This window comes from Eleutherodactylus coqui, chromosome 2 (assembly GCF_035609145.1).
Source record: "Eleutherodactylus coqui strain aEleCoq1 chromosome 2, aEleCoq1.hap1, whole genome shotgun sequence".
Taxonomy (NCBI): Eukaryota; Metazoa; Chordata; class Amphibia; order Anura; family Eleutherodactylidae; genus Eleutherodactylus; species Eleutherodactylus coqui.
In genome coordinates this window covers 329,042,695-329,105,643 of record NC_089838.1, presented here as the reverse complement: position 1 = coordinate 329,105,643, position 62,949 = coordinate 329,042,695, and the positions used below count along the sequence as shown (strand labels likewise).

General features: G+C 47.8%; 3 protein-coding genes across 3 annotated transcripts; all 3 read right to left on the bottom strand.

Moving 5' to 3' along the window:
* Positions 1-4,595: 4,595 nt before the first annotated feature.
* Positions 4,596-5,546, bottom strand: LOC136610327 (olfactory receptor 6F1-like). The gene has a single exon (XM_066589557.1). The coding sequence runs from the start codon at positions 5,544-5,546 to the stop codon at positions 4,596-4,598; it is 951 nt and encodes a 316-aa protein (XP_066445654.1).
* A 17,931-nt stretch (positions 5,547-23,477) lies between these two features.
* On the bottom strand, positions 23,478-38,806 carry LOC136610326 (olfactory receptor 6F1-like). The gene is made up of 2 exons (XM_066589556.1): positions 38,796-38,806; positions 23,478-24,430 (listed from the first exon to the last, which is right to left on the bottom strand). The coding sequence occupies exon 2, from the start codon at positions 24,423-24,425 to the stop codon at positions 23,478-23,480; it is 948 nt and encodes a 315-aa protein (XP_066445653.1). The 5' UTR covers positions 24,426-24,430; positions 38,796-38,806.
* An 8,427-nt stretch (positions 38,807-47,233) lies between these two features.
* On the bottom strand, positions 47,234-54,788 carry LOC136610325 (olfactory receptor 6F1-like). Its single transcript, XM_066589555.1, has 3 exons — positions 54,765-54,788; positions 53,128-53,970; positions 47,234-47,485 (listed from the first exon to the last, which is right to left on the bottom strand). The coding sequence occupies exons 1-3, from the start codon at positions 54,786-54,788 to the stop codon at positions 47,234-47,236; spliced, it is 1,119 nt and encodes a 372-aa protein (XP_066445652.1).
* Positions 54,789-62,949: the final 8,161 nt, after the last annotated feature.

Genomic DNA, 62,949 nt, shown 5'->3' with positions numbered 1-62,949 from the left:
TGCTTGTGCCAAATTTCCAGTTTCTATGTGAGAAAATTACATTCCGTACGTAAAATTTGGACGCTAATTCTTTGGCACTTAGAATTGAATAATCGAGTTGGGACCCATTAGCTTTTCCTATTTATGACATAATCAATGCTTGTGCCAAATTTCAAGTTTCCATGACATTGGGAAGCGAGAAAATTAGATTCCGTACGTAAAATTTGGACGCTAATTCTTTTGCGCATAGAATTGAATAATCGAGTTGGGACCCATTACCTTTTCCTATTTATGACATAATCAATGCTCGTGCCAAATTTCATGTTTCTACAACATCGGGAAGTGAGAGAATTAGTGGCAATGATGGAAATCGAACGATCTACGTGGGGGGGTCGTAACTGTCGACGACGCTCGCACGCGCCAATTATCATAGAATATTTGTACTATGCCTATAATCTTCCCAGGAGTGTACTCAACAACTTCCCAAAGTTTCATGGCGATCGGATGAATGGTGTAGTAGCGCATAAAGGACAAACAGACAGACACGCATACATTCAATTTTATATATATACACTACCGTTCAAAAGTTTGGGGTCACATTGAAATGTCCTTATTTTTGAAGGAAAAGCACTGTACTTTTCAATGAAGATAACTTTAAACTAGTCCTAACTTTAAACAAATGCACTCTATACATTGCTAATGTGGTAAATGACTATTCTAGCTGCAAATGCCTGGTTTTTTGTGCAATATCTACAAACGTGTATAGAGGCCCATTTCCAGCAACTATCACTCCAGTGTTCTAATGGTACAATGTGTTTGCTCATTGGCTCAGAAGGCTAATTGATGATTAGAAAACCCTTGTGCAATCATGTTCACACATCTGAAAACAGTCTAGCTCGTTACAGAAGCTACAAAACTGACCTTCCTGTGAGCAGATTGAGTTTCTGGAGCATCACATTTGTGGGGTCAATTAAACGCTCAAAATGGCCAGAAAAAGAGAACTTTCATCTGAAACTCGACAGTCTATCCTTGTTCTTAGAAATGAAGGCTATTCCATGCGAGAAATTGCTAAGAAAATGAAGATTTCCTACAACGGTGTGTACTACTCCCTTCAGAGGACAGCACAAACAGGCTCTAACCAGAGTAGAAAAAGAAGTGGGAGGCCGCGTTGCACAACTAAGCAAGAAGATAAGCACATTAGAGTCTCTAGTTTGAGAAACAGACGCCTCACAGGTACCCAACTGGCATCTTCATTAAATAGTACCCGCAAAACACCAGTGTCAACATCTACAGTGAAGAGGCGGCTGCGGGATTTTGGGCTTCAGGGCAGAGTGGCAAAGAAAAAGCCATATCTGAGACTGGCCAATAAAAGAAAAAGATTAAGATGGGCAAAAGAACACAGACATTGGACAGAGGAAGACTGGAAAAAAGTGTTGTGGACGGATGAATCCAAGTTTGAGCTGTTTGGATCACAAAGAAGAACGTTTGTGAGACGCAGAACAAATGAAAAGATGCTGGAAGAATGCCTGACGCCATCTGTTAAGCATGGTGGAGGTAATGTGATGGTCTGGGGTTGCTTTGGTGCTGGTAAGGTGGGAGATTTGTACAGGGTAAAAGGGATTCTGAATAAGGAAGGCTATCACTCCATTTTGCAACGCCATGCCATACCCAGTGGACAGCGCTTGATTGGAACCAATTTCATCCTACAACAGGACAATGACCCTAAACACACCTCCAAATTGTGCAAGAACTATTTACAGCAGAAGCAGGCAGCTGGTATTCTATCGGTAATGGAGTGGCCAGCGCAGTCACCAGATCTGAACCCCATTGAGCTGTTGTGGGAGCAGCTTGACCGTATGGTACGCCAGAAGTGCCCATCCAACCAATCCAACTTGTGGGAGATGCTTCTAGAAGCGTGGGGTGCAATTTCACAAGCTTACCTCAACAAATTAACAGCTAGAATGTCAAAGGTGTGCAATGCTGGAATTGCTGCAAAAGGAGGATTCTTTGACGAAAGCAAAGTTTGATGTAAAAACAATGTTATTTCAAATACAAATCATTATTTCTAACCTTGTCAATGTCTTGACTCTATTTTCTATTCATTTCACAACGCATGGTGGTGAATAAGTGTGACTTTTCATGGAAAACACAAAATTGTTTGGGTGACCCCAAACTTTTGAACGGTAGTGTAGATTTGATAAAGTATCTCATACTATACTTATTGAAAAAAGGACCAAATATGGAATTGACAAGGCAACTGTTAGGTGGATTCACAACTGGCTGAGTGATCGTACTCAAAGAGGGATCATAAATGGCTGTATATCCCAATGGAAGAATGTATCAAGTTGAGTACCTCAAGGCTCAACATTTTTATAAATGATCTGGAGGGAGGAAATTGATGGGAAACTGATCAACTTTGCTGACGACACAAAGCTAGGAGGGATAGCTAACACTAGGGAAGAGAGAGAGAGTATTCAAAAAGATCTAGAAAAGCTTGCACAGTATGCGGTGACTAACAGAATGGTATTTAACAAGGAGAAATGCAAAGTCCTACATCTGGGCAAGAAAAATGAAGAAAGCACATACAGAATGGGAGGAATTGGGCTAAGCAGCAACACATGTGAAAAAGACTTGGGTATACTAATAGATCATAGACTGAACATGAGTCAACAATGTGATGCAACAGCAAAAAAGGAAAACACAATTCTGGGATGTATTAAGAGAAGCATAGAGTCTAGATCACGTGCGGTCATTATCCCCCTCTACTCTTCCTTAATCAGACCTCCTCTTGAATATTGTTTCTAATTCTCAGCTCCTCACTTTAAAAAAGACATAGACAAACTGGAGCAAGTTCAGAGAAGAGTTACCAAGATGGTGAGCGGTCTGCAAATCATGTCCCATAAGGAACGGTTAAAGGATCTGGGACTGTTTATCTTGCAAAAAAGAAGGCTGAGAGGGGACTTAATAGCGGTCTACAAATATCTGGAGGGCTGTCACAGTGCAGAGGGATCAGCCCTATTCTCATCTGCACAAGGAAAGACTAGAAGCAATGGGATGAAACTGAAAGGGAGGAGACACAGATTAGATATTAGACAGTGAGGGTGATCAATGAGTGGAACAGGTTACCATTGAAGGTGGTGAGTTCTCCTTTAATGGAAGTGTTCAAAGAAAGGCAGGACAAATATCTGTCTGGAATGATTTAGTGAATCCTCCACTGAGCAGGGGGTTGGACCAGATGACCCTGGAGGTCCCTTCCAACTCTACCATTCCATGATTCTCAGCCCCTCATACGGTCAGTTCATAACTCCTCTCCAAGTCAAGAATGTCTCATGTAATTTCATCAATTTCAGGACTGTTGTAAAGAGTGTTTTACTGCTTTTGAGGGCTATCTCCTTCTTCCCTAGTTGAATATATGCCTCACATTGTGTTTCAACCTCTATGTACTTCTCACTTGCATGGTGGTCTTCTATAGGCCTCCAGGGCTATCTTAAACATACTTTCTACTTATGGAATTAATTTAAGACTCTTCTCTAGATCAAGGTGGTCTTACATTGGCTTTCCATCTTCAGGTGTACTCTATCTCTATGGGTGTGTCTAACTAATACTCTTTTTATAGCATCAATTTGTGACTTGCCTCGAATTGAAGGTTGTCTTGCATTGTTTCTGTCTTCATATAATCTAGAACTATCATCATAAGGGCTCTATGGCTATCTCAACCTAATCCTTTCCTTACAGGATCAATGCATGACTCCTCTCTATCATGTCATTTCATTATTTTTTGATACTTCTCCCCTTTTTGGCTATTGTAAGTAATTGTTTTGCTTCCTGGTGATCCACTTCTTCCCTATCAGAATGGTTCTCACAGTGTATTTTGGTACTGTTGACCTCTGATGGTCTTTTCCAGCATCTCAAACTTGCTTTCCATCCATAGAATCAGTTTATAATTTCTCTACGTTGTCTCATTGTTTCTCCATCTTTAGATACTCTTTATCTCTATGACTATCTCAACTCTTGATCCCTGGCGTCAATTCATGATTCCTCTTTAGCTCAAAGTTGTCTTGCAGTGCTTTTCAATATTTAGCTACTCTTAAGCGCAAAGTCTTTAATGGTTCTTTTTCCTATCGGGCCTAAGTGTTCTTCTGATCATTTGTTCATCTGCCAATCGAGCTGGATAAAGGGACCAATGATCAGTCGACAAATGAGCAAACTCTCTTTTTTAATTGGCTGATTGGTGGTACATCAGTGGAACAGGGAGATGTATAGCTGGCCTATCGGGACAAAGAATCACATTAATTTTTCTTTGTCTCAGTAAGTCTATTCTCAGTTTATCAGCCCATGGAAAAAGACTCAAAGAAAAAAAAAAGTACCATTCAACACGCTTGTCACTTGGCGCTCATGACATCAGGCCTAGAATTTGACCACTGTAAAAAGACTATTAGGCTATCTAATGGACCGCCATAGATTGTGATCTCAAATTGGTATAATTATTTTCTCCTTCTGTGCCAACAAGACCTACCGTCTCCAAGATAGGGTTCTTTGAAATGGACTGTTCAGCATTAAGGTTACTTAATAACAGAATGAAGCCATGGAAATTAAATGGGACAAATCACATGTCTCTAAATTTTCATTGGTTTCCATACTGTCAATGATTGAATATATTTAAAAATGGCGCCTCTGATCTCCTGGTTTCTCAAGCTGTAGATTAGAGGGTTGAACAAGGGAGTCACCAGTGTGTACAGTACAGACAGACCTTTGTTCAGATTTATGGAGTTATCTCTTGATGGGAAGATATAAATGGATGACAATGTCCCGTAGTAGACGCACACAACGATCAGGTGGGAGCTGCAGGTGGAGAAGGCTTTATGTCGTCCAGTGCTGGAGGGGATCCTGAGGATGGTCCGGATGATTGAAATGTAGGTCACTATAATTAACACAAATGGTGACAAAAGGACAGGAAAGGCCACTACAGTAGTGACCAGTTCTACGGTAGACGTACTGGAGCAGGAGAGTCGCAGTAGAGGAGCAATGTCACAGTAGAAGTGGTTGATGGTGTTGGGGCCACAAAATATTAACCTATTTAAGAAAATGTATACAAGAAGTGCCAAGATGAACCCCAACAGCCAGCAGGAGGTGACGATCTGTAGCTGATGGGTGATGGTCATAATGGTGGGGTAGTGTAATGGTCTACAGATGGCCACATGTCGATCAAAGGACATGGCTACCAGCAGCAAGCATTGGTCAACGGTTGGAACACTTAAAAAGTAGAATTGAGCTAGACATCGCACCACCGATACTCTTCCTTCTCCCACCAGTATCAGCCACAACAGGTTGGGGACAATGTTACCGGTGAACAGGATTTCGGACAAGGACAACTGGCTGAGAAAGAAGTACATGGGGGAGTGGAGGCTTTGGGTGACCCCAACCAGGACAATTACCAGGATGTTGGCTGTCAGAGCCATGATGTGGACGATCAAAAACAGAGTGAAAACTAAAATCTTGAAGTTGTGGAGGTTTCCAAATCCCAAGAGGAGAAATTCTGTGATTGTTGATTGATTTCTCTCGTCCATTCCCTATAGAGCAGAAGATCAGCACAATTACTACAATACCCAATTTTAGATTTTTTTTTCTTGCTGTATTTTTTTTTCTCTAAAGATATATTGTATTTTTTTTAATCATCTGCCGCCATCTTCTGACTTCATAACTTTGTTATTGTTCTGTCAGCATAGTTGAGTGTGGGGTATTTTTTGAGAGTCTCTGTAGCTTCGGCCGATACCATACAGATCACTTTTTGATCGCTTTTTATGTCGTTTTTTTTCTTGAAAACCGCATAACTAAAAAGGTTTTTTTTTCTTCTGACAACGTTTGCCATGTGGAGTAAATAATGTGCTACTTTGATTAGACTTTTATGGACACAGCGATACCAAAAATGTTTTTCACTTAGATTTTTTTTATTACAGATATAGCTAAAGGGTTTTTTAAAACTTTTTTTACCACCTTTATTTTTTTTACTAATACTTAAAAGTAATTTTTACATTTTTTTTAGGGCCCCCACAGGGGACAAGAAGTTGCAGTGATTTGATGGCTCCTGCAGTATGATGCATTAGCAAAGTATTACATTATACCGCGATCTGAGAGGCAGTCTATCAAGTCTATTGGGCTTGATGGCAACTGCAAGACACCCTGCAATCTCGTAGTCAGGGGCTTTTCAGGACCCCTGCACATTGATCAGAGCATTTGAAGGGTTAATAGCTTCTATCAGCCATGCTGCTCAAGGGAGCTGTTGCGGGTGGGTGTTTGTTATAAGAAACAGCTGGTTTCTGCATTGTATGGAGAGGGATCGACCCTTGATCCCCCTCCATACAAACCCGAACCTCCATGATGTAACTGTACCCCCTGGAGCATTAAGGTGTTAATGTGTATTTAATAGATCGCCCACTGCCTGACAGCAGATATGCTCTACCTGTAATGCAACTGACTGCAGCAGGAGCCTCTCCCCACTGCTCTGTTGGAATAGGAGACCAAGCATACAAAGCTCCATCTTTCAATATAATCCGACCGCATCACCCACACTAAAGTGTAAGAGATCAGATGGAAGTAACACTTGCACAAGATTGCTACAAAACTGTATGAAGGCCCATTTACGCACAAAAATAATCTTTCAAACCATTGAAAGTTTTAGCGATCATTTTGCATAAAGTGTTAATGGATACCAATGTCAATTAGCATTTTATTATCTTCATTTGCATGTAAATGAGCCTCCAGGAGCTGTTTGCAGAGCTCAGCATGAGGCTTCAGATTTCCTGAAGTTCAATGGAAGCTTCTGTTGGAAGCCTGTTATGATCCATGCAGCTACTATCTTTTAACTCCATTGATTAGACTTCCACCATCATGAAGAACGGATGCACCTTACTAATGTTACTCCATAACAGTGACACATTGCGCCCCCATTAGGGTGTGTTCACATGCCAGACTTTACAGCAGAGTTTTCAGCATGAGTTTAGCCTCTAAAAAATGCGTCAAAATTCAGGGTTTTTTTCCACCGTCTTTGGCACTGATCTGATTACGGATTTCATCTCCATCAAGATTCAAGCTTCAGAGCTGGGAGTTCTGTAGAAACTGTTTGGGTAAGAATATAAGGAGAGAACAACTGAAAGGACACCATTGTAGGCATTTACTATAGGCAGCCTGGACAAGCAGAAGATATGGATGAACTCTTTCTACATCAGATGGCCAAGCTCTCCAAAAAGCACAACATAGTGATCATGGGAGATTTTACCCATCCAGACATTTGTTGGGAATCTTACAGGTAAATGTAATGGATCCAACAAATTCCTATCCGCTCTTGCTGACAACTTTATCTTCCAAAAGGTAGTAGAGAAAACAAGGGGATCTGCTATCTTGGACCTAATTCTTACCAACAGGGAGGAAATGGTTGAGGAATAAGGGTGGCTGGGACCTTAGGAGGCAGTGATCATGTGATCCTTGAATTTTGGATAAAAAGGGGAGGAAGACCTGAGAAAACTCAAGACCTCAAGGATGGATTTCAGAAAGGCAGATTTTAATAAACTCAGAAAGAGGAAGAATCCAATGGCTGGATGTTCTTAAGGACAGAAATGTCCAAGAAGGTTGGGAAATATTGTGAAATGAGATTCTCAAAGCACAATCGTTACCAATCCCTAAAAGAAGGAAGAATGGGAACCATTTAAAGAGACCACGATGGATGAACACAGGACTTGTACACATGTTAAAAACAAAGAAAAATATGTTTATAAAATGGAAAGAGGGGGAGAATATCTAAAGAAGAATATAATGGGGTCTGCAGAAACTGTAGGGCAAGTGTCAGAAAAGCTAATAATGAATTGAGGCTTGTAACAGAGGCCAAAAGCAATAAAAAAGGATTTTGGGGATATGTCAAAAGCAAAAGAAAAGTCACAGATGCTATTGGATGCTTACAAGATGGAAATAGTGAATTGGTTAAGAATGATGTTGAGAAGGCTGAACTTTTAAATTCGTATTTTGTATCTGTTTTCTCTGAGAAAGTAGATGTAATATCAACTGATCTTCCCTGTGCTATTGGGGGAATACAAGAATGTAGGCTATCTGTAAGCAGAGAGATGCTGAGGGAACACTTAACTAATTTATATGAATTCAAGTCTCCAGATCCAGATCAAATACATCCTAGGATACTAAAGGAAGCAGCAGAGGTAATTGCTGAACCACTCGCCATAATGTTTGAAAATTCCTGGAGAACAGAAGTCCCAGAGGATTGGAAAAGGGCAAATGTTGTCCCTATCTTCAAAAAAGGGAAGAAGGTGGATCCAGGAAACTGCAGGCCTGTGAGCCTGACTTCTATACCGGGAAAGTCTGGTGCGAGGGAGGCCAATGAGCAGCAAGTTGCAGTAGTCGAGTCGGGGTTGGATTAGCGCATCAACAAGTGTCTTTAGCATGTCGGTGGTGAGCAACGGCCATACTTTAGCAATATTCCTGAGGTGCAGGTGGCATGTTCAGGCCAGAGGTTGGATGTGGGGGCTAAAGGAGAGGTCAGAGTCCAGTGTGACTCCCACCCCCCATCACCCCTTCCCTTCTCAAGGCAGCTGGCATGCTGTCTGGGGGATATGGTAGTGCCAGATACTGATATGGAGATGTTGGGGGGGAGGTTGGCTGGTAGAAGGTGGAAAAACCATGGAAGTTAATGGGACTCACTTGGTGGCTGCACGATGTACGAAATGGGACAGCCGTTGTAGCGATGGGCACCTCATGTACCATCCTATGGTGTCTCCACATGGCACTGCATTCTCCCATAGTAGAAATGCTTCTGGTGAAGAATACCTCAATAATCTGGTGGTTCACCGCAATTCTTTTACAGCCTCCATATACCGCTACATGAATCTGGAGTAAATGTCCACAGATTCCTATAGGCATCTCATTACTGTTCATATGTCACCGCAAGAAACTAATGTGAAGACTAATAACGTTTACATTGTATTCAGCACATAAGGAAGATGTAAAACACAATTCATACAATAAAAGTGCCAAAATACACATTTGGTCTAAAGATTAAAATATACACTACCGTTCAAAAGTTTGGGGTCACCCAAACAATTTTGTGTTTTCCATGAAAAGTCACACTTATTCACCACCATGCGTTGTGAAATGAATAGACAATAGAGCCAAGACATTGACAAGGTTAGAAATAATGATTTGTATCTGAAATAACATTGTTTTTACATCAAACTTTGCTTTCGTCAAAGAATCCTCCTTTTGCAGCAATTACAGCATTGCACACCTTTGACATTCTAGCTGTTAATTTGTTGAGGTAAGCTTGTGAAATTGCACCCCACGCTTCTAGAAGCATCTCCCACAAGTTGGATTGGTTGGATGGGCACTTCTGGCGTACCAGACGGTCAAGCTGCTCCCACAACAGCTCAATGGGGTTCAGATCTGGTGACTGCGCTGGCCACTCCATTACCGATAGAATACCAGCTGCCTGCTTCTGCTGTAAATAGTTCTTGCACAATTTGGAGGTGTGTTTAGGGTCATTGTCCTGTTGTAGGATGAAATTGGTTCCAATCAAGCGCTGTCCACTGGGTATGGCATGGCGTTGCAAAATGGAGTGATAGCCTTCCTTATTCAGAATCCCTTTTACCCTGTACAAATCTCCCACCTTACCAGCACCAAAGCAACCCCAGACCATCACATTACCTCCACCATGCTTAACAGATGGCGTCAGGCATTCTTCCAGCATCTTTTCATTTGTTCTGCGTCTCACAAACGTTCTTCTTTGTGATCCAAACACCTCAAACTTGGATTCATCCGTCCACAACACTTTTTTCCAGTCTTCCTCTGTCCAATGTCTGTGTTCTTTTGCCCATCTTAATCTTTTTCTTTTATTGGCCACTCTCAGATATGGCTTTTTCTTTGCCACTCTGCCCTGAAGCCCAAAATCCCGCAGCCGCCTCTTCACTGTAGATGTTGACACTGGTGTTTTGCGGGTACTATTTAATGAAGATGCCAGTTGGGTACCTGTGAGGCGTCTGTTTCTCAAACTAGAGACTCTAATGTGCTTATCTTCTTGCTTAGTTGTGCAACGCGGCCTCCCACTTTTTCTACTCTGGTTAGAGCCTGTTTGTGCTGTCCTCTGAAGGGAGTAGTACACACCGTTGTAGGAAATCTTCATTTTCTTAGCAATTTCTCGCATGGAATAGCCTTCATTTCTAAGAACAAGAATAGACTGTCGAGTCTCAGATGAAAGTTCTCTTTTTCTGGCCATTTTGAGCGTTTAATTGACCCCACAAATGTGATGCTCCAGAAACTCAATCTGCTCACAGGAAGGTCAGTTTTGTAGCTTCTGTAACGAGCTAGACTGTTTTCAGATGTGTGAACATGATTGCTCAAGGGTTTTCCAATCATCAATTAGCCTTCTGAGCCAATGAGCAAACACATTGTACCATTAGAACACTGGAGTGATAGTTGCTGGAAATGGGCCTCTATTCACCTTTGTAGATTTTGCACAAAAAACCAGGCATTTGCAGCTAGAATAGTCATTTACCACATTAGCAATGTATAGAGTGCATTTGTTTAAAGTTAGGACTAGTTTAAAGTTATCTTCATTGAAAAGTACAGTGCTTTTCCTTCAAAAATAAGGACATTTCAATGTGACCCCAAACTTTTGAACGGTAGTGTATATCAAAAAATGTACACGCTGGGGTCATGAAAGAGGGAGCATGAGATGCAACCTATCTTTAGTGGAGCCCGGATCAGGGATATGTGATGTTTGTTGGGCCCACAGCGAGTCACCCTATTAATATCAAGGGACAATACCCAGAACCTCATTTCTATTCTGCAGTGACATAAGATTATGTATGGACACATTTACCTGCATCTCTTGGATCTTTGCTGCATTTTCTTTGCTTGACTGATTGGTGTTTGCATTGTTTTGCTTTTGTAGCAAATATCCAGTTGAGGATGAATTTATGTTCCTGGATGAATTGATATCATGTGGGGGAACCTGTTGGGATGAGGCTTAAATTTTGTAAAGAATTTTAAGGGTAGTACAGGGAGAGATTCTAGAAGGGGTTGCCATTGTCAGGGCAGGTACTTTTTAATCTGTTCGGGCTTATAGGGATCCCACAAGGATAGCTTGCATCTCATGCCCCCTCTTTCTTGACCCCGTTCTTCCTGGTGGCCCCATTGTTTTATTTTTTTTTCAGTCTTTGAGTATGTATTATTAGTCTATAAGCTCTGTATATTGTGGTGCTTTTATTGTATATATTAGAGTACATTGTACATCCTCATTGATATGCCTTATTAATTTATCTATACAACGCAGATCCATAATACAGACTTGTGTATGAAGCCTAAATACTCTGTGAGCTTGAATTCCCCCAAAACTGTCATCAGCTGCTCCATTGGACCTATGATCAGATCTATCCATGTTGCCTCATTTGAATAGGAGGACACTGATCACCTGTGGACAGGTGATATCTGGGTGATGTCCGTGCAGTATCTCACCTGACATGATCTGTTGTGGTGAAGACCAGATGTTGTATTCAATTACACAACTGAAGCCGTTTTATATAATACCACGAGACCCTCCTTGGAGCCTTCGCCGCACTCCTTATTGTCAGTAGACCCGTTAGTGGTTTTATCTGTTTAGTAGAACTATTAATCATCTCATGACTTCAGAGTATACCCAGGAGCCCGGATGCAAACCTCCAGCATGGAGGCCTTCCCACAACTTTCCTCTGCGTCATTGGGTCTCCTAAAAAGTCCATTGATGCAACGCTAGCAGGCGCAGATATTACTAGAATATTAGAAGATTAAGGTAGAGGCTAAAGGTAGGGGCCCCAATGCAAAATTTGCAACAAGGCCCCCATCCATCCATGTGCCATTTATAATACTGGTGCTATCTTATATGATGGAGGAGCCTTTGGGCCTCCTAAGGCTCCAAGGCCCAGTAGTGACTGCTACCTCTGCACCCCCTATAGCTACGTCCCTGGGCACACAACACCCAGAATGATGTAAGATCACAGTGTGATGGTTCAACTGAAGGACTGTATGGGATACTTACAATATTCTAGATAGATATCAGCTAGAAATGGCTCGGGCAAGGAAGGTGTCAAAGACTGATGTTGATTTGCCTTACTGTAGTGGCCTAGTACATGCTTTCCTGGCCCCCTCCATAATGTCATACATGTATGTCTTATGTAGATGTTCTGTGTAAAACTGTCTTGTCATTCTGTTGTGTATTGCACAGCTGCATCAAATGATGGGTTAATGTCTGCAAAGTGTGAGCTGACTGTAAATATATCAATTTATGTTCTGTCACATGTTAGTATGAGAGAGGCACCTTCAGCCCTCATGTGTTGAAGATGGAAGAAGAGGAGAGATTTCCCGAGTGCCTGTATCAATGAAGGAGTGCGCCTCCAAAAGAGAGAGTGAGCAACAAGTGAACATTTCATCCCAAGGCTTAGTACAGAAGTACTCCTCTATTATCACTTTTTTTCACACCCGAGCATCCTGCAGTATGGGACCGCCAGGTGGAGGCACTCTATTCTCATTGTTCACACTCCAGCATCCTGCAGTCTTGGTCTGCTGAGTGGAGGTACGCTCCTTTAATTCATCACACACAGGCGTCCTGAAGTCTGGGTCTGCCGTGTGGAGGTACTCTAGCTTATCTGTTGCCTGCACTTTCTCAATCTGTAATTTGTGCCTTGTGTATTGCTGAAGTTTCAGCTAAAGTAAAGTTATTTCAGGCCCTGACCTTTCCTGGGGACCTAAGGTACTATATCACTGCCTGTGGCTCATTTATTTCCCAGCCGATATTCATGCTGGTGGGATCACCCGTGACAACCACAATCCTTGTTCCACCATCTATTGAGCATCCCCAGGCCGGGGGTGTCTGGAAGAGGCCCAGCGATGCCTTGGTTGTGTGCGTCCCTCCAGGAGGGACACCATTACAAGCCAGCATCTTGTCTTCCCAGCTCCTCAGCGCATGCCATATGTCTGGGGTCACCTACGGGAAGCTGCAGCAACCTACTTCTTCTTGGCGTCACTACGAACAGGATTGAATCTTCTGTGCCACACAGTCATGCCTGCAGTAATGCAGAAGAACTACCCATAAAGAAGAAATGTTCAAATAATTTACAAATGTTTGAACTGCACGTTCCGCCTGGGACTGCTCAAAATGGCGCCCAAATTCTAATGCTCTCCTCTCTCCAGCTCACTCATGCCAAAATCTTCCTGCCAAGTGTTTTGGCACCAAAAAGATTGCACCCTGGCCGGGCCAATGTAGGGGGGAGGACTCCCCTATCAAAGTGACCTCTAACAACCCTCGGGAGAGGAGTTGCCTGCGGCTGCAGACTCCTTGTGCTAGACTTTAACAAACTTCCACCTGAGCAAGATGGATCCAGTATGCAGGCACCTAAGGCAATGCCCTATCTCCAAAGCTGCAGCCAGACCGTGCCTCGGGAGGCAGCCATTCTACTGGGAGGAAGTTCCCACAACTAATCTAGTTGCCCACCAATTCTACATCTCCCACTACCGTTCAGTGACCTGATGTGGCTACCAGGGATGCAGCAGAGCCCCCACACCCTCTCAGGCAGAATACCCGCGTTGGATACTAATCCACCACTGGAACTCCGTTGTGAGGGACTATATTCCAGAACTTTTAAGGGCCTTCGTTCTAGATTTTGGAGGCTCCGACTTTGCCTTCCACGTCACTGGCGACAACATATCTCCGTCTGTGAGAAGTTCCTGGTCGGTAGACTGTTGTTACCTGCTAACTATTTTCATTTCCTGTAAGCTGAACTCTATTCATCAAAAGGTTTTTTACGTAAGAGACATTGTTTATTCCCCAGTTAAAGGGGTTGTCCCGCGCCGAAACGGGTTTTTTTTTTTTTCAATAGCCCCCCCGTTCGGCGCGAGACAAACCCGATGCAGGGATAAAAAAAAACAAACCAGATAGTACTTACCCGAATCCCCGCGGTCCGGCGTCTTCATACTTACCTTGTGAAGATGGCCGCCGGGATCTTCACCCTCGGTGGACCGCAGGGCTTCTGTGCGGTCCATTGCCGATTCCAGCCTCCTGATTGGCTGGAATCGGCACACGTGATGGGGCGGAGCTACGAGGAGCCGCTCTCCGGCACGAGCGGCCCCATTCAGTTTTTTTTTCAATAGCCCCCCCGTTCGGCGCGAGACAAACCCGATGCAGGGATAAAAAAAACAAACCAGATAGTACTTACCCGAATCCCCGCGGTCCGGCGTCTTCATACTTACCCTGTGAAGATGGCCGCCGGGATCTTCACCCTCGGTGGACCGCAGGGCTTCTGTGCGGTCCATTGCCGATTCCAGCCTCCTGATTGGCTGGAATCGGCACACGTGATGGGGCGGAGCTACGAGGAGCCGCTCTCCGGCACGAGCGGCCCCATTCAGCAAAGGAGAAGACCGGACTGCGCAAGCGTGTCTAATCGGGCGATTAGACGCTGAAGATTAGACGGCACCATGGAGACGGGGACGCCAGCAACGGAGCAGGTAAGTGAATAACTTCTGTATGGCTCATAATTAATGCACAATGTACATTACAAAGTGCATTAATATGGCCATACAGAAGTGTATAGACCCACTTGCTTTCGCGGGACAACCCCTTTAAGCCCTTTTACAACAAGGACTCTAAGGTTGTCCCTTTCTTAGTACGATTCATGCTTTTCTTTTTCATATTGAAAAGTTTATAAATAGAGATGCGCGAGCACGCTCGGATGAAACAGTTACTTGAGTGAGCATTGCTCTTCTCGAGTAACTGCATACTGGTCCGAGCAGGCTCGTGGGGGCGGGGAGAGAGAGAGTTGTGTGAGGGCTCATGTTTTGAGGGATGTTCTGTAGTTATATTGGCATCATTTTGGTGTACATACTATTTGATCACTTTTTATTACATTTTTTTCTTAGAAACTGTGTGACCAAAAAAGTGAATTGTGGTTTTATCTAATTTTTCTGACGACATTTATTGTGCAGGGTAAATTAATGCATTACTGTGATAGATCAGACTTTTACAAACAGAGTAATTCAAAATGCCTTTGTTGTTTTTATTATTCTGATTTGGGGAAACCTTTAGCGCATTTTATTTTTTCAAATTAATGTATTTACACATTTTTACAATTTTTTGAGACCCCATAGGGAACTTGAATTTGCAACCCTCCTATTGGCCTCTGGTTGGGCAGCATCCCTACAGTTATTCCAATCGCCCAGCCTGCAGCACCGGACTGAATTCTGTGACCGCTGACCTCTCCCCTTGGCAGCTGCACTGTATACAGGATGGCGCACACAGACACTGCGGGGGAAGAGGTCAGAAGTCACAGACTCTGCACTGACCGACCGGAGCTGCAGGCTGGGCGAGTTTGCTGCACAATCGGCCACATAAAGTCAAGACCCACCACCTCATTTTAACATGTGTGCCCTAAGATCTCTAAGGTGATGAAACCTTGTGCCCTCCCTACAATTTGTCCTTCATTGTTAATGAGATCAGCCATTGTCTCCTTCTTACAAATCAACCTCCATTTCTAGAACTGTTATCATTAGCGCTCTAGGGCCGCGTCCAAGGAGCCGGCCCTGAGTCGAGGGGACAGCGGGGTAGAGTGAAAGCCTTGTCATGGGGCTATCATCTCCTCGCTTCGGGTGGCTTTGAATCTGACCTCATTGCTGGTTGGGGAAGATCACCACAAAAATAACCTAAGTTACATGAAGTCCTGTTTATCACTCATGACGCCAACGTTCCATCTTTTGATGTGGAACCGCCATAGGAATAAAGTAGACCACACACAGTCTTTTCTGGACAGGAACCGGGAACGTTCGGCTCTGTCCGTTTACTTATACTTGATTGAACAATCAGAAATGAACAGTTCTTGCACACAACAGCATTACAGGGTGTTGGAGTGGCGAGGATTTTAGGGGTATTATTAGAGATGAGCGAACGTACTCGTCCGAGCTTGATACTCGTTCGAGTATTAGCGTGTTCGAGATGCTCGTTACTCGTGACGAGTACCACGCGATGTTAGAGTTACTTTCACTTTCATCTCTGAGACGTTAGCGCGCTTTTCTGGCCAATAGAAAGACAGGGAAGGCATTACAACTTCCCCCTGCGACGTTCAAGCCCTATACCACCCCCCTGCAGTGAGTGGCTGGCGGGATCAGGTGTCACCCGAGTATATAAATCGGCCCCTCCCGCGGCTCGCCACTGATGCCTTCTGACAGAGATCAGGGACAGTGCTGCTGGTGCCGGAGCTGCTATAGGGAGAGTGTTAGGAGTAATTTTAGGCTTCAAGAACCCCAACGGTCCTTCTTAGGGCCACATCTGACCGCGTGCAGTACTGTTGAGGCTGCTTTTTGCAGTGTTGCACTTTTTTTTTTTTTTTTTGGTATATCGGCCGTGCAGAGCATTGCGCCCTGCAGTAATTATACATAGTCCAGGGCCAGTAGTGGTGAGGCAGGGACAGAAGACATATATTGTGAGGCAGGGACAGAAGACATATACAGTGTATATAGGCAGTGGGCCATTTTGGGAAAAAAATCTATTTGGGCTGCCTGTGACTGTCCTCAGTGTTCTGGGTCTGTGCTGGGTGTAGTTGTCCTCCTAATTCATACGCAGCCAGCTAAGTGTTACAGCAGGCTTGCGCAAAATTATTTCCTGGCTCTGTGTTGGCTGTTAAATCACCGCTGTATTCCAGTCCACAGTGCAACAGTCTGCAGTTATTTAACATAGTCCAGGGCCAGTAGTGGTGACGCAGAGAGAGAAGACATATACAGTGAATATAGGCAGTGGGCCTTTCCAAAAACATTTGGGGAAAAAAATCTATTTGGGCTGCCTGTGACTGTCCTCAGTGTACTGGGTCTGTGCTGGGTGTAGTTGTCGTCCTAATTCATACGCAGCCAGCTAAGTGTTACAGCAGGCTTGCGCAAAATTATTTCCTGGCGTTCCGTAAGCGAAGTCAGCCTCCAACCACAGGCCAATAAGCGGCACATTTAATTACAGCGTTCTGTTTCTGCATTACTGGTAATACAGCATGCTGAGGGGTAGGGGTAGGCCTAGAGGACATGGACGCGGGCGAGGACGCGGAGGCCCAAGTCAGCTCCTGATCCAGGTGTATCGCAGCCGACTGCTGCGGGATTAGGAGAGAGGCACGTTTCTGGCATCCCCACATTCATCTCACAATTAAAGGGTCCACGCGGTAGACCTTTATTAGAAAATGAGCAGTGTGAGCAGGTCCTGTCGTGGATGGCAGAAAGTGCATCCAGCAATCTATCGTCCACCCAGAGTTCTGCGCCGTCCACTGCTGCAACTCTGAATCCTCTGGCTGCTGCTCCTCCTCCCTCCCAGCCTCCTCACTCCATTACAATGACACATTCTGAGGAGCGGGCAGACTCCCAGGAACTGTTCTCGGGCCCCTGCTCAGATTGGGCAGCAATGGTTTCTCTCCCACCAGAGGAGTTTATCGTGACTGATGCCCAACCATTGGAAAGTTCCCGGGGTCCGGGGGATGAGGCTGGGGACTTCCGGCAACTGTCTCAAGACCTTTCAGTGGGTGAGGAGGACGATGACGATGAGACACAGTTGTCTATCAGTGAGGTAGTAGTAAGGGCAGTAAGTCCGAGGGAGGAGCGCACCGAGGATTCTGAGGAAGAGCAGCAGGACAATGAGGTGACTGACCCCACCTGGTTTGCTACGCCTACTGAGGACAGGTCTTCAGAGGGGGAGGCAAGGGCAGCAGCAGGGCAGGTTGCAAGAGGCAGTGCGGTGTCCAGGGGTAGAGGCAGGGCCAGACCGAATAATCCACCAACTGTTTCCCAAACCCCCCCCCCTTGCGCCATGCCACCCTGCAGAGGCCGAGGTGCTCAAAAGTCTGGCAGTTTTTCACTGAGAGTGCAGACGACCGACGAACAGTGGTGTGCAACCTTTGTGGCGCCAAGATCAGCCGGGGAGCCACCACCACCAGCCTCACCACCACCAGCATGCGCAGACATATGATGGCCAAGCACCCCACAAGGTGGGACGAAGGCCGTTCACCGCCTCCGGTTTGCACCGCTGCCTCTCCCCCAGTGCCCCAACCGTTCACTGAGATCCAACCCCCCTCTCAATCCACAGGCACTACCGTCTCCTGGCCTGCACCCACACCCTCACCTCCGCTGTCCTCGGCCCCATCCACCAATGTCTATCAGCGCACCGTCCAGCCGTCGCTAGCGCAAGTGTTGGAGCACAAGCGCAAGTACGCCGCCACGCACCCGCACGCTCAAGCGTTAAACGTGCACATAGCCAAATTTATCAGCCTGGAGATGCTGCCGTATAGGGTTTTGGAAACAGAGTCTTTTAAAAGCATGATGGTGGCGGCGGCCCCGCGCTACTCAATTCCCAGTTGCCACTACTTTTCCCGATGTGCTGTCCCAGCCCTGCACGACCACGTCTCCCGCAACATTGTACGCGCCCTCACCAACGCGGTTACTGGCAAGGTCCACTTAACAACGGACACGTGAACAAGCACAGGCGGGCAGGGCCACTATATCTCCCTGACGGCACATTGGGTGAATTTAGTGGAGGCTGGGACAGAGTCAGAGCCTGGGACCGCTCACGTCCTACCCACCCCCAGAATTGCGGGCCCCAGCTTGGTGGTGGTATCTGTGGCGGTGTATGCTTCCTCCACTAAACCACCCTCCTCCTCCTCCAACGCAACCTCTGTCTCGCAATCAAGATGTGTCAGCAGCAGCACGTCGCCAGCAGTCGGTGTCGCCTAGCATGGCAGCACAGCGGTGGGCAAGCGTCAGCAGGCCGTGCTGAAACTACTCAGCTTAGGAGATAAGAGGCACACGGCCCACGAACTGCTGCAGGGTCTGACAGAGCAGACCGACCGCTGGCTTGCGCCGCTGAGCCTCCAACCGGGCATGGTCGTGTGTGACAACGGCCGTAACCTGGTGGCGGCTCTGCAGCTCGGCAGCCTCACGCACGTGCCATGCCTGGCCCACGTCTTTAATTTGGTGGTTCAGCGGTTTCTGAAAAGCTACCCACGCTTGTCAGACCTGCTCGGAAAGGTGCGCCGGCTCTGCGCACATTTCCGCAAGTCCCACACGGACGCTGCCACCCTGCAACATCTGTTTCATCTGCCAGTGCACCGATGCTTTGCGACGTGCCCACACGGTGGAACTCTACGCTCCACATGTTGGCCAGGCTCTATGAGCAGCGTAGAGCTATAGTGGAATACCAACTCCAACATGGGCGGCGCAGTGGGAGTCAGCCTCCTCAATTATTTTCAAAAGAGTGGGCCTGGTTGGCAGACATCTGCCAGGTCCTTCGAAACTTTGAGGAGTCTACCCAGGTGGTGAGTGGCGATGCTGCAATCATTAGCGTCACCATTCCTCTTTTATGCCTCTTGAGAAGTTCCCTGCAAAGCATAAAGGCAGACTCTTTGCACTCGGAAACAGAGCCGGGGGAAGACAGTATGTCGCTGGATAGTCAGAGCACCCTCCTGTCTATATCTCAGCGCGGTGAGGAGGAGGAGGAGGAAGATGAGGAGGAGGGGGAAGACACAGCTTGGCCCACTGGTGAGGGTACACATGCTGCTGGCCTGTCATCCTTTCAGCGTGTATGGCCTGAGGAGGAGGAGGAGGAGGAGGATCCTGAAAGTGATCTTCCTAGTGAGGACAGCCATGTGTTGCGTACAGGTACCCTGGCACACATGGCTGACTTCATGTTAGGATGCCTTTCTCGTGACCCTCGCGTTACACGCATTCTGGCCACTACGGATTACTGGGTGTACACATTGCTCGACCCACGGTATAAGGAGAACCTTTCCACTCTCATACCCGAAGAGGAAAGGGGTTTGAGAGTGTTGCTATACCACAGGACCCTGGCGGACAAACTGATGGTAAAATTCCCATACGACAGCGCTAGTGGCCGAAGGCGCAGTTCCGAGGGCCAGGTAGCAGGGGAGGCGCGGAGATCAGGCAGGATGTACAGCACAGGCAGGGGAACACTGTCTAAGGCCTTTGACAGCTTTCTGGCTCCCCAGCAAGACTGTGTCACCGCTCCCCAGTCAAGGCTGAGTCGGCGGGAGCACTGTAAAAGGATGGTGAGGGAGTACGTAGCCGATCGCACGACCGTCCTCCGTGACGCCTCTGCCCCCTACAACTACTGCGTGTCGAAGCTGGACACGTGGCCTGAACTCGCGCTGTATGCCCTGGAGGTGCTTGCTTGTCCTGCGGCTAGCGTCTTGTCAGAGAGGGTGCTTAGTGCGGCTGGGGGAATCATCACAGATAAGCGTACCCGCCTGTCAACCGACAGTGCCGACAGGCTTACACTCATCAAGATGAACAAAGTCTGGATATCCCCAGACTTCTCTTCTCCACCAGCGGACAGCAGCGATACCTAAACAATACGTAGGCTGCACCCGCGGATGGAAGCATCGTTCTGTATCCCCATCAAAAACGGGGACCTTTTTGCTTCATCAATCTGTGTATAATATTCCTCCTCCTCCTCCTCCTGCTCCTCCTCCTGAAACCTCACATAATCACGCCGAACGGGCAATTTTTCTTAGGCCCACAAGGCTCAGTCATATACTTTTGTAAACAATGTTTATACGTTTCAATGCTCATTAAAGCGTTGAAACTTGCACCTGAACCAATTTTTATTTTAACTGGGCTGCCTCCAGGCCTAGTTACCAATTAAGCCACATTAACCAAAGCGATTAATAGGTTTCACCTGCCCTCTTGGTTGGGCATGGGCAATTTTTCTGAGGTACATTAGTACTGTTGGTACAGCAATTTTTCGGGGCCCTCGCCTACAGTGTAACTGCATGTGTCCACTTCTAAAGAACCCCAGTCTGACTGGGGCATGCAGTGTGGGCCGAAGCCCACCTGCATTTAATCGGACGTTACCTCAGCTGTGATGGGCACTGCAATGGGATACATTTATGTACAGCCGGTGGGTTCCAGGGAGCCACCCATGCTGTGGGTGCACACGGAATTCCCATTGCGGAGTTGTACCTGGCTGTGACTATTTATAAAAAGCCGCGGTCTGACTGGGGCATGCAGACACCTTGACAGAATGAACAGTGTGTGGCACATAGGTTCCCCATTGCTATGCCCACGTGTGCAGCTCCTGATGGAGGTGGCACAGGATTGGATTTCTCATTGCTTCTGTACAGCATTGTGGGCTATCGCCCCGCCCCTTTTAAAGAGGGTCGCTGCCTAGCCGTGCCAACTATCTGCAGTGTGTGCCTGCGGTTCCTCTGGCAGACGCACTTATAAATAGACATAAGGGTGGTGTGGCATTAGGGCAGCTGAAGGCTGCGCAGGGACAATTTGGTGTACGCTGTGGACACTGGGTCGTGCGCGCGGGGGGGGGGGGGGGTTGGGCAGCATGCAACCCAGGAGAAGTGGCAGCGGAGTGTCATGCAGGCAGTGATTGTGCTTTGTTGGAGGTAGTGTGGTGCTTAGCTAAGGTATGCATTGCTAATGAGGGCTTTTCAGAAGTAAAAATTGTTGGGGGGGGGGGGCCCACTCTTGCCGGTATTGTGGCTTAATAGTGGGACCTGGGAACTTGAGATGCAGCCCAACATGTAGCCCCTCGCCTGCCCTATCCGTTTCTGTGTTGTTCCCATCACTTTCTTGAATTGCCCAGATTTTCACAAATGAAAACCTTAGCGAGCATCGGCGAAATACAAAAATGCTCGGGTCGCCCATTGACTTCAATGGGGTTCATTACTCGAAACGAACCCTCGAGCATCGCGATAATTTCGTCCCGAGTAACGAGCACCCGAGCATTTTGGTGCTCGCTCATCTCTAGGTATTATACCTCTGCAGTCCCAGTTATCTGTAGGTTTTTCCTCCCCATTAAACTTTATCTCTAACCACGGCCAAACACTCACTTCTCTCGCAGACTTGCAATTTCTCACCGTCTCTGGTTACATGCGATTCTTACTCTGTACTCCCACGTGGTTCAGGCATGTCTGGGCATCCATACTCTCTTGGAGTAGCTGATAAAAGGAGTATTCCTGGTATGGTCAGGCTCTGGCATGATGGCAGGCCATCTCTCCATCTCCTTCTGCTATCTCTCTCTCATTCTGTCTTTCTCTCTCACTAACTTTCAGATTCTGACTCTGGAATTCTCATGCAATCACCCAATTGCACATTCATCACCATCAACCAATCCACGAATAGACAAAATGATACAATTTCCAGACAACACCAGACATGGACATTAACCCTTCCATGCCCGCAGACTCTAATGCACTCAAAACTGATGCATTCCACAATTAAAATATGACTACAAGACAGACATAAAACATGCATACTGAGGTGCAGTAGTGAACCCCAACTTTGGGCCACTGCACTAGAATGATCTCATACGAACCGTCTACCCCAGGAAAACTCTCTAGCACAAGGTTATCTCACATTATTTTACAGTTTTCAGATAACCTTCATCTTTTGCACGATCATCATCAGGGCTCCATGGCTATCTCACACTGACTCCTTACCCCATTGGGTTTCTTCATGACTCTTCTCGAGCTCAGGGTCGCCTTGCCTTGTTTCTCCGTCTACAGATACTCTACAGTGAAATTATTATCGAGGCTCCACGGCTCTTTCAAACTGACTCTCAGCCCCTCATACGGTCGGTTCATGACTCCTCTTTAGGTCAAGGTTGTCTCGTGTAATTTCATCAGTTTTGGAGCTGTTGTAAATGGTTGTACTACTTTTGAGGTCTATGCATTTTTTTCCCTAGTTGAATATTCCAAATACACTCCATTTCTATGTGTATCTCAAACAAATACTCTTTTGATAGCATCAATTTGTGACTTGCCTCAAGTTCCAAGTTTTCTTTCATTGTTTCTCTGCCTTCAGATATTCTAGAACTATCATTATAGGGGTCTACGGCTATCTCAACCTAATCCCTTCCTTATAGGGTCAATGCATAATTCCTCTGTCATGTCATTTCATTATTTTATTGGTAATTCTCGCTTTTTTTGGCTGTTGTAAGTAATTTTCTTGCTTCTTGGGTGATTTACCTCTTCCCTAGCAGAATGTTTCTCACAGTGTATTTTGGTACTGCTCACCTCTATGATGGTTTTTTCCAGCATCTCAAACTTACGTACCATCCATAGAATCAATTTATAATTTCTCGACGTTGTCTCATTGCTTCTCCATCTTCAGATACTCTTTATTTCTATGACTATCTCAACTCTTGACATACGGACCACTTGGCACTTGTTACAACAAGACAAGAATTTGGCCACTCCAAGAGGACTATTAGGCTATTTATTGGACCCTATGGAGTGGAGAGTATCTCAAATTGGTATAGCTATTTTCTTCTTCTGTGCCAACAGGATCTTTTAGTCTCCAGGCGAGTTCTTTAAATTTGACTGTCCAGCATTAAGGTCAATTAATGACAGAACGAAGCCATGGAAATTTAACATGGCAAATCATAAATATGACTTTATATCTATAGCCTCGTGTACCTAAGTCTACAATGCTTGCCCCATCCTCCATGATTGAATATATTTAAAAATGGCGTCTCTGATCTCCTGGTTTCTCAAGCTGTAGATTAGAGGATTGAACAAGGGAGTCACCAGTGTGTACAGTACAGACAGACCTTTGTTCAGATTTATGGAGTTATCTCTTGGTGGGAAGATATAAATGGATGACAACGTCCCGTAGTAGACGCACACAACGATCAGGTGGGAACTGCAGGTGGAGAAGGCTTTATGTCGTCCAATACTGGAGGGAATCTTAAGGATGGTCCGGATGATTGAAATGTAAGTGACTGCAATTAACATAAATGGTGATAAAATTACGGGAAAGGCCACTATAGCAGTGACCAGTTCTACGGAAGACGTACTGGAGCAGGAGAGCCGTAGTAGAGGAGCAATGTCACAGTAGAAGTGGTTGATGGTGTTGGGGCCACAAAATATTAACCTATTTAAGAAAATGTATACAAGAAGTGACAAGATGAACCCCAACAACCAGCAGGAGGCGACCATCTGTAGCTGATGGGTGAAGGTCATAATGGAGGCATAGTGTAATGGTTTGCAGATGGCCACATGTCGATCAAAGGACATGGCCGCCAACAACAAGCACTGGGCAATGGTAGGGACACTCAATAAAAAGTAGAACTGGGCTAGACATCGGACCACCGATACTCTTCCTTCTCCCACCAGTATCAGCCACAACAGGTTGGGGACAATGTTACCGGTGTACAGGATTTCGGACAAGGACAACTGGCTGAGGAAGAAGTACATGGGGGAGTGGAGGCTCTGGGTGACCCCAACCAGGACAATTACCAGGAAGTTGGCTTTCAGAGCCATGATGTGGACGATCAAAAACAGAGTGAAAACTAAAATCTTGAAGTTGTGGAGGTTTCCAAATCCCAAGAGGAGAAATTCTGTGATTGTTGATTGATTTCTCTCGTCCATTCCCTCTAGAGCAGAAAACGGAGTAAGAGCAGAGAAATAAAAGCAGTCTTAAAATGTTATACTTTAATGTGTATGTAATGAGATTGGCCACTGTCTGACAGCAGATATGCTCTACCTGTAATGCAACTGCCTGCAGCAGGAGCCTCTCCCCACCGCTCTGTCTGCAATAGGAGACCCAGCACACAAAGCTCCATCTTTCAACATAACCCGACCACATCACGCAGACTAAAGTGTAAGAGATCAGATGGAAATAACACTGGGACAAGATTGCTACAAGACTCTATTACTGGCTGCCCAGTCAAGATTGACCATGTGTAAAATGTAGCAGAGAAATTAAATTGTCAGATTTCCTGAAGTCCAAAGGAAACCTCTGTTGTATCATAAATTATGTCCGAAGGGAGGAATATTACACCCACTTATGATCCATTCAGCTGCTATCTTTTAATGCATTGATTAGACCTCCACCGTCATGAAGAAAGTTTGTACCTTACGTTGTCTGTAGAGATGAACGAGCGCACTCGTCAGAGCTTGATGCTCGCTCGAGTATTAGGGTGTTCGAGATGCTCGTTACTCAAGACGAGCACCACGCGGTGCTCGAGTCAATTCCATTTCCTTCCCTGCATGTTTTGCGCCATTTTCTGGCCAATAGACATGCAGGGAAAGCATTACAACTTCCTCCTGTGACGTTCCAGCCCTATCCCACCCCCCTGCAGTGAGTGGCTGGTGAGATCAAGTGACCGCCGAGTATTTAAAGCAATCCCGCCCTTGGCTCGCCACAGACACACGCTGGCAGAGATTAGGGACAGTGGTGCTGCTGCTATAGGGAGAGAGTTAGCGTCTTCAAGAACACCAACAGTCCTTCTTAGGGCCACATCTGACCGTGTGCATTACTGTTGTGGCTGCTGGAAGCAGTTTTGCACAAAAAAATGGTTTTTTTTTCATCTCGGGCTCTGCAGACTATTACAGCTATAGCGTTCTCAGTCTGCAGTCTATTATACAGAGTATAGGGGCAGTACTGGTGAGGCAGGGACAGTGGTAGTGTCGAATCCTGTCTACAAGACCCCCAACGGTCCTTCTTACGGCTACCTGTGACCGTGTGCATTTTACTGCCTGGCTGCTGGGAGTTGTAGTGCATCACTATTGCACAGCTAGGCCTTTTTGCAGCCTTGCGTATAATTTTTTTCTGGCTGCAGTTTGCGTTACATAACCGCTGTCAGCCTCCAACTGTACGCCAATAATTCCATAATTATTCAAACCGCTCTGTGTCTGCCGTCAACTTCACACACAGCGTACGGCCACAGCCACTGATAAAGGGAAAGTCATATACACACTATATAGCCTGTATTCTTTTTCAAAAAAATTTAAATTAAAGCTCCTTTGTTGGGCTACCTGTGACCGTGTGCATTTTACTGCCTGGCTGCTGGGAGTTGTAGTGAATCACTATTGCACAGCTAGGCCTGTTTGCAGCCTTCCTTATTCTTTGCTTCTGCCTGGAGTTAGCGTAACATAACTGCTGTCAGCGTGAAAATGTACGCCAATAATTCCATAATTATTCACACCGCTCTGTGTCTGCCGTGAACTTCACGCACAGCGTACGGCCACAGCCCCTGATAGAGGGAAAGTCATATACACGCTATATAGCCTGTATTCTTTTTCAAAAAAATTAAAATAAAAGCTCCTTCGTTGGGCTACCTCTGACCCTCTGAACTTTACTGGGTGCCTGGTGGGAGTTGTACTGCATCACTATTGCACGGCTAGGCCTGTTTTGCAGCCTTCCTTATTCTTTGTTTCTGCCTGGAGTTAGCGTTACATAACTGCTGTCAGCCGCCAACTGCAGGCCAATAATTCCATAATTATTCACACCGCTCTGCGTCTGCTCTCTCCGTAATACACCATGCTGAGGGGTAGGGGTAGGCCTTTAGGATGTGGACGTGGACGTGGACGTGGACGCAGGCGAGGACGTGGAGGTCCAATTGAGGGTGTGGGCACAGGCTGAGTTCCTGGTCCAGGTGAATCGCAGCCGGCTGCTGCGGGATTAGGAGAGAGGCAAGTTTCTGGGGTCCCCAGCTTCATATCACAATTTTTGGGTCCACGTAGTAGACCTTTATAACAAACAGAGCAGTGTGAGCAGGTCCTGTCGTGGATGGCAGAAAGTGCATCCAGCAATCTATCGACCGCTCAGTCTTCTACACTGTCCACTGCTGCAACTCTGAATTCTCTGGCTGCTGCTCCTCCTTCCTCCCAGCCTCCTCACTCCATGAAAATGACACATTCTGATCAGCAGACAGACTCCCAGGAACTGTTCTCGGGTCCCTGCCTTGATTGGGAAAAAATGGCTCCTCTCTCACCTGAGGAGTTTGTTGTGACTGATGGCCAACCTTTGGAAAGTTCCCGGGGTCCGGGGAATGAGGCTGGGGACTTCCGGCAACTGTCTCAAGAGCTTTCAGTGGGTGAGGAGGACGATGATGATGAGACACAGTTGTCTATCAGTGAGGTAGTAGTAAGGGCAGTAAGTCCGAGGGAGGAGCACACAGAGGATTCGGAGGAAGAGCCGCTGGACGATGAGGTGACTGACCCCACCTGGTTTGCTAAGCCAACTGAGGACAGGTCTTCAGAGGGGGAGGCAAGTGCAGCAGCAGGACAGGTTGGAAGAGGCAGTGGGGTGGCCAAGGGTAGAGGCAGGGCCGGAGCAAAGAATCCCCCAACTGTTCCCCAAAGCACACCCTCGAGCCAAGCCACCGTGCAGAGGCCTAGGTCTTCAAAGGTGTGGATGTTTTTCAGTGAGAGCGCGGACGACCAACGAACAGTGGTGTGCAACCTGTGTCGCACCAAGATCAGCCGGGAACCACCAGTACCAGCCTCACCACCACCAGCATGCGTAGGCATATGATGGCCAAGCACCCCACAAGGTGGGATGAAGGCTGTTCACCGCCTCCGGGTCACACCACTGCCTCTCCCTTTGTGCCCCAACCTGCCACTCAGATCCAAACCCCCTCTCAGGACACAGGCACGAGCACCTCCCGGCCTGCACCTCCACCCACACCTCCGCTGTCCTTGACCCCATCCAGCAATGTCTCACAGCGCAGTGTCCAGCTATCGCTAGCGCAAGTGTTGGAGCGCAAGTGCAAATATGCCGCCACGCACCCGTGCACAAGCTTTAAACGTGCACATTGCCAAATTGATCAGCCAGGAGATGCTGCCGTACAGGCTTATGGAAATGGAGGCTTTCAAAAACATGATGGAGGCGGCGGTCCCACGCTACTTGGTCCCCAGTCGCCACTATTTTTCCCGGTATGCCATCCCAGCCCTACACTAGCACATCTCCCGCAACATCAATCGTGCCCTCACCAACACGGTTACTGGGTAGGTCCACTTAACCAAGGACACGTGGACAAGTACTGGCAGGCAGGGCCACTATATCTCCCTGACTGCACACTGGGTGAATTTGGTGATGGCTGGGACCGAGTCAGAGCCTGGGACCGCACACGTCCTACCCACACCCAGAATAGCGGGTCCTTCCTCGGTCCTGGCATCTGCGACGGTCTATGCCACCTCCTCCAAACCCTCCGCCGCCTTCTACGCAACCTCTACCTCTCAATTAAGAAATCTGAGCAGCACGTCGCCAGCAGTCGGTGTGGCGTGGCAGCACAGCGGTGGGCAAGCGTCAGCACGCCGTGCTGAAACTACTCAGCCTAGGTGACAAGAGGCACACGGCCCCCGAGATGTTGCAGGGTCAGACCGACCTCTGACTCTCGCCGCTGAGCCTCCAACTGGGCATGGTCGTGTGTGACAACGGCCGTAACCTGGTGGCGGCTCTGCAGCTCGGCAGCCTCACACACGTGCCATGCCTGGCCCACGTCTTCAATCTGGTGATTCAGCGGTTTCTTAAAAACTGCCCGCACTTACCTGACCTGCTCGGCAAGGTGTGCTGCGTCTACGCACATTTCCGCAAGTCCACCATGGACGCTACCACCCTGAGGACCCTGCAACATTGGTTTAATCTGCCAGAGCACTGGCTGCTGGGCGACATGCCCACACGGTGGAATTCTACGCTGCACATGTTGGCCAGGCTGTATGAGCAGCGGAGAGCAATAGTGGAATACCAACTCCAACATGGGCGGCGTAGTGGTAGTCAGCCTCCCCAATTCTTTACCGAGGAGTGGGCCTGGATGGCAGACATCGGCCAGGTCCTCGGAAACTTTGAGGAGTCTACCCAGATGGTGAGCGGCAATGCTGCAATCATTAGCATCACCATTCCTCTGCTATGCCTGCTGAGAAGTTCCCTGCAAAGCATAAAGGCTGACGCTTTGCGGTCAGAAACGGAGGCGGGGGAAGACAGTATGTCACTGGATAGTCAGAGCACCCTCATGTCTATATCTCAGCGCGTTTTGGAGGAGGGGGAGAAGCAGGAGGAGGGGGAGGGGGAAGAGACAGCTGGGCCCACTGCAGAGGGTACCCATGCTGCTTGCCTCTCATCTGTTCAGCGTGTATGGCCTGAGGAGGAGGATCCGGAAAGTGATCTTCCTAGTAAGGACAGCGATGTGTTGCATACTGGTACCCTGGAACACATGGCTGACTTCATGTTAGGCTGCCTTTCTCGTGGCCCTCGCGTTAGACGCATTCTGGCCACTACGGATTACTGGGTGTACACCCTTCTCGACCCACGGTATAAGGAGAACCTTTCCACTCTCATTCGCAAAGAGGAAAGGGGTTCGAGAGTGATGCAATAGCACAGGGCCCTGGTGGATACACTGATGGTAAACTTCCCATCTGACAGCGCTAGCGGCAGAAGGCGCAGTTCCGAGGGCTAAGTAGCAGGGGAGGCGCAGAGATCAGGCAGCATATTCAGCGCAGGCAGGGAAACACTCTCCAAGGCCTTTGCCAGCTTTATGGCTCCCCAGTCAAGGCTGAGTCGGAGGGAGCACTGTAAAAAGATGGCGAGGGAGTATGTAGCCAATTGTACCACTGTCCTCCGTGATGCTCCATACAACTACTGGGTGTCAAAGCTGGACATGTGGCACGAACTTGCGCTGTATGCCCTGGAGGTGCTTGCTTGCCCTGCCGCTAGCGTCTTATTAGAGAAGCTGGGGGAATCATCACAGATAAGCATACCCGCCTGTCAACTGCCAGTGCCGACATGCATACACTCATAAAGATGAACAAAGTCTGGATTTCCCCAGACTTCTCTTCTCCACCGGCGGAGAGCAGCAGAACCTAAAGATTCTTTTCGCTGCAACCGCAGATAAAAGCACTCTCCTCTATATCACCGGTTAAATGGGGCATTTAGCTTTGTCAAACTGTCTCTGACATTAGTCCTCCTCCTGCTCTTCCTCCTCCAGAAACAACATGTCATCGCGCTGAACGGCCAATTTTTCTGCGGCCCAAAAGGCTCATTTACATCTACCAATGTTTTTACAATTTTTCAAAGTTTCAAAAGTATTGAGACTGTTACATGAACCAATTTTTTCAACAGGGCTGCCTACAGGCTCTGTTACAAATTTAACAACAGTGAGCTGTATCTTTAAAAAAATATTTATGGGTGTCACCTGCCCTCTCGGTTGATAAATTTTTCAGAGGTACACTTGTACTCTTGATACACTTATTTTTCAGGCCCACGCCTACACTCTTATCCAACTAATTTTTCCGGCCTTCGCCTATGCTCATGGTACCGCAATGTTTCAGAGGTTGGTCTATACTATTACTACAGAACTTTTACTGGGGTCTGCCTATACTGCTGCTACAAAAATGTTACAGGGGTCTGCCTATACTTCTGCCACGTAAATGTTACAGGGGTCTGCCTATATTGCTGCCATTTAAATGTTACAGGGGTCTGCGTATACTTCTGCTACAAAAATGTTACTGGGGTCTGCCTATAATGCTGCCACTGAAATGTTACAGGGGTTTGCCTATACTGCTTCCACAAGGATGTTACTGGGGTCTGCCTATACTTCTGCTACAGAAATGTTACTGGGATGTGTCTATACTGTTACTACAGAAATGTTACAGGGGTCTGCCTATACTGCTGCCACAAGGATGTTACTGGGGTCTGCCTATACTTCTGCTACAGAAATGTTACAGGAGTCTGCCAATACTGCTGCTACATAAATGTTACTAGGGGGTCTGCGTATACTTCTGCTCCATAAATGTTACTGGGGTCTGCCTATACTTCTGGCACATAAATGTTACTGGGGTCTGCCTATACTGCTGCTACAGAAATGTTACAGGGGTCTGCCTATACTTCTGCTACATAAATGTTACAGGGGTCTGCCTATACTTCTGCTAATGAAATGTTGCTGGGGTCTGTCTATACTGTTACTACAGAAATGTTACTGGGGTCTCCCTAGACTTCTGCAACATAACTGTTACTGGGGTCAGCTTATACCTTTGCTACAGGAATATTACAGGGGTCTGTGTATATTATGGGTGCACTAAGTCTTCCCATCCTGGTGTTCTACCGATCTGGCCCCCCAAAAAACCCAGACTGACTAGGGCATGGATTGTGGGCCGAGGCCAACATGTATTTCCTTTCACGTAACCTCAGCTATCCGGGGCACTACAATGGGATTTCTTTATGTACCGTCTGTGTGTTCCTGCTAGCCACCCATGCTGTGGGTGCACACAGACTTCCCATAGCGGAGTTGTACCTGCCTGGCACTTTTGAAAAAACCCAAACTGTCTAGGGCATGAAGTGTGGGCCGAAGCCAATATGTATTTTCTCTCGCGTAACCTCAGCTATCCGGGGCACTGCAATGGGATTTCTTTATGTACCGTCTTTGGGTTCCTGGGAGCCACCCATGCTGTGGGTGCACACAGACTTCCCATTGAGGTGTTTTACCTGGCTGTCCCCAAAATACTGACAGACTTGGGTAGGGTGCAGAGTGCAGATGGTTTACCCCTTGCATTGTCGATGAGGTATCCGACACCCAAACAGAATGAGTAGTGTGTGGACACATGGAGTCCCCATTGCTATGTCACTCACAGCACCTTGGGCCACACAAGGTGTTTGCTGGGACAGAGGCTGACCCAGGCCCCGCTCACATACGTCCCACACCGAGTATTGCTGCATTGTGGAGATGTGTAGAAGTGCTGGGCTGGCACCTGAGTCCCCTTTATGCCCTCGTTTGCAGCTCCTAACGGAGGTGGCACAGGATTGGAGTGAAGATGGAACGTCAATTTCTCATTGCTTCTGTACAGCATTGTGGGCTATCGCCCCCCCCCCCCCCCTTTGAAGAGGGTCGCTGCCTGGCCCTGCCAACCCTCTGCAGTGTGTGCCTCCAGTTCCTCCTCATGGCAGACGCCCTTTTAAATAGACATGAGGGTGGTGTGGCTATGCCGCGAGCGTGTGGCATGAGGGCAGATGAAGGCTGCGCAGGGACACTTTGGTGTGCGCTGTGGACACTGGGTCGTGCAGGGGGGGGGGGGTGGCCAGCATGTAACCCAGGAGAAGTGGCAGCGGAGTGTCATGCAGGCAGTGATTGTGCTTTGTTGGAGGTAGTGTGGTGCTTAGCTAAGGTATGCATTGCTAATGAGGGTTTGTCCGAAGTAAAAATTGTTAGGGGGGGGGGCACTCTTGCCGCTATTGTGGCTTAATAGTGGGACCTGAGAGCCTGAGATGCAGAACTGCATGTTGCCCCTCGCCTGCCCTATCCGTTTCTGTGTCGTTTCCATCACTTTCGTAGGTTTTGCAGATTTTCACAAATGAAAACCTTAGCGAGCATCGATCATATACAAAAATGCTCGAGTCGCCCATTGACTGCAATGGGGTTCGTTACTCGAAACGAACCCTCGAGCATCGCGGAAAGTTTGACTCAAGCAACGAGCACCCGAGCATCTTGGTGCTGCCTCATCTCTAGTTGTCAGCTGTTGTTACTCCATAACGGTGACACACAGCGCCCCCATAAGTGTGTGTTTACATGGCGGAAGTCATAGTGGTGTTTTCTGCATAAATTTTGCCTTTAAAAACAGTGTCAGAGTCCACGGCTTTTGGTGCAGATCTACGATCAGATTACACTCCGGCGATGGCAAAATCCGCATGCTGAATTCCGATACAGAAAATTGTGTTTTCGCACCAAGGAGTGACATGTTACTTCTTCGCACAGAAGTTTGATTTTCCACTCTGGCAGTTCGGCATTCAGACTTTGCCCATTTACAGGGCAAAATCTGAGCACAGACCAATGCCAAAAACCATAGCAGAAAGCTGCAGATTTCACTGTTTGTTTTTTTTAGGTGGAATTCACTGTGAATCCACCATGTGAACATACCCTAAATGTGTCAATTACATTTTTTTCATTAATAGTGCCATACCATAGTATCCCCATAATAGTAATAGCCACAATGCCACAAAAAGAGAGTCCATTACAATGCCACTGTAAGCACGTCAGCCATAGAGATCCTAGTTAGAGTCCCAATGTTCCCATAACAGTGAGTGTTGCATTGCACCAATAAAATGGCCATACTGCAGTGCTCCCATAAGGGGGTTAGTTTTCCCCTAAAACTGCCATGCCACAGTAACGCCTTAACAATGACAACTATGCTGCCACTATTAGAGTCTCAGTATAGACCTACCGTATTAGCCAGAAGGGACAAACACTCCCCTGTACGAGTGCTAACCATGTATTACATGAATGGCCGTTTTCTTCTAGCTGTTTTCAGACAGCTTCGTACATTGTGCAGTGGTCTGGGTTGGTAGTACAGACTGAATCCTATTGAAGTGAATGGGACTCAGCCTGTAGTACCAACCTGGACCACTACTCAATGTACTGAGCTGTCTGCTCCCTGCTAGAAGTGGGACAGTCCCTTTAACCATAGGCAACTCATCTACCACCTTATGGTAACTCCACATGGCACTGCATTGTCCCATAGTAGAAATGTTTCTGGGGGAGAAGTCCTTAATAGTCTGGTGGTTCACCCCAACTCTTTTACAACCTCCATATACCGCTACATGAACCTGGAGTAAATGTCCCCAGATTCCTATAGGCATCTCATTACTGTTCAAATGTCACCACAAGAACTTAATGTGTTGAGCACATAATGAAGATGTAAAACACTTAATACCTACAATAAAAGTACCAAAATACACATATGGTCTATAGATCAATGATATATATCAAAAATGTGCAAAAATAGAGCCAATAGGGAGGGCCTGGGTCAAGAAAGAGGGAGCATGAGATGCAACCTATCCCTAGTGGAGCCCGGACCAGAGATCTGTGATGGTCGTTTGTGGCCACAGCGAGTCACCCTATTAGGGTTCTGAGTATGGTCCATTGATGTTGTTATTTCTGCTCCATGGTGATATATGGGACTATGTATGAACGGATTTCACCCGTGTCCCTTGGATCTTTGCTTGATTGGTGTTTGCATTTTTTTGCTTTTGTAGCAAATATCCAGTTGAGGATGAATTTATGTCCCTGGATGAATTGATATCAGGTGGGGGAACCTGTTGGGATGATGCTTGATTTTGTAGGGAATTTTAAGGGTAGTACAGGGAGAGATTCCAGAAGGGGTTGCCATTGTCAGGGCAGGTACTTTTTTTCTATTCGGGCGGTCTTATAGGAATCCCATGAGGATAGTTTGCATCTCATGCCCCCTCTTACTTGACTGCGGTTTTCCTGGTGGTCCCCTTTGTTTCAGTTTTTGGATATGTATTGTTTGTTTACAGATCGTGTATGTATTTTGGTGCTTTTATTGTAGATATTAAAGTTGCGTTTTACATCTTCATTGATATGCCTTACTAATTTATCCATACAACGCAGATCCATAATACAGACTTGTGCATGAAGCCTAAATACTCTCTGGGCTTGAAATCCCCCAAATCTGTCACCAGCTGCTCCATTGGACCTAGGATCAGATCTCTCCATGTTGACTCCATTAAATAGAGGAACACTCATCACCTGTTGACCGGTGATATCTGGGTGATGTCCGTGCAGTATCTCACCTGACATGATCTGTTGTGGTGAAGACCAGATGTTGTATTCAATTACACAACAGAAGCCGTTTTATATAATAACACGAGACCCTCCTGGGAGCCTCCGCCACGCTCGTTATTGTCAGTAGACTCGTTAGTGGTTTTATCTGTTTACCAGAACTATTAATTATCTCATGACTTTGGAGTAAACCCAGGGGCCCAGATGCAAACCTTCAGCATGGGGGCCTTCCCACAACTTTCGTTTGCATCATTGGGTCTTCTAAGAAGTCCATCGATAAAGCCCTAGCAAGCGCGGGCATTGCTAGAATCTTAGAAGATTAAGGTAGAGGCTAAATGCAAAATCTGTAACATGGCCCCCATCCATCCATGTGCCATTTATAATACTGGTTCTTTCTTAAATGATATAGGGGCCTTTGGGCCTCCTAAGGCTCTAGGGCCCGGTAGTGACTGCTACCTCTGCACTTCATATAGCTACGCCCCTGGGCACAATGCACACAACACTCTGAACAATGTCAGGACCCAGTGTTATGGTGCAAAAGAAGGACTGTAAAGGACACTTACAATATTCTAGATAGATATCTGCTAGAAATGGCCCGGGCAAGAAAGGTCTCAGAAAGACTGATGTGGATTCGCTTTACCACACACCGGTTGGGCTGTGGTCTATCTGAGTTAGCAGCACTTGGGAAAGCCTGTGTAATGTCCAACCTGGATCCGCTGGATCTGTCACTCGCAGATCTACCACAAATGCAGATAAATAAAGACAAAACAAAAATGGAACCAAAATATGGAAAACACTGTCCCTATACAACCAAAAACTGTGAAAGGCCCTGCCTGAAAGCAGGGTGATTGTTCTGATAAGGACAGCCCTGACCGCGTGCCTCGGACCCTAATTAATGTTGTGTGGGGAAAGGAAACAAAAACCAGAAAACCAAAACTACAATGCAAACAAACGCAGTTTGAGATGCAGCAAGTAGCTGAACGATCCAGGAGTAAGCTTCTGACTGCTAGCCCAGTCAGAGAGGGACTGAAAAATTAACCGCAGTTCAGCTCAGACTCAAGCCAGGTTAAATAGCCCTAGTAATTATCCACAGGTGCGGCTAAGTATGTCACACCTAATACCACACCGACTGAACCAGAAGATGTAAAAACCTCTCCAAAAACCAGCATCGGAGGGGGCGTGGCCTGGCCAGCAGAGAGAGCGCACACACGGAGACCTCGCTCCTGCAACCGGGACAGAAAAACGGACTTACCAGCGCTTCTGTCCGCGGGATATCCTGCTCATTACCTGCCTTGGCATCTCTGCAGGCTAAGGATCACTTAGAGACGCTCCGGGGCTCTCTCGGCCACAGAAGTCTGGTGAGGCCTAGTGGCGCTGGTGAAGCCGGGGCCTCGATTTTCATGCCTGAAGGAACCGAGTGGCGGACCGGAACACTGACAGCCAAGACTCCCCGAGCGAGGTTTGACTGGGTGGGAGAGTGCGGCACAGCGTCGGCCAACCAGGGGGACGGAAAGGAAGGAGGGAGGCCTGTCCAGCAAGACCGAAAGGAGGCCTAGAAGCTCTCTGCCTACACCGAGCTGCAGTGCAGGCCCTGATAAGGTCAGACACAGGCTGATACGCAGAATAGCCCCGCTAACCTGCATATAACGCCCCCGCCGCTCGATTCTTCCCCTCCACCGGGTGGGACTGCGCTTGCACCCGCTAAGGACCACCGCACCCCGCCAAAAACAGCAGGCCGTGGGCCCCCCCTCTACATACCTTGAGAGGATCAGACCCAAACGACCCCGGAGGCTGAAGATCATACTCCCCAGGTATCCTCCACCTGCCCCTCGGAGAGAGCAGCCCAGGGGACTTTACAGACTGTTTATCCCACTCCCACAGGCCTAGCCTGAATTTTTCACAGAATTCTGACCACAGAGTTCTAACGAACTGACCCAATTATTGAGCTCGCTGGCGCCCCAGTAGCGCTATCTTTGCACCTCATCAGCGCCTTCAGTCGCTATCGACGCACAAAGCGGCTCCACTAGCCCCTCGGAGAGAGCAGCCCAGGGAACCTTACAGATTGCCTACCCCGCTCTCACAGGCCAAGCCTGAATTTTTCACGGAACTCTGACCACAGAGTTCTAACGAACTAACCCAATTACTGAGCTTGCTGGCGCCCCAGTAGCACTCTCTCTTCATCTCATCAGCGTCCTCAGTCGCCACCATCGCACAAAGTTAGTCCCTGATAACGACTGTCTTTCAGTGGTGACACAAGACCACGGCTGTCTAATGGCCGCCTAAGGGAGACGCACCAGAGGGCGGGCTCCATCGTACTACTAAAACCATAAGCCATTCTCAATGCATCATGGGGAAAAACAATAGAGATAGAAGTAGCGACACCTTGAGCACACCCCAGCCTTCCAAGGGTCAATCCGATATGCAAAGATTTCTTAAAGAGAGGGTATCTAGATCGCCTCACCCGTCTAGTAAGAAAACGCTGAACCTAACGACTTCGGCCCCCTCGAGCACAGAGAGAGAGGAGGAGGCCTCTTCGGATGGGGAGGAGGGCGAGTAAATCTCTAAAAGTTTCATGAGAGACCTAATTACCAGAGCACTACAACCCATTATGTCAGACCTCTCAGAGATCAAAGAGGAAATTAAATCTATGGGAAGAAGGATTGAGGATCTGGAAACCTCCTCAACTATCCTCACTGCACATTCAACAGAGCTGGCGCAGGCAGTCAAAGAACACCATTATCAGTTAAACCACGCTCTGATCATGCAAGAGCATCTCGAAAATCGCAACAGGCGAAATAATATAAGAATTAAAGGACTTCCAGAAACATGGGCGGCAGAGGCCCTACCGAAGATCGCCATAGAGCTGTTCGCACTCCTCCTAGGCCAAAAAAGAGCCTCACAAGTACCTATCAAACGCATTCACAGATCTCTGAGACCCCCCACCCTCGGGGTCAGACCCTCCGAGAGATATAATATGCAAGCTCCTGGCGTTCCCAGATACACAAGCATTATTAGAGGCGGCAAGAAACAACAAGGACTTACAGTACGACTGGGAAACCCATACATCTATACCAGGATCTCGCCCCGACTACACTGGCCAAACGCCACCTGATGAGACCCTTGCTTGAAGCACTGAGAGCTAGAGATATCAAATACTCTTGGCTGTTCCCATTCGGACTGGGAATAAACCTCAGAGGCCGAAGAATTAACATCCGCTCCCCTAAGGACTTACAGAAATGTTGGCATCTTCTAGAAATGGAGCCGATTGAGGTTCTTAGTTGGCCTCACTCCCGGACCTGCCGTCCCTTCCCTTGCTTTCTACCTCTGGGGCGGACCACCTCCCAGGAAACTCTAGATCCCCGAGAGGAAAGAGAAAGAAGAGCAAAGATGGAGCACTCTATGAGGGCACCTGAGGAGTAGAGGTGTTGTTGACCCCTTGGGGTCGAGGGAAAAAAATTGACACTCCTACTAGAGGACCCCTTGATCTTCGTTTTGGTTGACGTATTGTTTGGGAAGTTGGATCTACACTATGGGGACTCAGTTCTCTCATGTTAACCTGATCACAACCGCACTCCCCTGTTTAATATACTTCCGCGATGGGGCCTGACCCCCCCTGGGCCAGGTCTAACTAACACAGTTACTTATTGTTAAATTTTCCATACCTCTTTTATTGACGAGACACAGGGACTCTGCTTGGAGGCTCATCGCGCTCCCTCCCTGAAACGGGATTGTGCGATTTGCGGCTTCTCAGACTCCCACCCTGTGTACCCGCTCTAGTTACACGCTATCCTTCCCTAACCCACTCACCCCCCTCCTCTTCTCCCCCCCCCCTTTTTTTTTCTCCTTTCGCTCTTCTTTCTTTCTCCTTTCACACATTCCCACTTCTTCCAAAACTAAGGCCTACTAACCATAAAGCTGTGGGCGTACTTGTGTCCTAGCACTCTTTGCAGGTTGGTGTGTTCACTCTCTCTCTCTCCTCACTTGAATTGCAGGTTTAATTACTGTCTGTGGATTCAGCAGCACCATGGCCTCCGTGCACTTTACGTCATTCAACGTCCGAGGTCTGAACTCTCCGGGTAAGAGACATAACGTCGCTCACTTGTTTAAAAAATGCAAGACCAAAATTTTATTGCTACAGGAGACACACTTTAAAAATAACAGATGCTTCCCACTCCCGGTATTGGGTTTCCAACAACACTTCCACAATACCCATCCGAATTCAGCATCCAAAGGGGTAGCTATAATGTTTCACAAGTCAACTCCCTTCAAACTCGATACACAGTATATAGAAGGAGAAGGAAGAGTACTTTTTCTCAGAGGTTCAATTGACAATCGCTAATCTGTATGCACCTAACTCAGAACAGGTCTCCTGGCGCGTCAAACAGTTAGAGACTCTTAAGCAATTTGCGGAAGGACACGTTAAAATAGGAGGGGATCTGAATGTTACCTTGAATCCACTCCTGGATTCCTCGGCAGGTCGGTCTCAGGTCTCCCAAACAACTACATCGTTCTTTACAGGATCTGGGGGTCCTGGACGTTTGGCGATTTCTCTACCCCTCCTCCAAAGACTTCTCCTATTTCTCTCAAGTGCACTCCTCCTTCCAGAGGTTAGACTATTTCTTCTCCTGCTCCAGCCTGTTAACTTGCCTGAAAAAAAGCTAGTATAGGCTCTATCACTGTCTCGGACCACGCTCCAGTACATATTAACATTTACATACCTCAAGTTACCCCCAGCGAGTGGAGATGGCGGCTGAACGACTCGCTATTGGACTCTCTGGAGGAAAGATCTAACATAGGAGATTTACTAGAGGAATATTTTAAAAACAACTCGGATGGAAGTGTAGGACTACCCACAGTCTGGTAGGCCCACAAGGCCTTTGTGAGAGGCCTGCTGATAGCACTCGGCACGAGGGTGAAGAGGCAGAAACAGAGACAAATTGATAAATTATTAGTTCAGATAGCAAAACTAGAGTATGTAACAAAATTCTCTCAGACTAAAAATAATCTAGAAGAGCTTGCTTCCCTAAGACACCAACTCCGTTACTGCCTCACAGACAAATTTAATAAAAAACACATGTATCTCAAACAGGCCTTCTACGCCCACGGGAACCGAGGCAGTAAACTTATGACTGCATTGCTATAAAAGACCAAGACCAGAAACGCCATCCTCGCAATAAAAACACAGTCAGGAACCCTAGTGTCCTCCACATCAGATATAGCCAAAGAGTTCCAACTATTTTATTCCCAACTGCATAACCTTAAAGGGGTTGTCCCGCGCCGAAACGGTTTTTTTTTTTTTCGGCGTGAGACAAACCCGATGCAGGGGTTAAAAAAGAAAACCGGAGAGTGCTTACCTGAATCCCCGCGCTCCGGTGACTTCTTACTTACCTGGTGAAGATGGCCGCCGGGATCTTCACCCTCGGTGGACCGCAGGGCTTCTGTGCAATCCATTGCCGATTCCAGCCTCCTGATTGGCTGGAATTGGCACGTGACGGGGCGGAGCTACAAGGAGCCGCTCTCCGGCACGAGCGGCCCCATTCAGAAAAGAAGACCGGACTGCGCAAGCGCGTCTAATCCGGCGATTAGACGCTGAAAATTAGACGGCACCATGGAGACGAGGACGCCAGCAACGGAACAGGTAAGTGAATAACTTCTGATAACTTCTGTATGGCTCATACTTAATGCACAATGTACATTACAAAGTGCATTAATATGGCCATACAGAAGTGTATAGACCCACTTGCTGCCGCGGGACAACCCCTTTAAGAAAACAGAGACTCCCAACGCCAGACAGAGCACCAGCGACAAGATTGAAATCTCTAAATCTGCCCAGTTTAGATGGGACAGAGGCGTCCGCTCTACTGACCCCGATCACTGACAGGGAAATAGAGGAAGTCATAAACTCCTTTCCACAAGGCAAAAGCCCGGGGCCGGACGGTCTCTCTCTGACTTATTACAAAACCTTCAAGACACAGCTAGTGCCCCGACTAACCGAAACGTTTAATGCCCTACTAAACGGAGCCGAGCTCACCAAACAGGCCCAAGAAGCGCATATTACCCTGACCCGGGTATAACGGAGTTGTCGCTGCTATGACCTTCCCTTACCATTTCCCCACCTACCATTCGCCGCACAAACCACCGACACCATCTGTTGGATAAATTTGGCCACAGCAGCCATTTTATTATCACAAACAACATTAATACATTTAAACTTATTTCACCCCCAACCTCAATAATAACAATATCCCTCAAATGTAAACCTGGAAGAGGACCTTGGAGCCCACCCCCTGTCTCTACCACATCCTGCCGCCTCACACCAACAAGGGGATAGCTGTCCCGGCCACCCGCCGCAACTTGGCTGACTCAGGCGACGCTATCCCCGAACCTTTTCTAACTTTTCCTCCCGCCGCAGGTCGGCAGACTCGGGAGACCGACGACACTCTCCCTTAACCTCCGGCCGCCGTCTCTTACCGACCCCGAGGCCGGCTAGCCACCCCTGGCTAGCCTCTCCCCCCGACTATCAGGGCTCCGCCCTGTAACCCCGGAGGCGACAGGCCACAAATTACGGCAAAGGAGGGGAAAAGGGGGCTATGTAGCCCCTGCCATTCCCCCACTATCTTCTATACGGGCTCCAAGGATCCCTCTCCCTCCCCCGCCACAGCAAGCAAGGCTCGACCCCCTTGAGCCTGCGCCGCCCTCCACACCAACAGCGCGCGCTCAATGCCCTCCTGCAAGCCCTCCATCCATAAGTCCATCCCGATCTCATTCAGATGGACGCCATCTGACCTCCAATAGTTGCCAATACCTTTCTCCAGGTCTATGTGCCGCACCGATATTCCCCCTTTTCCCCCCACAAATCGCGAGACTTCTTTATTCAGCTTCACTCTCGCTCTGTTTAGGCCCTTTTCTGAAAGCGCCCCCCTCCACACTTTCCTTGGCACCACTTCGGACCAAACCACCACTACACCCGGGTATGACGCTTGTAACCTAAGGAAGTCATACCGAATGTCCCTCGATAGGTCCCTAAATCTCCTCTTTCCCAAGTCATTCCCCCCCGCATGTATCACCAATACGTCCGGTGCCCTATCCCATCTCACCCTCCTTTCCACCTCCTCTAAAACAGTGCCCCACGACAAGCCTCTAATCCCCAACCACCTAATTAGTGCTTCACTCTTCGGGAACCTTAATTGTCTACCGTTGGCCCGCACCCCCACTCTCTCCGCCCCCCAGAATACATATGAATGGCCCAAGATCCATACTAAGGCTGGGTGACCATCTGCAAAACAAAAACAACGATACAATTTGTTAACAACCGCCCCTATATGTCCCCCCCCCCCCCACCCCTAGGCTTAAAGCAGGTGGGGGCGTACATAGGATTCAAAACGTCCTGACTCCCAACGACCTATTCTCTTTATCGCCTCCACTCCCATGCCCCTTACTGACGCCTCCGTTGCTGCTCCCACCCTAAATGAGTGTGACCCAAACTGCTCTTTGTCAAACCCTGCTACCCCCAATGCCTGCTTAAATATTGCTATGAATTGAAAACGGGATAAGAATTGGCCATTCTCATGGCGCAACAAGGGGCCTGACCGAGATTCTAACCCTCCAGTATACTGCTCCCATGTCCTCCTAGGGCACATAAAGGCCCCTGGCACCTCGCCTAGCTGGATTACCTGTCCCCAACCCTGCTGGTCCGTCTTAGATCGACGAATCCGCAACTCCAACCTCCCTTCTATCACCCTTACGTCCCCTACTTGCAACCCGCCCCCGGAAGTCCTGCTGGGAGACACCAACTCATTTATCCTAAATGCCCCGAAAAATGCCAGTGAAAAGGCTACCCGGAACAACCGCCTCTCAGACTCACTCCCGCATACAATGTCCAATGCTCTACCCAATTTCTCCAAGACGTCAAAGGAAACCGGCCGCCTAGTGTCTAAACTCCCCCTACCTTTCCTTAAACCCTTTAATGCCTGTTTTACCAAAAAATTTTTTGTCACATCCCCCACCCCCCTTAACTTAAAACCAAATGCTATACACGCTATAAATTGATTAACTTGTGCCACTGACCTCCCCAATTCCGCGCTTCTCCCCAACCAGCTCAACAGCAGGCCTACTCTATCGTCCTCTGAATGTGCCCCCCCCCCTTTCCTCAACCATTCCTCCCACTCCCGCCATGCTGCGCCATACGCTGCCCTAGTTCGCCGAGCCAGTGACCGCTCTATCAGGCCCCCCACTGCTCGCTTACCACGTTCCAGATTTGATCCGGGCATTCTCTCCCCACCAGCTGTGCACCCGGCACCAGTGTCCGGAACCGCTCCCACTGAAACCGAGAGAGAGCATCCGCAATTGAATTCTCGACACCTGGAACGTGAGCCGCCACCACCCACATGTTCAATGACAACGCTTGGAGCACTAACTGACGCAGCAAGTTTACCACAGGGGGGGATGATGCCGAAAGGCTGTTAATTACCTGCACCACCCCCATGTTATCGCAGTGGAATTTTACTTTTTTATCACGGAAGTGGTCACCCCACAGCGTGATGGCCACCACTATTGGGAATAGCTCCAATAGCACTAAGTTCCGTACCAATCCTTCTTGCTTCCACCGCTCCGGCCATTCCCCCGCGCACCATCTACCCTGAAAATAGGCCCCGAACCCTGCACTCCCTGCCGCATCAGTATATAACTCCCAGTCCACATTATTGCTGACCTCACCCATGATTACCGATCTGCCATTATATTTTTCAAGGAAGGTGGACCACACTGCAAGGTCTGCCTTGTGACTGGCCCCCAAACGGATAAAATGGTGTGGTGCGCGAATCCCCGCCGTTGCTGACGCCAACCGTCTACAAAACACCCGGCCCATGGGCATGATCCTGCAGGCAAAGTTCAGCTTGCCTAACAGTGACTGCAGCCCTCTTAGCGTGATCTTTTTCCCTCTCTGCGCCGCGCGGACCTCCTCTCGTAAATCACACAACTTATTTTCTGGTAAACGACACACCATTGCCACTGAATCAATGGTGATGCCCAGAAAACTTAGACATGTAGTGGGCCCCTCTGTCTTGTCGGGTGCTAACGGCACCCCGAACCGCCTCGACACCCACTGTAAGGTGCCCAGCAAGTTCGCACAAACTGGCGATCCCCCGGGCCCCACACACAAAAAATCATCCAGGTAATGAATGATCGACTGCACAGCCGCCGTATCCTTCACCACCCATTCTACAAATGAACTAAATGCTTCGAAGTATGCACATGAGATGGAACATCCCATGGGTAAACAACGATCTGCAAAATAACTCCCTTCCCAAAAACACCCCAACAACCTAACGCTTTCCTGTGCTACCGGGAGCAGGCGAAAAGCCGACTCAACGTCAGCCTTCGCCATCAATGCTCCTTTCCCGTACTTTCTAATCCACTGAAGCGCCGCATCGAACGATGTATACACCACCGAACATAGCTCAGGGTCTATTCCGTCGTTCACCGATGCGCCCTTTGGATACGATAAGTGGTGAATCAGCCGGAATTTATTCGGCTCCTTCTTTGGAACCACTCCCAAAGGAGACACCACGAAATCTTGCACCGGCGGTTCTTTAAATGGCCCCGCCATGCGCCCCAAGCTCACTTCCTTTTTTAACTTCTCCGTCACCACCCCCGGATAATCTAACGCCGATCGCAAGTTTTTCAACGAAAAGGGGACCCCATGTAACGGGGGCGGGATGTGAAAACCATCCCTAAAACCCCTAAAAAGCAACTCCGCCTTCTCTCTATCAGGGTATCTATTTAGATGAGGTACCATCTCTTCCAGAATCACCGGGGTCATCCCTTTTTGTAAAACCGCCGGGACCCTTTCCTTTCCCTTTTTTGAAACATTTCGATGCCCCGTGGGACCCTGCGCTACAATGGGAGCAGGCATGGCGAAACTTGCAGGTTGCACCGAACTTGCACTGCCCCTCATTGTACTGCCAACAGTACCCGGGCCTACTTCCCCCCGCTGAGCTCCCCTGACCTCCTGCCGAACTAGAGGCCAGGCCGAACGACCCGCCACCGCCCTGAAAGGGCTGTCCAAATCGCGCGGGGGCCATTACTCTCAACCATAATCCAATGTCTTTATGCTCCCATCTGATAGATGGGCGCACCGCTTTACGCTGCCTGAACTGCTCATCATAGCGCAGCCAGGTCTGCCCCCCGTATACCCTATATGCCTCACCTATTGAGTCCAAATAGCAAAAAAGGCCGGAACAATTGGCCGGCGCTTTTTCGCCTATCACGCTCGCTAAAATGGCAAACGCCTGCAGCCAATTAGCGAACGTCTGGGGGATCAGGCGCCATCTCCTCTTCTCCTCCTCCTCTTTCTTAAACTCCGTTCTTTTCCCCTTGTCCAAATTGAATTTTTCCAAGGGGAGGAGGGAGAATATCTCGACATATTCATCCTTCCAGATCTTTTCCCTCACCTCTTTTTTGAGATGGGCCCCCAGCGGTCCCTCAAAGCAGACGTATACTTCGCCTTTTGCTTTGTCATCTAGCCGTATACCCTCCCCGTCCTTTTCTGTCTGTACCGCCACTGTAACCCCTGCTGCTGCCCCTACCTCCGTGGTACCCCCCACGGCCCCCGCTTGGAGGCTTTCCCCGGTGACTTGTGAGGCCCCTACGGGCCCCCGCTCCGCCAACGGGGGGGGTTGCATGGATCCCATCGCCTGTCCTACCCCAGTCCCCCCAGCAAGCGGTCCTACCATGCTGGATGACGCACTGCACGGCGAGCTCCATGCTGCGACAGGCGACGGGTTGTGGCCCCCCCCCCCTGCCTTCTCAAGAAATCTAACATAAGCCCCAGCATTGCACCTGCTTCGCCGCCTACACCCGGTGTGGTTCCTGTCGCTGCGCTACCCCCTGCAACTTGCGCAACGCTATTCCCCACATGCGCTGCGCGGCTAACATTGCTGGACATACTGTACAAAGAGCTTAACTCACCTGGCTGCGTAGGGGCTGTGAACCCACCAGCCGCCGAACCTCCCGATTGATCTCCTTCGCCGTGCTGCGACCGTTCTGCCGGAACCGCAACCGCCTCCGTTCTTCTTGGCCCCGCTTGACCGTGGGTCACCTCTGTCGATGTCCACCGCCTTCCTGATGCGCTCGCCGTCAGACCCAGAGATGTTCCAGGCCGCTCCACACCTGACCCGCTGCAAGGCTGCTCTCGTCCTGCAGAGCCGCCACCTCCTCTCCCTCTGCTCTTTGCATTCAGGTTAGCGTTTGGCCCCGCCCCCCTCTCAGCACGGGGCCTCACGCTGCCCGCCGCACTCCTCCGTTTCGCGGGAGTTCTCCCCGCCTTGCTCCCCCTGCCTGTCGGTGTTGCCGGGGGGAGCCTACTACGCGGGGGGGCCGGGGAGAGACTCTGCATCCTTTGCCTGCGTGAGGGACCGTGCTCGGGGCTCAATCTCTCTGGCGCACGGGCCCTCCGCGGCCTAAGCTCTTTTGCGTGCCCCGCTGGTGCTGCCGCCGCCGGCCCCGCACCCCTGGTTGACCTCCTTCCTTCCACCCGATCTGCTTCCGCCATCTCCGCGTTTCCTGCCGCCACTTCCTGTGTTGCTGCCGATGCCACGTTGGTATCAATCGCTGAAGATCCTGCCGCTGCACCGAGCGCTTCGTCCGAAAGCTCTAAGAGCCACTCCAGACCTCTTTCTTCTGCCGCTGCCCGGATTCTGGAAAGGACCGCCTCCATCTCTTCAGGTACTGCGATCTTCGGGCGCTTCCTTGCTGCTTTCGCTGCTGGCTCTCCTCTTCTTCCTGCTTCACTGCTCAGGACGGAGTCTTCCTGCTCTGCCGCTGTCCGGGGGTCCCACGTGACTTCCGGTAAGCCGCGCGTCCTCTGCCCTCTTCGCCGTCTGCCGATCGCCGCCCCGGCTTGCTCTTCTCACCGCTCTTCACCCGCCGCCTTCAGCCGCCGATCCCGCTTCTCCGTCACTCCTTCCGCACCTGTCGTTCCTGCTGCCGACTCGCCCCTCCTGCTTCAGCGCTCGCCGACCCTCTTCCGCGCTCGCCGACCCTCTTCCGCGCTCGCCGCTCCTCTTCAGCGCTCACCGCTCCACTTCAGCGCTCGCCGCCCTTCTTCAGCGCTCGCCGCTCCCCTTTCGCACTCGCCGCTCCTCTTCAGCGCACGCCGCTCCTATTCAGCGCTCGCCGCTCCTCTTCAGCGCTCCCGATGCTTGATCTTTGCTTCGTGCTCTTTTGCTTGCTTCTCCTCTTCTTTTCGCCGCTCTGGGCCTCTCCCGTGCTTCTGCTTCTTTTATAGTACCTCCCGGTTGAGGCCCCGCCCCCTCCCAGAACCCACTGCGCCCGATGACGCCTCTCCTCCCCGTTAACCCTTTCATGCCTGCCTCCCGCCTACCGCCCTGCGGGCTTCCGGCTCCGGCGGTTCTTTATTCAAAAAGAAAGTAAAGACCCGGTGCACCAGCTATAGACCCATATCGCTTATCAATCTAGACATAAAAATCTGGGCCAAACTCCTAGCTAGGAGAATGGGAGAATTCATCCCAGCCTTGATAGACCCAGAACAGACAGGCTTTGTAAACGGTAGGGAGGGCAGAGAAAACTGCCTCAAACCACTTCACGCCGCCAAATACGTCCAAACCCGCAAAATACCAATGGCCTTCGTAAGCACAGATGCCAAGAAGGCCTTTGATAGAGTGAGCTGGGTCTTGATGGAAAGGGTACTCTCCGCTTCAATTTTCCCCCGGCATTTATTTCAGCTATTTTCTCCCTATATTCGAAGCCACACGCCAGATTAAAAATAAATGACTCACTCTCCCCTCCGTTTGACATCCAAAACGGGACCCGTCAGGGCTGCGCTCTCTCTCCTACGCTTTTTATCCTCACTATGGAGCCCCTCCTTCAGTGGGTAAGACAAGACCCGATTGTTAAGGGCCTAAGCGTCCACTCGCGTATATTGTCAACAGCCGCTTTCGCGGATGACATAATGTTCATGATCACCAAACTGGAGAGGAGCTTGCCCAGACTTGCCTCGCTTCTACGGGACTTTGGCATTCTCTCGAACGTTAAGGTAAATTTTGCCAAGTCCACGATTCTTAATATCTCAATCCCAGAGACGCATTGTCCCCCGCTAAGATCCAGCTCACTCTTCACCTGGTCCGAGACAGTGGTAGACTATCTGGGAGTAAAATTAACCAAGAGGACCGAGGATTTATACTTCCACAACTTCCAACCACTGACCAGCTCAATCAAAAAACTACTGAGGTCTTATGATCTTCCACCCCTCTACTGGTTTGGGAGGAAAAACATTTTAAAATCATATGTCCTACCCATAGCCCTATACAAATTGCGCATGATCCCAATCCATCTCCCAGTATCTTTCTTTAAAACGTTACGAGTGATCTTCACGAGCTTCGTATGGAGACAAAAGAGACCCAGACTTGCGTACAGTCTGATCACTAGAAGGAGAATGGAGGGGGGGATGGATTTGCCGAACGTCCAGGACTACTACCATTCCATCCAACTCAGCTACTGGATGGACTTAACACACCCGTCCAGAGATCTGATGTTACAAGAACTTGCAGTGGCCTCATATGATGACTCCCTATTGGAGGACCTATGGTTTCCGGTAAAGAACCATTACAGAGCGAAGGACTTTAACCCCCTGCTTAGGGGACCCTGCGAGACCTAGGACAGATTCAAGGGGGCACTAGCTCCAGATCCTTCTCCTTTGACACCAATCCGAAGTCTTTGCAGACTGCTCGGAGCTAGACCTGACCCTGGCTCCTTAAGCATATGGAAGCAATTCAGAGGGAGTGGGGTGGGTGATATTCAGATACAGGCCCATAGGCCCCGGAGGACATCCTGACCACACTGGCTCCTAACAATACATTATCCTTTCTACAGTTAGCACACATGAAAAAGATCCTGGGCGAGTTCTTAGTCAAATTCAAATCCACTAGGCCAAAGACAAACTTTGAAAAAACACTGGAAGTGGGTAATTTAAACTCTAGGAAAATCTCCAATATTCGAAGGTGCCACATAGCCCATCTTCTGTTTGCCAAACCCACCTTCCTAAGCTCCTGGGAAAAGGAATTAAAGATCTCTTTGTCTACGGCAGATGTCAAGCTCATTCTCAGAACAGCCTATGGCCTATCCCCATGTGTCCTCATGCAAGAGAGCCACTACAAATTGCTAGTTAGGTGGTACAAAACCCCCCAATGGCTACACAACTACAAATTAGCTCCCCATAACAGGTGCTGGAGGTGCAATGCCGAGATAGGGTCATATCTCCATATATGATGGGAGTGCCCAAAATTCACCCAGTTTTGGAAAGAGGTAGAGGAAGACTTAAAAGCCCTCTCCCCAAACCTATCAATCTCACCGGACATGATTTTCCTGTGGAAACTGTCCGCGAACTTTCATCCCTATAGACACAAACTAATAGCCTTTCTAATAGACGCAGCCAAAGCTTTGATTCCTCTAAACTGGCTCCAACAATCCCCGCCCTCCTTGAACCAGTGGAGGGAATAAGTTGATTCGATATGCAACTTAGAGGAGCTGACAAGCTGGTCAAGGGGCTCCCATGAGGATTTTATCCTTACCTGGCACCCTTGGAGAGAAATGAGAGAGAAAAATTAGTATGTACACCCCCCCCCCCTCCACTGGCCCGAGGACGTGGGGCAGAGGCCCACCTTCGAAGACACTGACACTGCCATTACCTGACCTCCAAAAACATTGGCGAGCGGTCTGGACCTCGGGCGTTGAACACTGATGCGCAAACTGCATTGGTGCAATGAGATGGTCAGGCACAGGGTAAGAGAGAGAGTGACACGATAAAGTTTCTATACTGTTATGTACCAACCAGCTCCCCCACCCCCACACTCCTCACCCGATCCACCCCTCTCCCTCTAGCCCCCACACTTTATTTTAGTTATTTTATTTTAGCTTATTTTATCTTTATATTACTTCTCCCCCCCTAAACCCTTATTCTATTCTTTACCCCGAGCTTGCGGGCTCTCCTATCTCCGACTTTACCTTAGGCTGCCTCTACCCGTGTCCTTCGCGGTTAATGTTTGAGAGCTACTTCCTCGGACTGATTGCGTCGAATATGGGACTGGTAGGCAAGAGGCTGGCATATGTCACCTAATGAATCCAGTCGGTTTTTCCCAATTTCGATATTGCCTACATTTTCTCTATTCTCCCCTTATCACTGGAGGGCATGAGCTCTACAGAGACTGGACAGTTCGTAAATGGAGAAATGAGGCCAGCCTCCTCAGTTGTCAAGAAGTTGTTATTATATGTAAAAGAATATGCAAAAGTTTATTTGACTATATGCCAAAGAATTGCTTATCTTACCATTATATGTAAACTGGAATTTAATTCAAAAAATTTAATAAAACTTGATTTAAAAAAAAAACACAGCACCGGACTTATCAGTAAAGCGGCAATCCCAGAACTGACGAAACAGTACCTTCCCTTTCAGAAGGGGCCCCAGGACCCTTAGGACCAGGTTGATTCGGATTTGGGCTTTATTCCCACGGGCGCATATCAGCTGCCGTTTTCACGTCCGGCCGATATAGTCTATGTTGGGAGAGAAAAATCAGGTGAACGGGCGCATAAATCAAATGTTTGTGCGCCTGTTCATATGGCCTGGTTTGCCCGGCGCAAATGCTTACCAGGCCATCCCCCATTTCCCCTCCTTCCCCATTGCAGGCTCACCTCTCGTTCCTCCGCGCTCGTTCTGTGCAATGGGAGGGGGTGGGATGGGGCAGAGCTAAGCAAATGGTTCCTCTCTCACCTGAGGAGTTTGTCGTGACCGATGCCCAACCTTTGGAAAGTTCCCAGGGTCCGGGTGATGAGACCGAGGGACTTCTGGCAACTGTCTTAAGAGCTTTCAGTGGGTGAGGAGGTCGATGATGATGAGACACAGTTGTCTATCTGTGAGGTAGTAGTAAGGGCAGTAAGTCCGAGGGAGGAGCGCACAGAGGATTCAGAGGAAGAGCAGCAGGACAATGAGGTGACTGACCCCACCTGGTTTGCTAAGCCAACTGAGGACAGGTCTTCAGAGGGGGAGGCAGGTGCAGCAGCAGGGCAGGTTGGAAGAGGCAGTGGGGTGGCCAGGGGTAGAGGCAGGGCCAGAGCGAATATTCCCCCCAACTGTTTCCCAAAGCACCCTGTCGCGCCAAGCCACCGTGCAGAGGCCTAGGTCTTCAAAGGTGTGGATGTTTTTCAGTGAGAGCGTGGACGACCGACGAACAGTGGTGTGCAACCTGTGTCACGCCAAGATCAGCCCGGGAACCACCACTACCAGCCTCACCACGACCAGTCATCGTATAGTTGATGCTTCTCATCTTTAGGCTATGTCCACAGAGGGCAGATTTGCTGCGGAATGTAAGTATCAAAAAGTGTACCATTTGGTACAGATTGTAATGCAGATTTTAACAGATTTTGGTGTGGACTTCACTTCATTAAAATAGGTGGAATCCGCACCAAAAATCACATCCCCTTTGCTGTTTCTGTAAATGCCACAGATTTTCTGCACAGAGAATCCTTTAGCAAATCTCCTCTAGCTGATTGTTTGCCTAATGTTGGTTTTCAACCTTCAGGTGCTTTCCATCTCTAGTGTTGTCATTATTGGAGCTCCAGAATGATCTACGACCGTAAGCATGCCACAAATTAGGATCAATTTACAACTCCTCTTCAGCAGAATATTACCTCAAATGGCTATGTCAAGCTCACTCTGTACTCCTAGGGTCACTATCTGTAGCTCACCGTTGTCTTGTAATGTTTCTCAGTCCTCGGATACTTAAGGATTATCATCAGGGCTTGAAGGACATCTCATACTCTGTGCCCCATAGAGCCAGGAGTTTCACAGGGGCAGTATTAGTCCAAAGGGAAATTTGGCAAAACTTACTATATGGACCCTCAAACTAATAGATTTAAAATATAACTTTTTTTTTGATACTTAAAATAAAGAAGAACAAACACACATACACTTATCATATAAAATAAGGAGGTATCAGAAAAAGCATATATTCTGATAAATGCCACTTTACTAGATAGGTAAAGACCAAACAAGTGGAGCGGCAAAAAGGTTATATTCCACCGTTATGTAATATTGGTCCTAGGTCTGAAAGAACGAGATTAATGCGCAGGAGTCATCCTGATGATAAGGAATGATATTAGTAAAGACCTGAGCATTAATATGACCCAATGCCACTTTATTAACAGGAATAGAAATCAGCCAAGTCGAATGAAACAATTGCACTCGACTATTATGTAGTTTTTGATCCAAAGTTGTTGGAAGAAAATGAATTTATTTTCAAAGATTATTGCTCAGGTGGCATCCTCATAATTAACGATGGCAATGCCAAAAAGAACCTAAGCGATGATATTACCCTAACCCTACGCGTTTCCCCCACAGAGTGTGGGTTCCTCAGGGAGCAATTGCAATCAAGATCGTAAAACCAGATGGTGGCTGTAAGGAATAGATACTAGCAAAGAACGCTAAATAGTGGCGTCAATCAAAGTAGGATCTCCAGAAAAGCAAATATCTGGTATCCCTTAACTCATCTAAAAATGAGAATGAAAGTAGAAAACGGCAGCTGTCAGCCCACCACCAGGACTGACATGCCGCCGTTCTTTTTATTTCTTTATTGATTTTGTTTCTGTTTCCTTACGGAGGGTATCATTATTGAGTGGGGGGACTTTACCTTAGCTAGAGCTTTAGCATTGATAATCCAACTCTAGCTGGTCTTTTTGAAACAAGAGCTTTACGGCATTTTTCTGACCAGGAATTTTATTTATGGTCACAATCTATCCAGAAGAGTAGATTTCTACTTTCATTCTCATTCCTGTTAATAAAGTGGCATTGGGTCATATTAATGCTCAGGTCTTTACTAATATCATTCCTTATCATCAGGATGACTCCTGCGCATTAATCTCGTTCTTTCAGACCTAGGACCAATATTACATAACGGTGGAATATAACCTTTTTGCCACTCCACTTGTTTGGTCTTTACCTATCTAGTAAAGTGGCATTTATCAGAATATATGCATTTTCTGATACCTCCTTATTTTATATGATAAGTGTATGTGTGTTTGTTCTTCTTTATTTTAAGTATCACAAATAAAAGTTATATTTTAAATCTATTAGTTTGAGGGTCCATATAGTAAGTTGTGCCCCATAGAGCCAATTCATGCCTCCTCTCGAGCTCAAGGTCGTCTTATGGACTTTCAATGCTTCAAACTATTTAGGGCTATCCAAAAATGTTCTTCTGCTCTTAGGGCAATCTTCTACTCCTCCTTCTGCTGAATGTGTGTTTTAGGTTGTGTGTCCACCTATAGGTACTTTTCACCTGTCAAGACCAGGTCTCGAGGACCATCTCAAACTAACTTTCCACCGATAAGATGAATTCATGACTCCTCTGTAGCACACGGGGGGGTTATATTGTTTCACCTACAGCAGTTTCCATCTTTTAGGGCTATCTCAAATCTGTATAGTTCTCTTCTGCTTCTGTTCCAGCAGGACTATTGTCTCTAATACTCTAGTATTACCTGGAAGGAATTCTCCAGCTCTAAGGCCAATTCACAGTTCATCTAACTTACACCTAGGAGCACAAAACATGGAAATTTAATGTACTGAAATCATAATATGACTTTATATCCAATGACTTGTGTCCATAAGTCTACAATGCCTGCCACAGCCTCAATGATTGAATATATTTAAAAATGGGGCCTCTGATGTCCTGGTTTCTCAAGCTGTAGATTAGAGGGTTGAACAAGGGAGTCACCAGTGTGTACAGTACAGACAGACCTTTGTTCAGATTTATGGAGTTATCTTTTGGTGGGAAGATATAAATCGATGACAACGTCCCGTAGTAGACGCATACAACAATCAGGTGGGAGCTGCAGGTGGAGAAGGCTTTATGTCGTCCAATGCTGGAGGGAATCCTGAGGATGGTCCGGATGATTGAAATGTAGGTTACTATAATTAACACAAATGGTGACAAAATTACGGGAAAGGCCACCATAGCAGTGACGAGTTCTACAGAAAATGTACTGGAGCAGGAGAGCCGTAGTAGAGGAGAAATGTCACAGTAGAAGTGGTTGATGGTGTTGAGACCACAAAATGTTAACCTATTTAAAGATATGTAGATAATAAGTGTCAAGATGAACCCCAACAGCCAGCAGGAGGCGACCATCTGCAGCTGATGGGTGATGGTCATAATGGAGACGTAGTGTAATGGTCTGCAGATGGCCACATGCCGATCAAAGGACATGGTTGCCAACAACAGGCACTCAGCAATGGTTGGGACTCCTAAAAAGTAGAACTGAGCTAGACATCGGACCACCGATACTCGTCCTCCTCCCACCAGTATCAGCCACAACATGTTGGGCACAATGTTACCGGTGAACAGGATTTCGGACAAGGACAACTGGCTGAGAAAGAAGTACATGGGGGAGTGGAGGCTCTGGGTGACCCCAACCACGACAATTACCAGGATGTTGGCTGTCAAAGCCATGATATGGACGATCAAAAACAGAGTAAAAACTAACACTTTGAAGTTATGAAGGTTTCCGAATCCTAAGAGGAGAAATTCTGTGATAGTTGATTGATTTTTCTTGTCCATTCCCTAGAAAGCAGAAGATAGAGTAAGATGTGAGGGTATTAGGCCACAGAAAAAATCTCAAAATTGTACTTAATTAATGTGTCCCAATAGATCAGCCATTGTCCCCTCCTCCATTCCACATAATCCAGCTCAGGCTTGTCTATGGTTGTAAGGCCACCTACCAATTATAGAAGCAATTGTGGGGGAGGCTCCTGCTGCAGGGAATACTACGCTATGAAATATAGGCACCCTCAAAATTGTATTTTACGCCATCATCCATCATCCCCTTCTCACAAATCTCACAGCAAATTGGCCTATAGCTGTAAGGCAACTAACTGCAGCAGGAGCCTCTCCCCTCTCCTCTGTCTATTACAGCAAGACCAATGGAACGGTCCTAAGAAGTGCACACAGTGTGTTAGGTACACTCTCTCTTAGAAGGCATACAGTTTAAGGGTTACAGTTTATTAGATTCATAGAACTCGCTTGAACAAAGCTCGGCAGTGCTATCAGTCTTGGTCACAACTGCAGGATTAGTCAGGGCTTTATACATGCCGGCAGTACAACGTCTATCACATACAAAACCAGTCTAAATACTCCAAAGACATGCCCAGTGTAGGTTCATCCTCCAGTCCAGCAGTCTCCGGTGACACAGTCCAAGATGAGAGAATGGCAGAGGACCACCCAACAGGATTTCAAGGTCAAGATCCCTGGTGTTGCCTACTGGCTAAAGCCAACTCCACTTCTGCAGACCAGGCTTGATACTCTTTACAAATTCGAGTTGGTGTCATGCAGTTGGTACAGTCACACTTGATACCTACCGTATGTTTTACATCCAAATCCATCATGAGGGACAGAAAGCGTCGCCAATTAGAGTCCTTGCCTCTGCCACCAATAGAGCCCATACAATGCCCTGCTCCAGGGTCCTTATTCCCTTTTAAGGCATTTAATTAAAAAAAGTAAACATGTAAGTGTATGGAAACGTACAGCCACATGTTTCCATACGTCTTCCATTGACTGCAATTTTTGAAGAAAACTTATTTGTTTTCATACCTTTTCTTGTGGAACAGACAAGTGTCATCGCCGATGCTTTTTAATTCCCCCCCAAAAAAATCACACAGAAGGTATGCCTTGCTAGACATAGTCAGATATATGCAGTCAGATGCGTGCAGTCAGATGCGTGCAGTCAGATGCGTGCAGTCAGATGCGTGCAGTCAGATGTGTGCAGCCCACTATCCGTAAATGCTACATATCATCAGTTTTTTTGGAGTAAAAATACATGCAGTTCCCGGACGACCATCTGACAATGTGGAAGAGCTCTTCAGTGGCTGCGGGCCGCGGGGCTGATTCTCCTGCCGGCCTCCATACCCCAGAGAGGCTCCACCTGTCCATAGATAATATTATGGTGGCCGAGGGGCCTCTTACATGGGAGGATAAGTTGTTCAGATTCCCGCATCCAGCATGTAAATGCTGCCCCAACTGAGCGACAATTCATCTGCTACTTGTTTGTTGTTCGGTTTCTAAAGGCAGAAAACTGCAGGATGGATCGGCCATGTGAACAGGCAGTTATCCATCTATGAATGACTGCCTGTTTATTGTGAATGGAGGCGGCTGGAATGATCCTCACCGCTCCACCTCCATTCACTGAGTGATGATTGTTCCTCTGTAAAAGCAAGAAATGTTCATCGATGGGACGTCCCGTCCGACATCTGCGGCCAACAAGTCATCCCAGGTAAAATTGCCCTATCCTACACCACCTCAACGCCCCACCTGACAGTCTCACAAGGAACGCGGTCAGACTGCAGAAAAAGTAAGGGCCAATCCACATATTTGTCATATTTTCCATCCATGTGTTGGCTTTTAATTTTCCGCTCAGCCCTATTATAGCCTATGGGGACTGATAGTCCATGTGAATCAATCGCTGTGTATCCTGTATTCATCCTGTTTTACAGACAAGAAGAGGAACTGCACCGTCCACTGTCCACGCACATCGGACCGCACAGTGACAACTGTCCACATTTTGTCTGGTGTGAGTTACACCGAGATTCTCGTATGGCCACATGAATTCAGCCTAAGGCTGCCTGTCCACGGGCGTTATTGAATTGCATTGCCCGCAGAGATAATCTGGCCACGGGGAACGCAATGCACCCTTTCCGCAATTCTCAACGGTCTGCCTAGCTGTCAGATAGGTTGACAGTGGAGATCCTTCTGCCGGCTCCTGCTCCCAGGTGGCAGCTCCCGTGGCGGAGATCCACTGTGGGATACCGCAACGCCCGTGGATAGGCAGCCTAAGGTGGGGAGGCTGGCAGTGATGGAGAGACATGCATGGGAGAAAATGCAACTTGGGGAGTGTTGATACAGCCTTCTTTAACTCTCGGTGGGACTCTGCTCACGGGTTCCATGACAGCTGCTGAAAGTAGCTGTTATGGATTTTGGATGTAGACCCACTGGGCTAACTAACCAGCCTGGTTTTTATACCAGACCGGGTGACTGGCAGCTGACCCCAGCAGAAGGAGTACCTACAGATGGGTAACTGGCCCTAAGGTAAGCAGGGAGATGGAGGGGGCCCTGCCTACAAGCAGGGTAATCGCCCCATAAAGGGCAGTCCCACACTGGAACCTTGGGCCTGACTAGCCCTGACAGAAAACAGGGATGAAGTACTGAAACACAAGAACGAAGACACAGCACAGAACTAACTTACTGCAGAGATGAAAATGAAGCACAGACAAAAGGAAATGGACACACAAACAGTTACAGAGTACAAGGCAAAGGAACAAACAAAACAAGCAGACAAAGGTCAAAATAGACAAACAGTCCAGAGACTGAAGACCAGGCAGTGGTGTGAAGAGAGGAAACACCAATACTGAGGCAACCAGGAAGTAGATCAGCTCAGCTTAAATAGGGAAATGATTGTCCATTAATCCCACAGCTGAGCTGAGAGCCAGGGGACTGCTTAACCCTCTCAGTGCTGGATGAAAACAGACAGGGTCCATATGCACAGAAATAGCTGAATGATGCTTGCCGCTGCCCGGAACCGCAAGAGGGTGGCAGACATGAGTAGCAGACCTTACAGTAGCTCCGTTATGGAGTCCCCAAATGGAAACAAAAGGAGCCATTCACTTTTACTGTGAAGGGGACGCCAACTTGGTATGTTTTTTACAAGGTTCCCATTTGTTTCCTTTCCATTTGGAGTATAAAATGACGCTGTCGTCTGCACTGATGGATACTCCAAATATAGCGGAGTCACACAGCGCGTACCACAACACTACGTCAACGCTTTCTAACATGCAAATTCATTGGAAAAAATCTGAATCTGAACTCTAAGACATTGTGAAGGAGTTTGGAGGAGGATTGGAGATTGATGGTGGAGGGAAGAGTCAGAAGGAGGAGAAAACGCAGAATTTTGCCCAAGCCAAAAACCCACAATCACGGCAGCTTGTAGCGTCCTTATACACAGGGCAATTGTCAGACGCAGCAGTGCCCAACGGTCATCCCAGCAATAGAGGCTCAGTGAATGGAGGCGGGATGGGCTGAAGATCGCTCCAGTTACCCGGCTCCATTCACAGTAATCAGGCAGTCATTTATAGATGAACGCAGCATCTCCGCAGCTAGGGGAAGGCAGTCTCCTCCGCGGCAAGGTTATGAGATACCGATGGGTTCGCAAGGTAATCCAGGGCCTAATGACGGCTCCGAGGGCTGCCAATAGGAAACACTAGAGAGTACTATATACTGCAATACAGAAGTATTAAAGTTAAAGTTCAAAATCCCCACTTGTCCCATTTATCGTATAAAAAACTAAAGCAATCAAAAAGTCACAGAAATGGGGCCAATAAAAACTACAGCCTGCAAATAGCAAGCCTCACACTGTATCATCGATGGAAGAATAACAAGATCCAGGAGCCACAATGTGGTGATGGGAAGCAGTAAGAAAAATAATAGAATCATAGACTGGTACAGTTGGAAGGGACCTCCAGGGTCATCAGGTCCAACCCCCCGCTCAGTGCAGGATCACTAAATCATCCCAGACCGATGTCTGTCCACTAGAGATGAGTGAACGTACTCGGATAAGCACTACTCGTCCGAGTAATGTGCTTTATCCGAGTACCGCTGTACTCGTCTTGAAAGATTCGGGGCGCTCCGCTGCTGACAGGTGAGTCGCAGCGGGGAGCGGGGCAGAGCGGGCGGGAGAGAAGGAGAGAAAGATCTCCCCTCCGTTCCTCCCCGCTCTCCCCTGCAGCTCCCCGCTCCGCGGCGCTCCCCGAATCTTTCAGGACGAGCAAAGAGGTACTCGGATAAAGCACATTACTCAGACGAGTAGTGCTTATCCGAGTACGTTCGCTCATCTCTACTGTCCACTCATTGATCCACTCACTGTCTAATATCTAATCTGTGTCTCCTCCCTTTCAGGTTCATCCCATTGCTTCTAGTCTTACCTTGCACAGATGAGAATAGGGCTGATCCCTCTGCACTGTGACAGCCCTTCAGATATTTGCAGACAGCTAATAAGTCTCCTCTCAGCCTTCTCTTCTGCAAGCTAAACATTCCCAGATCCTTTAACCGTTCCTCATAGGATGTGATTTGCAGACCGCTCACCATCTTGGTAACTCTTCTCTGAACTTGCTCCAGTTTGTTCATGTCTTTTTTAAAGTGGGGTGCCCAGAACTGGACACAGTATTCCAGATGGGGTCTGACTATGGAAGAGTAGAGGGGGATAATGACCGCACGTGATCTAGACTCGATGCTTCTCTTAATACATCCCAGAATTGTGTTTGGCTTTTTGGCTGCTGCATCACATTGTTGACTCATGTTCAGTCTATGATCTATTAGTATATCCAAGCCTTTTTCACATGTGCTGCTGCTTAGCCCAATTCCTCCCATTCTGTATGAGCTTTTTTCATTTTTCTGACTTAAAAGTAGTAAAGCATTAAAACTTTTTCTCTCTCTGTATAAATATATATAGTTTGTTGTCGTAATCATACTGACCGACAGAATAAAGTGAATGTAACTTTTACTGCACCATGAACGCAGTAAAACTAAAAACACCCCCCTCCACCTCCCCAAAAAACTGTTGCTTTTTTTCATTGTCCCTCACCTAAAAATATTTTTAAGTTTCTCAGTACATTATATGGTAGATCAAATTGTACCATTACAGGGCTTTTTTCAGGTAATTTCTTTTATATACTTTTGGTCAGAGACGAACTAGAAGCTCCTGCCCCCAAAGTAAAAGTGACCCCCGCATGCCACGCGCTGCAGCAGACCGGTGGGGTGTCCAGCAGCGGCAGGGGAGCAGCGAGCGGCCAGAGGTGAGGTGTTTTATCCTACACACATCTCGTCCCCCGACTGCCACCAATGTTAGGAAATCCCTTTAAAAGTACAACTTGACCCACAAAAAACAAGCGCTCACACTATGTTAATACAAAAGTAAAGCGTTCAGGCTCTCGAAAGGCGGAAACAAAAATAAGAAAACAAAAACAACGAAAAAGACTTAAGCATCTTGACAGTGGTAATCAGGATTAGAAAAACATGACTGTAGTCTTCCAAAAACCCCGCTATACCCGCCCGCAGTGCAGTATTACAGGTCAGGCCCATTCACTTCACGGGAGCTGCGCTGTAATACTGGACACAGACAGGGGAGGCGCTGTTTCAGAAAGAGGATGTCAAATTCAGCAGAATTAAATTGAAGCACTATATAGGTCTACAGATTCCTATAGGGGCCTTATAACTGATCCTTGCGTATGAAGTCAAAATGGTCTCCGGTCCTGCATCCCCCAACCAGTCAGCAGCTGCTCCGTGGGTCCTAGGATCAGATCTCTCCATGTTGATCCCTACGGAAGGACACTGATGATGGATGATGTCTGGGTGATGTCCATGCAGTATCTCACCTGACATGATCTGTTGTGGTGAAGACCAGATGTATTCAATTACACAGCTGAAGCCGTTTTATATAATAACACGAGACCCTCCTGGGAGTCTCCACCGCCCTCGCTATTGTCAGTAGACTCGTTAGTGGTTTTATCTACTTACTACAACTATTAATTATCTCATGACTTGTTCATGTTAATGCACATTTCATAATTTCATTGTAAAAAATGGTGCCAAATTTGCTGGACCTGCACAGTAATAAATTCTGGTCACATGAAGTGCCCCTCCAACTACAAATGTCAGCAAGTCAGTACAGTATTCCAGATGAGGTCTGAGTAAGGAAGAGTAGAGGGGGATAATGACCTCACGTGATCTAGACTCTATGCTTCTCTTAATAATCTCTTAATGCCAGAATTGTGTTTGCCTTTTTTGTTGCTGCTGCATCACATTGTTGACTCATGTTCAGTGATCTATCAGTATATCCAAGCCTTTTTCACATACTCGTATGCTGCTGCTTAGCCCAATTCCTCCCATTCTGTATTTGCTTTTTTTCATTATTCTTGCCCAGATGTAGGACTTCCAATTTCTCCCTATTAAATACCATTCTGTTAGTCGCTGCCCACTGTGCAAGCTTTCTAGATCTTTTTGAATACTCTCTCTCTCTTCCCTAGTGTTAGCTATCCCTCCTTGCTTTGTGTTGTTGGCAAATTTGATCAGTCTCCCATCAATTCCCTCCTCCAGATCATTTATAACAATGTTGACCAACGCTGGGCCTAGGACAGAGCCTTGTGGTCCCCACTTGATACATTCTTCCACTTGGATGTGCAGCCATTTATGACCACTCTTGGAGTACGATCACTTGGCCAGTTGTGAATCCACCTAACAGTTGCCTTGTCAATCCCATTGTCACGTTCACCCTGAGCGCAATGCACACCCCACCCAGGACGAACGCAAATAGAAGGCTGAAGGGAAAGGATTGGGACAGGGGAACATGCATACATGCTTAACACCATAACAAAGTGAGCTGCAAATGAGACTTGTAAGCAGACATCCATGACTGACAAATGCCAAAAACACTTAGCAAGAATACCAAACGTATAAGCAGATGGAAAAACTAAAGTACGTACTAGGTATTTGTTCGTATTTAGGCCAAGATACTTGGGCTCCTGAGCCCACAACAAGGGTCCTAATTGTCTTGTGACTCTATAATCTAACAAGACAACTCAAACACCAAGGAGTCCTGCCTGCAAGCGTCAATCATCCCAATAGGGGTGGCCACATGCTGGAACCTAGGAGCCTGGCTTGCGATACATGGTAAATGGCATAAAAGCAGAACAGGACATTGTTCTCTTCAACAGACAAGAGAATTCTACCTAGAACCTCAAGCATGCAGCAACACCAAGCAAGACTTGCAAGACTCCAAACACCAGGGTTCTAGGAAAGAATGTGAAGGATAAATGACCAGCAAGGGCGTCGGTCATTTATTTACAGCAGACAGGTGGTGATTGGCTGGCTGGAAAACTCCACACCCAGCCAGCTCAATCATCCCACAACTGTGAAAGGGCACTCCTGGTAACCTATAAAACTACTAAACAGGCTCCAGGAGCACAACGTGACACTCATATTTGGTCATTTTTCAATAAGTATGGTATGAGATACTTTGCCAAATGCTTTACTAAAGTTAAGATATACTATATCCACCGCATTTCCCTGATCAACGCAATCAATTACTCCATTGTAGAAGGAAATTCTGGCATGACTTGTTTGTTACAAACCCATGCTGGCTCTGGTTAATTACTCCATTCTCATCCAAGTACTTTCATACATGCTGTTTAATAATTTGTCCAAAGATCTTTCCCAGTATAGAAATCAGGCTCACAGGCCTGTAGTTTCCTGGATCCACCTTCTTCCCTTTTTAGAAGACAGGGACAACATTTGCCCTTTTCCAATCTTCTGGGACTTCTGTTCTCCAGGAATTTTCAAAGATTATGGCTAGTGGTTCAGCAATTACCTCCGCTGCTTCCTTTAGTATCCTAGGATGTAATTCATCTGGACCGTGAGACTTAAATTCATTTCAGTTACTAAGTGTTCCCTCACCATCTCTCTGCTTATAGATAGCCTGCATTCTTTTATTCCTCCAATAGCACAAAGAAGATCAGTGGATGTTCCATCTACTTTCTGAGAGAAAGCAGATACAAAACAGGAATTTAAAAGTTCAGCTTTCTCAACATCATTCTTAACCAATTCACCACTTTCATCCTGTAAGCATCCAATAGCATGTTTGACTTTTCTTTTGCTTTTGACATACCCCCAAAGTCCCTTTTCATTGCTTTTGGTCTCTGTTGCAAGCCACAATCCATTATTAGCTTTAGCTGTTGGAGTACACCTGAGGGCAATTAGGGAGGGTTTTTATTTCCAACCTACCTTGGTTCTGTGCTGTTCAATTTATGCAGTCTCCTTCAGTAGGTGTAGGTTTCTCCAGCAATTGGGTTCTGTGCTTCCCCCCAGCAACTCCTAAAATCAAGTATGGTTTTGCTTTGGTCTTTATGATTAAATAAAAGACCTGATGGTTTTGCATCCAGTGCCTCGCATGTCTTTGGCCATTTGCATTGGACAACATGTGAGAGAACGACATGGTAAACAAAAACCTGGGTTCTCTATGGACTCGGTGGATGCGGAGGAGTCCATACAATTAGGATCAGAACCTACAACCTCGCCCTCCACCATGCCAAACAAGTTTATTTCACCTCTCTAGTCTCCTCACTATTGCACAACCCTAAACGGCTCTTTGATACTTTTCACTCCCTTCTCAGCCCTAAACCGCAGCCCCCGGTGACGGATCTCAGTGCTGAAGAGCTGGCTGCTTACTTCAAAAAGAAAATTGATGACATCCGTCAGGAAATAACTTCCCAATCCCAAACTAGCCCTGACCCTAGTCTTGTCAGCACTGCATCTAGCTCCTGCTCACTGTCTGTACTCACAACAGCGACAGAGGAAGAAGTCTCCAAATTGCTCTTCTCTGCTCGCCCCACCACTTGCGCTAGCGACCCCCTCCCCTCTCACCTCCTCCGTTCCTTCTCCCCAGTGGTCATCTCCCATCTCACCACTATATTCAACCTCTCTCTGACCTCTGGCATCTTTCGC

Excerpts from the sequence above, each read along its gene's own strand:
- LOC136610327 (XM_066589557.1), bottom strand. The coding sequence starts at position 5,546 with ATGGACGAGAGAAATCAATCAACAATCACAGAATTTCTCCTCTTGGGA.
- LOC136610326 (XM_066589556.1), bottom strand. The coding sequence starts at position 24,425 with ATGGACGAGAGAAATCAATCAACAATCACAGAATTTCTCCTCTTGGGA.
- LOC136610325 (XM_066589555.1), bottom strand. The coding sequence starts at position 54,788 with ATGGATTTGGATGTAAAACATACG. Across the intron at positions 53,971-54,764 it reads ATTTGGATGTAAAACATACG|GGAATGGACAAGAAAAATCA; the intron begins GTAGGTATCAAG and ends TCTGCTTTCTAG. Across the intron at positions 47,486-53,127 it reads TGTCTGTACTGTACACACTG|GTGAAGAGTGAGCTGGATCT; the intron begins GTGACTCCCTTG and ends GTCTCGGACCAG.